This window comes from Mytilus californianus, unplaced genomic scaffold, assembly GCF_021869535.1.
Source record: "Mytilus californianus isolate M0D057914Y unplaced genomic scaffold, xbMytCali1.0.p SCAF_3, whole genome shotgun sequence".
NCBI classification, from domain to species: domain Eukaryota; kingdom Metazoa; phylum Mollusca; class Bivalvia; order Mytilida; family Mytilidae; genus Mytilus; species Mytilus californianus.
In genome coordinates, this window is record NW_026262679.1 from 96167174 (window position 1) to 96239262 (window position 72089).

At 32.3% G+C, this 72089-nt stretch overlaps 1 protein-coding gene and 3 long non-coding RNA genes across 7 annotated transcripts; 1 reads left to right on the forward strand and 3 right to left on the reverse strand.

The window, feature by feature from the left end:
• Positions 1 to 5097: 5097 nt before the first annotated feature.
• Positions 5098 to 27215, reverse strand: LOC127733324 (uncharacterized). 4 transcript variants are annotated; one of them, XR_007997071.1, is made up of 3 exons: positions 26998 to 27215; positions 6153 to 6258; positions 5098 to 5609 (listed from the first exon to the last, which is right to left on the reverse strand). It is a non-coding gene; the product is annotated as an uncharacterized LOC127733324 (long non-coding RNA). The 4 variants fall into 4 exon arrangements; XR_007997074.1 differs by lacking the exon at positions 26998 to 27215 and adding an exon at positions 26883 to 26921; XR_007997072.1 differs by lacking the exon at positions 26998 to 27215 and adding an exon at positions 21088 to 21305.
• On the reverse strand, positions 10290 to 12691 carry LOC127733327 (uncharacterized). Its single transcript, XR_007997078.1, has 2 exons — positions 12060 to 12691; positions 10290 to 11476 (listed from the first exon to the last, which is right to left on the reverse strand). It is a non-coding gene; the product is annotated as an uncharacterized LOC127733327 (long non-coding RNA).
• Positions 27216 to 35267: 8052 nt separating the features above from the next.
• LOC127733326 (uncharacterized) lies at positions 35268 to 39978 on the forward strand. Its single transcript, XR_007997077.1, has 3 exons — positions 35268 to 35372; positions 38136 to 38223; positions 39226 to 39978. It is a non-coding gene; the product is annotated as an uncharacterized LOC127733326 (long non-coding RNA).
• Positions 39979 to 45679: 5701 nt separating this feature from the next.
• Positions 45680 to 47668, reverse strand: LOC127733303 (uncharacterized). The gene has a single exon (XM_052242669.1). It carries the CDS (start codon positions 47244 to 47246, stop codon positions 45843 to 45845), a length of 1404 nt encoding a protein of 467 aa, XP_052098629.1. The 5' UTR covers positions 47247 to 47668; the 3' UTR covers positions 45680 to 45842.
• Between the last annotated feature and the right edge of the window lie 24421 nt (positions 47669 to 72089).

Consider the following 72089-nt stretch of genomic DNA (forward strand, 5'->3'; position numbering starts at 1 on the left):
AATAAACACATTTATTCTAAAACCAGTTGTTGGCATGATACGGGTTATGTTCTTCTCATATATTTTATGATGGTATGATACTAAAACCCTAACGGCAGGGATTGTACTTGATTTTCATATGATGAAGACATAATCTTCCAATCAGTTTAATTGAGGTCTGGAGCTGGCATGTCAGTAACTGCTAGTAGTCCTTTGTTCATTTATGTATCAATGTCATTTTGCTTAGTTTCTTTTGTTACCTATTCTGACATTGGACTCGGACTTCTGTTAAACTAAGTTTTACTGTGCGTATTGCTTTGTGTTTCTTTATTTTACATTGGCTAGAGGTATAAGGGGGGAGGGGGGGTTGAGATCTCACAAAACATGTTTAACCCCGCCGCATTTTTGCGCCTGTCCCAAGTCAGGAGCCTCTGGCCTTTGTTAGTCAAGTATGTTTTTTAATTTTAGTTCATTTATATGTTTTGGAGTTTAGTGTGACGTCCATTTTCACTGAACTAGCACACAAGTTTATTTAGGGGCCAGCTGAGGACAACTTTCGGGTGCGGGATTTTCTCGCTGCATTGAAGACCCATTGGTGGCCTTCGGCTGTTGTCTGCTCTCTGGTCGGGTTGTTGTCTCGTTGACATATTCCCCATTTCCATTCTCAATTTTATTAACCAGTAAGTTAATGCATACAACTTTAAAATTAAAGCAACATACATTAGTTTTCGTGCTGTTATTATGGTGAGGTAAGTTTTTGTGCTAATATGGCTACAAAAAAAACCCGAAAGAATAATTTTGGCGTTAAAATGGGCTATACTGTCTGAGATAAATCTGAATTTTTCGCTAAAATGTCCTGAAATGTTAAAAATATAAAAACAAGATGATCTGTATTGATTGCCAATGAGACAACTCTACACCAGTGACCAAATGACATAGAAGTTTACAACTATAGGTCACCGTACGGCCTTCAACAATGAGCAAAACCCATACCGCATAGTAATCTATAAAAGACCCCGAAATGACAAATATAAAACAATTCCAACGAGAAAACTAACGGCCAGATTTATGTACAAACTAATGAACGAGAAAACAAATATGATATACAACAACCACTGAATTACAGGCTTCTGACTTGGAACAGGCAGATAAAGAAAGTGGCGGGTTTTAACTAATTAACCTGTTTGATTGTCTTTCTAAAGAGAATATACTATTTTTGAAAAATACAATACTAGTATAATTACGGAAATATTAAAAGTATTTTCATCTTCTGTTTCAGCACTATTATATACAAATAAAATATTTTTGATTAACAATTTATTATAAACACGAATAACAGGCATGACTTACATTATTTTATACATCCAAGACTGTAATTATTTTTACTATTTAATTCTTAATTAAGAATATGCATAACAGGGGAAATCAAGCGAACTGCCTCTTGCTTCCTCGGGGCATAGGACACCTGGGCGAAAATAAAAAATACACATACTAGGGTCATTTGAGCGCCGACATCATAGGACATTTGAGCGCCGGAATATTAACCCTACCTGGATTTTCAAATAGGACATTCGAGCGAAATTTCCTGTGATACTTGAATATGACTTAAGAAAATATTTTTAAGAAGTAAGAAAAAAGAGTTAAGTCTTTAAAATAACTATATTTTATTCGATTTTGCACCTGAGTAATTCGACCGGTTCTGGCTAGTTGATGGTAGTGTAGTCGTGAGTTGATATCTACTTACCAACCAAACTCAATAGCCGAACAGACAAGGAGAAGGAACATAATCTCCTGGACTTTCATTCGCGGTACTGCCAGCAGGAAATAACGAGGAATTTTTATGTCAGAAGCCTAGGATATAAATTTCAAGCCCGAACTGACTTGAAAATAATGCCATTGCCGGGTTTTAAGTTTTAAAGATGTTTTAAACTTTTTGCGTTATAAACTCTACATTTTATTAACTATATCCTGCTCGAAATCCTACCCGTGGTGAAAAAGGGTAACAGTTAATATCTTGCGAACGGAAGAGTACTCCTTCATCCATCTTTTTTTTCGCTCAAATGTCCTATGATAACTTTTTATTTTTGCTCAAATGTCCTAAAATTTGGGCGCTCAAATGTCCTATACTTTGGCGCTCAAACGTCCTTTTTTAATCGCTCAAATGTCCTGCCATTTCGCTCAAATGTCCATTGCCCCTTCCTCGTCAACTTGAGCTATTCTTATTCATTCTCAGAGAGCTGCTCTAATTAACGTTTAATTTAGAGCTGTTCTATCCTAGAATAGATTCTGACAGTTTTCACCTTGAACCGATTTTGACATCACTACCCCCCGGAACTTATTCTGACAGTTTTACCGTTGGACAGTTCTAGGATAGAACTGTTATAGACTGTTTCGTACTGCTCTATAACCAGTTACAGTTTACCCCGATTGTAAATTGCAATGCTGAAAATCTGACCCAATGCCTCATTATTCTTGTACAAAAATGTCTGGTAATCTGCACACTGTGGATTAAAAGTAATCTTTAAAAAAGACAGGGAATTTTATATATGAATATGGTGCGTCTTATGCGTTTTTCTGGATTAACTGTACAAGGAACTCTAAAACCCTAATATCTGAAAGTCAAGGTTGTCTAAATACTTAAGACACTTTATGGTCCAAAGAAACCTAATCAGGTTAGCCAGAACCATCTCAGTCAACGTTACCTTAGGGATTTGGAACCTTATAGTTTTTTTTTTCAAAAGAGAGGCGGAAGATACAATGTCATGGCAAAAAACGAAAAACGACGAAAAGATAAACAACACTACACACGACACAACATAGAAAACTAAAGATTGAGCAACACGAACCCCAAACACATAAATCAGAACATTTACTGATAATACTCTCGGGGACTTAAGATAGATATAGGATAACAAGCTTAACTTATTTGAAAGTGTTACTTATTAAAATTACTACCTCAACAATCATCATAAAAAATTTAAATGTGAAGATATAATTGACGATGTTTAAAATTGATATTATGGAAGTATTGCAGATCGTTAACCTAGTCACACGTTGTTATACATAAATGATGAAAATTAAATTATTTTTTTACGTCTAAGATGTTTTTACGGAAGCTTATATTTCCATGAAATGTCATAAAGAGTTTACATGACTTGTAATTTTTTAATTGCGTGTGAACTGAAAAATTATCCGTGTATAACAGAAGTTTTTTAGTACCCTTTTTCATTTTCTGTCACAGTTTCCGCGTTCCGATTTGTTTACGCGTTTTATTTCCCTTTTAATATTTTTTCTTATCAGGAAGATTGTTGAAGACATTTATAAAACACTTAGAAACATAACATCTACCGAGTTTAGTTTTCTAACTAAAAAAATCTTTTTATAATATAAAACATCTTTTGTTAAAATAAATCATAATATATGCAAAATAGAAATGTCATTTTTTCTATAAAAGCTGTTTTTGCTTGCGTGGTCAGTAAGGCAAATGACTTTATTTATTTACGTCTTCTAAGATGGCGGCGAAAAGTTTTTCTCTGTTTAAAAATGAATACAGGAGTGCTTCTTAAGAAATACGCAATGAGTCTGTCTAATTGTATATCTTACCAATATAGAAGTTATCGCGTTCATTTTTATTTTCTAATAACACCCGGTTTTCATTTGTTCAAACATTGAAAGAAATTGAAGAAAATTTGAGAAACAAGAAATACTTATGTTTTGTTTTTCACTAACACCAATAAACGAACACATAGATTAATAGAAATGTGGATAGATATCTATTTTTTATCAAAGGCTTAGGGGACATTAATTAAAATAGGGAAATACTTCATACTGTTGTTTTAATCAAAATCTCAAATGTGTATCTAAACGTTACTGTGACTGATTGTCATAACTTGTATTTTTTAATTTGTTCAGTCTGTGAATAGTTTGAAGATAACGTAAGGATAACCAGAAATCTGAAATAAAAAATCGTCCAATGACGTAGATACGAAATTGAAATATTTGCTATGTTTTATAAAGTAAGGAAACAATGTTCAAAACAAATTAAAAGATACCATACAAGACTGTAGAGTTTAAATTAAACCTAAGATAAACCCCCAAACCAACTCCTTACATAGTTATCAATATCATGTATATGTCTGAAAGATTTACATTCAAATATCTTGAGATGATTCGGAAACATATACCGTCCAAGGCAATTCTTGTCCGACCTAATGATAAACCTTGGTTTAATTCGGAAATCAGAAGGGAAATCAGAATTCGGAATCGTCTTCATTCTGTGCATAGGAAAACCAAAACCAACCATGCTCTTATTAAGTACAAATTTCAGCGAAACAAAGTTAAACATATAACAGTCTCCGGGACAAGTTTGCACTTCCGCTGAGTGCAAAAGTTGTCACCTTAATTTTTGGAGTTAAGTCAAAATGAAGTTGATAACTTGGTTGGTATTGGTTCCCTGATATTTGTCCTAAAAAATTTTGGCTCTAGCACCACTGTTGAAAAAGTTATGCCCCTTTTTTCAACAATTTCCTCAGAGGAAAAGTAGTTTTCCTCAAGGGAAAAAGATTTCCCTTAGGGAATTTGCTGCATTAATATTTCCTTTGAGGAAATACTATTTCCTGTGAGGAAATTTGCGGCTTCAAATTTTCCTTTGAGGAAATTCTATTTCCTCTGAGGAAATTTGAGGCTTCAAATTTTCCTCTGAGGAAATTTGCAGCTTCAAATTTGCCTTAGAGGAAATACTTTTTCCTGTGAGGAAATTTGCGGCTTCAAATTTTCCTTTGAGGAAATACTTTTTCCTGTGAGGAAATTTTTGACAAACACTTTTCCTTGAGGGAAAATTCAAGACCACAAATTTCCTCTAAGGAAAACATTGTTCTCCAAATTTCCTCTATGGAAATTTCTCTTATTCAATTTTCCTCTATGAAAATTTCATAACAGTAAAAACAGTATGAATATAATTTTTCCTGAGACTGAATAATTGATACAAAAGATAATTAAAACTTTAATAAAATGTTCACTGATGAGTAACATGACATACAAAAACAATAGGCTAGCTGTTTGAGACAATACAATAATAAGCAAAACGCTATGAATAATATACTATTTGTGATCTTATTAATATTGTGCTCATATTTGCGGATTAAATAAAATAACCACTTTTCATGTTAATTTAACTTTTCTGCTGCGTACAATTATTCAATCCCCTACAAAACAGTTCAGTGCATAAATAATTCCATCCACCAGACATCTTCCTTCAATTGGTAGAGAATACATTTTTGCAATTTGTTCTTCAAACATCTTCCTCTATATAGTTGATATGACAGAGCTATGTACATGAATGGATAAAGCAGGTGTTTATTTCGACAAAAAAATACTATTTTTTCTACATTTCTCCCTAATCCTTCAGTGTAGGTTGTTGCAATTACACAATTGTGTTCTTGTGCATCTATGATTGTACTCCATTTTGTTTACAGCCATTTTGTAGAAATTTCCTATTTTCTTTTTCCAGGTAAGCACACATTTCATTTCACATTAATCCAATTAGCACACAATGTAGAAAAGTATTAACATTAAGTTTCCTCTTCTGTATTGATCTGTTGATGATCATGAAAACCAAGAAGTCTCTGCACCTATAAATACACAAAATATAAATTGAGAAAAAAACAGCAATATGAAATAAGATTATTTTATCATGTTTAATATGAACATTTTGAGAAACTTAAATTTGATATTCCTACTAATCATGATTATGAGTTCTGTTATTTCAGTGCTTTGTCTCCACGACTTAATATCAGTCGTTTTAGTGCCTTGCAGTGATAATGAGTTGAGCCACTTGCAACAGTTTTTACAGTTTGTTCATATGTTGTGCTATTTGAACCACTGTCCTAGATTATGGTTAGGTGGAGTGCTCACAGACATGATTTTTTTATGACTTGTTATTGGCTTTGAACTAATTTGGATTGTTTAAATCTTTTCATGTTGGGGTCTTTATTGGCTGACTTATAAGGTATGGGTTTTCTCATTATCGAAGGCCGTCATTGGTCTTTAATTGCTCGCATCCACTTCATTGAACTCTGGTGGATAGATAACTCATTTACCATACCACATCTTCTTATTTTTATAATAGTCATCATTCAAGGGCAATCACTTTTATTATATAGAAGTGGTCTTACCATTTAGGCCTTGTTGTCTTCTGTTTATCTTGTTTTGCCGATCATTTCTACTGTACAGTTGTAATTGTTTATATTTTTCTTTATCTTCTATATTTCTTGCCCTAAACTTAAAAAAGGTAAAAACTATAATTTAATGACAGTCACTATAACTATTATTATACATCAGTATGTGTTTTTCTATATACCATGATATAAAAAAGAATGAAATATTTGTGCTATTTCATTTCACAGACTATTTGCCAGTCAACAGTTTCAAAGACATAACCACGGTCAATAGTTTAACAAACAAACATTCCCGTACTTTTTCATCGTGTTCATACTAATTTTTCAATGGACAACAATGACGTGATTAACTATTCTTCTATGATTTGTGTGCTTGACAACATTAAACTCTGAAATATTGTTAACAGTATAATCTGTATGTGTCTGTCGTCAAAATTTCAAATTAATATATATTACTTACAGAAGCAATTAAAACAAGAGGCTCACATAATGAATGTGGTCTAAGAACTTTAAAATTTCTAATTTACCTATTCAAACCGCATCATTATTATTTGCTTTTATATATAAATCAGAAATAACCAATTTAAAATGGAAAATTTTAAAGAAAACAAAAGGAAAAAAAATCCCCCCCAAATTTTTTGAACCCCCTTATGATTCATCACCCCCAAACTCAATCCCAGCCTTCCCTATGTGGTACGGTACCTTGCAGTAAAATTTCAGAGAGATCCATACACTTGAACACAAAGTTATTGTCTGGAAACAAGAAAAATGCTTGGTTTTTTGCCCCTTTTTGGCCCCAAAATCCTAAACGTTTAGGGCAATTACCCCCAAACTCAATCCCAGCTTTTCCCCTGTGATATGGAACCTTGTAGTACAATTTCATAAAGATCCATACACTTACACACAAGTTATTGTCCTAAAACTAGCAAAATGCTTGTTTTTTGCCCCTTTTTTGCCCCTAATTCCTACAATTTTGAGGCAATTACCCCCAAAATCAATCCCAGCCTTCCCTTTGTGGTATGGTACCTTGCAGTACAATTTCAGAGAGATCCATACACTTGAACACAAGTTATTGTCTGGAAACTAGAAATCAAAGCGCGAAAGCGCTGTAAAGGCAGTTAATTACAGGTTGTGTGTATTTTTAGTCCAGTTATATCATTATCTTGCATAGTACATTGTACTTATCAGAGGTGGCTTTCAGTATTTAAGATTTAGAGTTCTCTAATGATATTGAACAAGTTTTATGAATGTCTTATTCTGAGCACTATATGAAGGCGATTGTTCTCATTTGTTTATGAACTAGTGCATTATGTCCAGTTTGTACCTTTTTTATCTATGTTTATAGTCAAATACTGTTAAAAATAGTTTGGCATTTTCTTTTTAGTAATAAGTAAATGTTATCAACTGTATTTTATTCGACTTTGCAAATGTGGTTTGTTACTGGTAAGTACAATGTATGGGTGATAGTTGTTTCATTGGCAATCATGACACATCTCCTTATTTATATAATGATCTATATTCAACGACCTCAGGTGCAAAAAATGTATGTAACTAAACTATGATGGGAAAACTTTGACTTCTTTCTTTTATATAAACTTTTGATTTGGTACCATAAAACTATGTAGAATAAATGTACATTGTAACATGTCAACTCTTTCAATGACAATACTTTTTTTAGAAACTATAACACCAAGCAAAATTATATTTCCAAGTATAAAGTAATTTATGAATGAAACAAGAGTGCACACGCTGAAATGTCTCGCCTTCTTTACTAATCATTGATATTATGTTGATAGTCCTAAATATAAAGCTTTATTACAACTGTCAGATAAACTTAACATTAACCAAGTAAACTAAACATTGACCAATGAACCAATAAAATGAGGTCAAGGTCAGATGAACCATGCTAGGCAGGCATGTACAGCTAACAATTCTTCCATACAACAAATATAGTTGACCTATTGCTTATAGTTTAAGAAAAACAGACCAAAACACAAAAACTTAAAACTGAGCAATGAACCTTGAAAATGAGGTCAAGGTAAAAAAAAACCTGCGTGACTGACAAATAGATCATAAAATATTTCCATACACCAAATATATTTGAACTATTGCATATAGTATTAGAAAAAAAGACCAAAACTCAGAAACTTAACTTTGACCACTGAACCATGAAAATGAGGTCAAGGTCAGATGACACCTGCCAGCTAGACATGTACACCTTACAATCATTCCATACACCAAATATAGTAGACCTATTACATACAGTATAAGAAAAACAGACCAAAACACAAAAACTTAACTATAACCACTGAACCATGAAAATGAGGTCAAGGTCAGATAACACCTGCCAGTTGGACAGTCCTTCCATACACCGAATATACTAGACCTATTGCTTATAGTATCTGAGATATGGACTTGACCAGCAAAACTTAAACTTGTTAACTGATCCATGAAATGAGGTCGAGGTCAAGTGAAAACTGTCTGACGGGCACGAGGACCTTGCAAGGTACGCACATACCAAATATAGTTATCCTATTACTTATAATAAGAGAGAATTTAACATTACAAAAAATCTTAACTTTTTTTTCAAGTAGTCACTGAACCATGAAAATGAGGTCAAGGACATTGGACATGTGACTGACGGAAACTTCGTAACTGTCGTAACATGAGGCATCCATATACAAAGTATGAAGCATCCAGACCTTCCACCTTCTAAAATATAAAGCTTTTAAGAAGTAAGCTAACGCCGCCACCGGATCACTATCCCTATGTCGAGCTTTCTGCGACAAAAGTCGCAGGCTCGACAAAAAAGAGTTCTTAATTAAGAAATAAACTGATTCGCTGAGCGCAGCTGGATACACCTGCAGAGGTCCAACCCTGAACAGTTGGGGCAAAAATGGACACAATATTCAAGCTTGATACAGGTCTGAATTTGGATTGTAATTAAATATTTGACATATTATAGTTTCTGAATAAATGTAGTCAAAGAACTTGAAATCGGTTATATGAATTGAATTTATATTCAATTAAAGATTTCTTGCTGTTGTGCAATACACTGTGCTGTTGCGCAATACTTAATAAATCTGTTGCCAGACTATAAACAAATAAAGTTCAATTTCTTCTCAATGTCATATTTGAAATTTATGAAAATCAATAGGGAGATTACATCAATAGCTATAAATAATTCACCAAAGTTTCATGCGAACTGCTTAAAGCATTTTTGAGTTGTTGTCCAAAAACTGGAAAATCCCCCCTTTTTTAATGAATAAAACCCCACAACTCAGAAATGTAAAATCTAAAATTTATAAAATTCTAAAGGGAGCTTACGGACTGATAATTTAGTCTTAGATGCAAGATTTTTTTATCAGTTGTTAGTGGCTTTGAACTAGCTGTCAGTAAATGCGAGTACTCTCAGATCTGTACTTAGTGTCTTTTAGTTGTTTGGATGTACAACTACCCGGCCACGTCCACTTGTATTTGTATTTATTCCATCTGATGAGTTAAGCCTCTTTCAACTGATTTTTATAGTTCGTTCTTTAGACTTATATTGTACTGTTACACCACTTTTCCTTTCCGTATGTACATGTATGTGCCTGTCCCAAGTCAGGAGCCTGTAATTCAGTGGTTGTCGTTTGTTTATGTGTTGCATATTTGTTATTCGTCAATTTTTTGTACATAAATTAGGCCGTTAGTTTTCTTGTTTGAATTGTTTTACATTGTCATTTCGGGGCCTTTTATAGCTCACTGTGCGGTACGTGCTTTGCTCATTGTTGAAGTACGTAATGTGACCTATAGCTGTTAATTTCTGTGTCATTTGGTCTCTTGTGGAGAGTTGTCTCATTGGCAATAATACCACATCTTCTTTTTTATATTTACATCAACAGATATAAACAATTCACCAAAGTCAAACTTAGTTGTAAGATCTCTGAAATTTTTTACACGGTACAAGTTTTTCTAATTGTTGGAGATTGTACGGTGACAGTAACACCTGTAACTGCTTAACCCATTTCTTATGCACTTTGGTTCGATAAACTCACTGAATATCATACCACATCTCCTTATTTTTTTATGCATTACAATTTACATGTGCATGTAATTGTAAATAATATTTATATATATATATCAGAACAAACGTCATTGTGTCACTTTTATTTATGCATCCTTTGGCACAATACAAGTTCTAAAATTACACAACATAAAACAACTAAATGTTATTTCAGATGAAAGTTTTGTTTCAGTTCCATTCATAGGATTTATTAGAATTTTGTATGTTTTGCCAAGTCCAATAATTAGCTCTATGTGCACGTGTTAATTGGAGACTTTTCTATCCCGTATAAGAGTTTTGGAACTAATTTGGAAAAAAGTGAGCAAACAAATCTTGCACATTTAAACCTTTGTCTGCTATCACACTGTCACCTGGATCACATAATTGAACTACACATGTATTCTACATCTTTCAACTATTTCACAGTCACTGGTACAACCAAGATATGCATTAGAGACATACATTTTTGTAGTTGACTAAACCACCAGGTGTCGAACATACAAGTATTTTCAGTGTTTCTGTTTTTATATGATGAAAAGGTTGCCTGAGCTCTAGGAGCTTTATGTTTTATCACGGGATATTCTGTGCTGTCAATAATAATCCAAGTTGTAGGAAACTTTAATTTGAAGTTGGATGGCGAAAAATACCTGACTAAACCACTAAATGGCCAAGTGTTAGCCTCACGCCACTGTTTAGACATAAAAACAATCCATGTTTACACAATATTCTTAACACTAGTTTCAATCTAGAATCTAGACAGTTCAAAGTTGGTTGTATAATGCCTCAATTTCATCAAAGTCATAAAAAAAATGATTTTCAAATGACACCCTATCAATTTGAAAATATATGTATCTCAAACAATGTGCTGCTGGACCAAGTGTGGTCAAAACAAATAAAAATTTAGTATACAACTCTAAACTGGTATAAAAATGCATGGCTGTGTCACGTGTCTTCATTTTAAAATTCTCTGCTGAAAATATAGGCATTGATGGTGTTTGCGTAATTCCATCTGTGAAGCTCAACATTAGCTCGGCAGTTGGTGGTGGACAGTCATAAATCCTGTCTGCAGTATGAATGACTTCTTCAGGAAAACCAACTTTACAATCAAAACTTTCCTCTAGATTTCTACTACAATATTCATCAAGTTTAGTTCTTTTGTTTTCACAGGAAACTGCCCTGATTTTTCTTTTTGCGGACGATTCAGTCTCTTGCTTGATCCAGGAAAATAGGCTGGGAATGGCAGTAGACTTAAGTCTCTGTATGGAGGGTTTGCGCTCTGAAAAAGGTTACAAAACATTAGTTTTTTGATAATTAAATGAACTTCCATTAGCAATGCATACTTTGTACTACCTGGCAAAATATTAACTAGATTTATTCATTACAATCTGGATAAAACTATGTTAGCCTGATTCAATGTACATCAAAATGTATGTTATGTAAATCCAAAGGACAAACAATGACAGACGTATGCAACAAACATACATTGTTTGTACCTAAATAACTATAATATAGATGAGAGCATGTCACTGTTTTGTTCCTGTTAACATGGTCATTGATATTTTTCAAGAAAGTCTATGAGGCATAGCTTATGCATTCCTGTCATTACTACATTAGCATAATTACTGCTAAAATAATTCTCAGTATGATTTACCTCTTGTAAGAAATCATTATAATTGTAGCAATCACCAAAAAATCTCAAACAGATCACATTGAATCGTAATCCAAAAAAATTATGACGTCTTGAATTAACCACCCCCTTTTATTCTAAAACGATAATTGCGGTTGTAAACAGACTTTGGTTTATTCGCATGGCGATTACATATATAACTATATATTTTAAAAAGAAAATAGAGTTTTACCATGAATAGTTTCCTGCACGTAGTCTTTTTCAGTAAAATGTGCCTGGCAAACAACAGCTGATTGAGATGGACTCCACGATTTCACCGTGTTCTCGTCCAATCTGCGTATGGGCCATGGCGTTGATCCAACTTTTCCTTCTTTTTAAGTCATTTGGAAATGCATGTCCTCCTCTTAAATGACATCCAGGTACACAACAACAAGTACTTGGCATCGTTAATTAAAAATGCAACTGTAATAGTTGCACAGTGGGCCAAAGACCACAATTAATGATCCCGCTTTTCGTTGTCCACGAATATAGTTCCTTTTAATTAGAGTGTATTTTTTCTTAATTTTTTTTCTTTCCCTTCCTCACTCATTTCTTAGATTTTTTTGGATGGAAATGAAAGAAGAGAGGTGAAATAAACTTTTGGATGTTGTATTTTAACTGATTTTGATATGGAAAGAGTAATTAGGCCAGATGCAAAAAGGTGATATTTACAGTTTTCGGAACATCTCTTGACTTGTCCATAGGGGTATGGATGTGTATTGGCTAAATTTGTAAGATGCTGGGGAGCGATATTTCTGAATGTTTGATATATGTTTGGACTAGTACTGTACTTTACACACACAAAATATTTGACAAAAAGAACCGGAGCATTTTTTTTAATCAAACAAAACGTTATAAAGAACTAATAGAGAATTTAATTGTGGTCTGTGGCCTAAGAGGTGAAATTCAGGAAATATTGAATTTGTACTTTGACAACTTCCCTGAATGATCTATTGGTATTAATTTGTCAAACTACATGAGAATAAATGATTTCCACTTTTATTTGATAGAAATTTTGTAAAAAAGTGACATTTCAGCCTACATGCCCAAAATTGAACTTTTTCAGTTGTTTCAATATTTTTACAAAAGTAGCATGCTTATTTTCTCTCTCACAGGTTTTTCTGATTTTCTACTTGTGTTTGTGGTATCTAATGTAGATGTTTAACTCATTTTTGAACACTAAACATACAAAAAAAGTAGATAAAATCAGAATAAGAGTGCAAAATGTGCTGCTTTAATGGTCCTAGTCTAACGGTCAGTATGAAGCAAGTGAAAAATGAGGTTCTATGCACATACAAGTTGAATTCCTTTTAGCAGATTTCACTGAAACTGTATCAAAAGCACTTATTACTGGTTGTTTGACCTTGTCTGTTTCACAGACTACCTTTATTTTCTTTTGTTTGATAGCTAGTGGTTAAAATATTGGCCTTTTGAGGCTGAAATTTCATGCCGGTTTTAAAAAGTAAAGTAAATAACTTTGCATTAGATCATACTGTCTACATATATAGTTGAAAGTGACAGTCTTGTTACATCCAGGCTCCATGTTTTATCATATCTGAGCAAAGATTTGAGCAAAAAGAAGCATATCTTCATCTCCCATATCATTTATATGCTTTTTAATATGCAAATGTGGGGAACGACCTAAATTGACAACCTGTTTTTTTAAGCTTGACATTGCTGAAGACCATTTTATTCACATGTGTTATGCTATTTGAAACTTATATTTCCATTAAAAGTACATTTATAACATGTAAAAGGTTTTTTTATAACTTAGCAACTTCAGAAAATTGTGGTAAGTGAAAAATATTACATTTCATATAAGGCCTCACTTCATTTGAAAACCTCTATTTTTTGGCACAGGCCCATATGAAATTTACTTCTGGCCATTTTTTATAAGTCTGAAACATGAAGTATGCTATCTGTTGCTTTTAATAGGTGATAACTTATACATAGAGACATTAAAAAGTGTAAGTTTTGGTATATTTTGGTTTTTAGAAGCCCAAATTTGATAGTTGAAATTATACTTATTCAACGCCACAATTCAGCACCCAAAGTTCAGATATAAAAAATGCCACAATTTTTATAATTGGTATCATATGGCTTTGAAACTTTGTAAACTGTTTCATAATACACTAAGCTTAAATCATACCAAGTTTTATTAGAATTGGTCAAGGTTTAGACCCCTAATAGGTGAAATTCAGGAAATATTGAATTTGTACTTTGACAACTTCCCTGAATGATCTATTGGTATTAATTTGTCAAACTACATGAGAATAAATGATTTCCACTTTTATTTGATAGAAATTTTGTAAAAAAGTGACATTTCAGCCTACATGCCCAAAATTGAACTTTTTCAGTTGTTTCAATATTTTTACAAAAGTAGCATGCTTATTTTCTCTCTCACAGGTTTTTCTGATTTTCTACTTGTGTTTGTGGTATCTAATGTAGATGTTTAACTCATTTTTGAACACTAAACATACAAAAAAAGTAGATAAAATCAGAATAAGAGTGCAAAATGTGCTGCTTTAATGGTCCTAGTCTAACGGTCAGTATGAAGCAAGTGAAAAATGAGGTTCTATGCACATACAAGTTGAATTCCTTTTAGCAGATTTCACTGAAACTGTATCAAAAGCACTTATTACTGGTTGTTTGACCTTGTCTGTTTCACAGACTACCTTTATTTTCTTTTGTTTGATAGCTAGTGGTTAAAATATTGGCCTTTTGAGGCTGAAATTTCATGCCGGTTTTAAAAAGTAAAGTAAATAACCTTGCATTAGATCATACTGTCTACATATATAGTTGAAAGTGACAGTCTTGTTACATCCAGGCTCCATGTTTTATCATATCTGAGCAAAGATTTGAGCAAAAAGAAGCATATCTTCATCTCCCATATCATTTATATGCTTTTTAATATGCAAATGTGGGGAACGACCTAAATTGACAACCTGTTTTTTTAAGCTTGACATTGCTGAAGACCATTTTATTCACATGTGTTATGCTATTTGAAACTTATATTTCCATTAAAAGTACATTTATAACATGTAAAAGGTTTTTTTATAACTTAGCAACTTCAGAAAATTGTGGTAAGTGAAAAATATTACATTTCATATAAGGCCTCACTTCATTTGAAAACCTCTATTTTTTGGCACAGGCCCATATGAAATTTACTTCTGGCCATTTTTTATAAGTCTGAAACATGAAGTATGCTATCTGTTGCTTTTAATAGGTGATAACTTATACATAGAGACATTAAAAAGTGTAAGTTTTGGTATATTTTGGTTTTTAGAAGCCCAAATTTGATAGTTGAAATTATACTTATTCAACGCCACAATTCAGCACCCAAAGTTCAGATATAAAAAATGCCACAATTTTTATAATTGGTATCATATGGCTTTGAAACTTTGTAAACTGTTTCATAATACACTAAGCTTAAATCATACCAAGTTTTATTAGAATTGGTCAAGGTTTAGACCCCTAATAGGCCAAAGACCACAATTAATGATCCCGCTTTTCGTTGTCCACGAATATAGTTCCTTTTAATTAGAGTGTATTTTTTCTTAATTTTTTTTCTTTCCCTTCCTCACTCATTTCTTAGATTTTTTTGGATGGAAATGAAAGAAGAGAGGTGAAATAAACTTTTGGATGTTGTATTTTAACTGATTTTGATATGGAAAGAGTAATTAGGCCAGATGCAAAAAGGTGATATTTACAGTTTTCGGAACATCTCTTGACTTGTCCATAGGGGTATGGATGTGTATTGGCTAAATTTGTAAGATGCTGGGGAGCGATATTTCTGAATGTTTGATATATGTTTGGACTAGTACTGTACTTTACACACACAAAATATTTGACAAAAAGAACCGGAGCATTTTTTTTAATGAAACAAAACGTTATAAAGAACTAATAGAGAATTTAATTGTGGTCTGTGGCCTAAGAGGTGAAATTCAGGAAATATTGAATTTGTACTTTGACAACTTCCCTGAATGATCTATTGGTATTAATTTGTCAAACTACATGAGAATAAATGATTTCCACTTTTATTTGATAGAAATTTTGTAAAAAAGTGACATTTCAGCCTACATGCCCAAAATTGAACTTTTTCAGTTGTTTCAATATTTTTACAAAAGTAGCATGCTTATTTTCTCTCTCACAGGTTTTTCTGATTTTCTACTTGTGTTTGTGGTATCTAATGTAGATGTTTAACTCATTTTTGAACACTAAACATACAAAAAAAGTAGATAAAATCAGAATAAGAGTGCAAAATGTGCTGCTTTAATGGTCCTAGTCTAATGGTCAGTATGAAGCAAGTGAAAAATGAGGTTCTATGCACATACAAGTTGAATTCCTTTTAGCAGATTTCACTGAAACTGTATCAAAAGCACTTATTACTGGTTGTTTGACCTTGTCTGTTTCACAGACTACCTTTATTTTCTTTTGTTTGATAGCTAGTGGTTAAAATATTGGCCTTTTGAGGCTGAAATTTCATGCCGGTTTTAAAAAGTAAAGTAAATAACTTTGCATTAGATCATACTGTCTACATATATAGTTGAAAGTGACAGTCTTGTTACATCCAGGCTCCATGTTTTATCATATCTGAGCAAAGATTTGAGCAAAAAGAAGCATATCTTCATCTCCCATATCATTTATATGCTTTTTAATATGCAAATGTGGGGAACGACCTAAATTGACAACCTGTTTTTTTAAGCTTGACATTGCTGAAGACCATTTTATTCACATGTGTTATGCTATTTGAAACTTATATTTCCATTAAAAGTACATTTATAACATGTAAAAGGTTTTTTTATAACTTAGCAACTTCAGAAAATTGTGGTAAGTGAAAAATATTACATTTCATATAAGGCCTCACTTCATTTGAAAACCTCTATTTTTTGGCACAGGCCCATATGAAATTTACTTCTGGCCATTTTTTATAAGTCTGAAACATGAAGTATGCTATCTGTTGCTTTTAATAGGTGATAACTTATACATAGAGACATTAAAAAGTGTAAGTTTTGGTATATTTTGGTTTTTAGAAGCCCAAATTTGATAGTTGAAATTATACTTATTCAACGCCACAATTCAGCACCCAAAGTTCAGATATAAAAAATGCCACAATTTTTATAATTGGTATCATATGGCTTTGAAACTTTGTAAACTGTTTCATAATACACTAAGCTTAAATCATACCAAGTTTTATTAGAATTGGTCAAGGTTTAGACCCCTAATAGGCCAAAGACCACAATTAATGATCCCGCTTTTCGTTGTCCACGAATATAGTTCCTTTTAATTAGAGTGTATTTTTTCTTAATTTTTTTTCTTTCCCTTCCTCACTCATTTCTTAGATTTTTTTGGATGGAAATGAAAGAAGAGAGGTGAAATAAACTTTTGGATGTTGTATTTTAACTGATTTTGATATGGAAAGAGTAATTAGGCCAGATGCAAAAAGGTGATATTTACAGTTTTCGGAACATCTCTTGACTTGTCCATAGGGGTATGGATGTGTATTGGCTAAATTTGTAAGATGCTGGGGAGCGATATTTCTGAATGTTTGATATATGTTTGGACTAGTACTGTACTTTACACACACAAAATATTTGACAAAAAGAACCGGAGCATTTTTTTTAATGAAACAAAACGTTATAAAGAACTAATAGAGAATTTAATTGTGGTCTGTGGCCAGTGCAGAAACCGGAAATTGAATAACAGGATCGGCTACCACGGCGCCACCTATTCAGGAACGATAATTTGCTACTTTATATAACTGCGAAATAACAATAACGTTAGACGGGTTCGCGTGCATAAACAGAAATGCGCTTTAAATTGTATAATATAATTCATGTTCAGTCGACCTTTAATTATTATATCAACGACTGAAATGATTTATAAACATCTAGATTGCAGATAACACTCGAAATTAACCCGACCTCTTTACACACGGAATTCAAATAATTCTAGTTTGTCAATCGGTTGACTGCTTATAATGTAAAATACAAATATATCAAAAGTTTTTAAAACTAACAAAACACAATGATCGTTTCTCTATTTCCCAATGTAAATGAAATGAAACAAAAAACATTTTATATCACAATAAGAAGAGGAGAGAATCAACATTTTCCGGATCTACTTGGAGCCTAATGACCCCCCCACGTAGATAAGTTGGATATCGCGGAAAGAAAGATTAACACGGCAACTAGAAAGGCATTAAAGCACTGCCTTTGAAATTGCTTATTTTTGGCCCCTTATTCCTAAACATTTTGGGCAAACCCCCAAAATCAATTCCAGCTTTCCCTTTGTGATATGAAACCTTGTAGTACAATTTCAGAAAGATCAACGTCATACCAATATTTTGACCACAAAATAAAAACTGCAGTTTCCTTAAAATTACCAATCTAGTGGCAGCAACCCAACAATGGATTGTTAGATTCATCTGAAAATTTAATGGCTGATAGAACTTGACATAATGAACAATTTTACCTCACATAAGATTTGCTCTAAATGCTTTAGTGTTTGAGATATAATCCAAAAACTGCATTTTACCCTTATGTTCTATTTTTAGACATAGCAGCCATGTTTATTGATGAAACAGAAAATAAAACACAAGCTTTATTCTAAATACCCTAAGGATCATTCAGCCTCAGTTTGGTTGGAATTGGTTCAGTAGTTTCAGAGGAGAAGATTTTTTAAAGTTAGAAAACATGATAAACAAATTGTGTAAAATTGTCGTTAAAGTGCAATAACTCCTTAAGAGGTCCATTGACAATTTTGGTTATAGAAACTTATCTGTAGATCTTACTTTGCTGAACATTTTTGCTGTTTACAGTTTATCTTTATCATTAATAATATTAAAGATAATAACCAAAAACTGCAAATATTTCTTGAAATTACCAATTAAGTGACAGCAACCCAACAATCATGACAATGGGTTATTACATTCATCAGAAAATTTCAGGGCTGATAGAACTTTGAATATCTAATGAACAACTAACTCTGTGTCAGATTTGCTCTAAATGCTTTGGGTTTTGAGATAAAAGCCAAAAACTGCATTTACCCCTATGTTCATATTTAGCCATGACAACCATGTAACAAAACACAAACTTTATTGTAAATAACCTAAAGATCATTCAGCTTAAGTTTGGTAGGAATTGGTTCAGTAGAGGAGAAGATGTATGAAATAGTTTACACCCGACGGACGCCAATGGTTGACGAAAAACAACGACAGACAACGACGGACGCCAAGTGATGGCAAAATCGCACTGTTCCTTCGGAACGATGAGCAAAAAGGCAAATTTAAAAAATTGCGCTGGCTCTATCCAAAAGAGATTTTAACAGTGTAGTGTACTACTTTTGGGACAGGACATATTAACATAATAGGAAAATCTATAAGCTATAACTCAAAATATGGACAATTTTATGTTTAAAGGGTCTTTAATTTAGTTTGACAACTTCACAGACATACTAATATTTGACCTTTTCAAACTATACCAAATCACTACTTAGGCCCCAAAAAATATATGTCTGTTTAAGGTTACATACTTTAAAAAAAAGGCTAGGTAGGTCGGTATTTCCATTTTATTTTATTTTTTCATTTTATTTTTTGCGACATGATTTTGAGTCATGCCGTTTCGTCTTGTCGTGGTCTGAGTTGATCCTTGGCCAATTTTACCCGTTATTTTAATGATTGGATTATTTCCCTTGGTTATTGGTTGGGGAAAAAATGGCGGCAAAGTGTTTATTTCATCACATGAGTCACGAATTTCCTTATAACAGCTGTCATATTCACAATTGTGAACATTGGGATGTATCAGGCAATTGATTTATATTATTGGCAACACAAACTTCATTTTTGACACGAGTTCAGTTAATTTTTGCTTTTACGACGGAAATAAAATGACTTAGGGTCGGCGCTCAAAAGGACGGTCGGTCGGGTAACCGTAAACAGACATATATTTTTGTTTGGCCTTAAGGATGTTCGCTACTCCGTTTCAAAATAACAAGCTTTTTAAAAGAATATGAATAAAGGAACTAAAAAAACAGAAAAAATGAAGGGTCCGTGTGCTTGTTTTTAAGATATAAGCCATTAAAAATTTGGCGGGAAGTGATTCTCTCTTGATTTTTCATACACTTAACACTGGCACCTTTTTCTTTCAAAAGCTATGGAAAAATAACAAGGATTTTATAAGATTTTCAAATATGGCTTTTTAAACTATGTAATAAAAATATGAAAAAAAAAGTAGGGGTTTGCGGGCAAAATTTTTTAATGGCACTGCATGGATAAAACCAGAGGATCCGAATATCTGGTAAAAATGTTATTCATCCGCAATAAATTTGGAAGGAGTATGAAAATAATTTGCAAGTTATACACTATATCCACACTAGAGACCTAATAGAGTAGAAATACTAATTTTAATCAAACTTGGCATGAACTAAGATTAGAGAATTATAAGACAGTTTACCTAGTTTCATGGCAATAGCATATATACATTAAAGACTATAAGTTTGAACTTTGGGTGTTAATTTTTTGCCGTTTAAAGTTTAACGTTTAACTATCAAAATTTGGGCCTACATAATTTAAATATTGCAAAAAATTGCTTTTTAAATGTCTTTATAACTATTTATATATAATTGTGTATGTCACATGTATGTACATAATGTATTTTAATGTAAAGCAGCTCAATACTCATTTGCTGTCTCAGATTTATTTCAATTCTTCAAAAGTCGAATTTATATGAGCCTATGCCTAAAATTAGAGATTTCAAAATTAAGGGGGGGGGGGGGGGGGGAAGCAGCTAATATAAAAATTCTTCATGTATATTTAAAAAATTATTTGAATTTCAAAAGGAAAGAAAGTTACTTATCTGCTTATAGCATACCACATGAGTAGAACAAGGTCCCATTAGGCCATGGAAGACTGAATAACATTTAAGGTCAATATATAGGCAGTAACACGTTTTTACATGTATATGAAAAGGCATACACATAAGCTAGAGGAAATAAAAAAGTGGGTTTTTTTTGGTAATTTGTAGGCTAAGGTGACATCATACAAGAAGTATGAGTGATTCTCAAACTAAAATAAAATAATTTCATCCCCCTACTTCATTGTACTTACTTTTTATGCATAAAAAATATAAATAAATAAATTTTAAAGTAAACATGGTCCACACTAGGAAATCTTTTTGTAAAAAATGAAAATCAATGGATGATAACTGTGTACTTGGACTAACAATTAAGATTTCACATGCTGAAATGTCTCGTCAGTCCAATCTCAATCAGTGAAATAAACTATTGTTGGTTTTTTTTTTAAAGTCATATGGAAGTAGTCCAAATAATTATGACGCATTGCAAGGCTTTTTTTTCTCTCTCTGACGCCGTAGGAAGGAGAAGTGAGTTGACATAACATGTATGTTATCATGCAAAATCAACAGTAATGAGTATACCTTTGAGATTGAAATAAACAATTAATTTCCCCATAGGCGACAATGATAGCCTTTTTCGAGATACAGACTTCAGAAAGTTGATTTTTTTAACAAAACCTTGCTAGAATTAAAGAAAAGTTATTAGGACAGTATTTTTTGGTCCAAAAAATATAGGTTCGCGTTGCTTTTCTTAGCGTAATTTGTACTTATCTCCCATGCCTATCAATTTTGCACTTAAAAATACGTGTCTCATCCTAGCGTTTAAAAGACATCTCAGTTCCGTTAGGGCTAAGAAAAATAATTTATTTGGCCTTTGGTATAATGCAGAATGCACGAAGTCTCTAATAACAAAAAATAACGGGCGCACATATCAACCAATCAGGATTAGCTATACTCTTAATTCTGAATACCATGTTGCGCCCATAAAATCTAACCAGTTGAACGGCAAACGCCTGAATCTGACAGATAGAGGTCAATTTGTCGACAAAAAAAGTACCCGTATGTAAAATGTTTACGCCCACAAACAGCGCCACCTATAATTTTTTCTACGGCGTCTTTGAGAACGATGTTCCGTTCTGTAGTAAATTAAAACATTAAATTAACTAAAACATAGAAAAGTAAGTGTATAAAACTAATTAAAAGATATATTTGCACATGACTGGTTATGCATGATACGCTGGCAATGTGCGCAATGTCCTTTAATCCAAGATTCAAAATTAGTTTGTTTCCTATGTCAAAATGGCGGATTCCAATGTTTACATTTTTCCATCGATTTGAGAGCTGACACAAATTCGTATCCAATCATTAATTTGCATATTATGTACTGTGTAGGGTAGCTTATCCAATGGGATTTACTGTTATAAAGTGGCTATACGTTACCAGCCATCGTTACAACAGTGCCATGTGTTTTGTGTGTATAGCTCAGGAATGATGTGTATTCAATATTTACGGTAAATAATCAATGTTATGTTCATTATATTTCCATGCATACACAAGTCATAACAGCAAATGCATTTTTTATAGAACTTACTAGGTAAACAGACATGTTTAACTGTCTGCTTTAGCAAACATTCGTGTAAATAAACCCGATGGGTCGTTTTGAATTTTCAAGCACAGCAGACAAACACGTGGTAGATTATTGATGTTTGTTTACCTAAATTGCACGCTGTTATCGTGTTATTATTGTTTAACAGCAGATAAAATTAATTTTACAATTGCATTTAACTACTTTCAAGAGTTATATAATACACCTTGCCTAAGAAATAGGTCTAGCTAGGTCCATGGACCTCCTTTACTAGGTCCTTAAAAAAAGAGGCTGTAATAATGTACATGATGTAAATTACCATATTTGCATTCCAGCATTTTTTTGCATTTGATATATTTCATATACATGTACATGTATGTACATAGAGAACAATAGAGTAAATGAACATACATGGGTTTAATTCCCACCCTAGGTATTAATTTTAATACTCATTAGAGGTTGGAGCAAATAGGGCAGATTGCAATCGATCATAATGTAGTGTCTAAAAATGCTGATTGATGTGGCCAAGTCCTCAACAACCTTTTTTCTAAGTATACAGCAGCTCCTTTAAGGATTAGTAAGGGAACACTTTACATATAGTCCAGTGGCTAAGTCCTGTCTTTTTTGTCTCTATTATTTCCTTATTTATATTATTATATTTCTTATATTCTCTTGTACATGTAGTAAGCTAAAAAGCTATCATTACTCTTTTTCCTCATCTGCCTGATAACAATGAAATGTATTCATTGTTGATGTCTGTAAAGTGACTTATAATTTAACTGCTAACAGACATTTGGACTCTGGTGGATAGTTTCTATACTGTTATCTCATTGGCAATCATACCACATCTCTTTATTTTAGTACAGGTTAAGTATTCAAAGTAAGTGACTAACAAACATTAAATCATTTGAAAGAAAAATTCTGCAATGATTTCAGTTTACATATATCAACAATAAGATTTGGTTGTGTAAATTGTGTCATTATGTTTATAATGACCACTGTAATTGTGAACTGCCATGACTGTCTTGTACAAAAAATATTTGAATAAGTTCCCTAATGAATAGTATATAGATGTTTAAAAAAACAAATGTATGTACTAGTTCCACATCTATCAATTCAAAAATAATTGATGTTTTTTTTAATTAATTGAATAATAACAACTTATTGCAATACTCATGATGATCATGATATTAAAATACAAACTAGCATTCTTATATGTGATACATATATAACTTAATGCAGCTTATTCTGAAATTGTAAGGTATGTCATAAAAAAGAGATTTTTTGTAAAAGTTACCAAAATTGTCTGTATTTCAACCACATTTAGGCCTAAGAACCTTAAATTTTTAAGTGTAGAGGTTGACAAGTCATGACTGTAAATTCAGATATTATCATGAGGTTTTTATTAAAGTAAATAATGCGATTAAATTGATTATCTCAATAAAAAGAACTCTCATTCTGATTTGATACTATGAGATTTTTTCTGATATCAGAAAAATAAATATCTCATTGTTGTCCATTCTTCAAAAAATTTCTGAACATACTGTACATGTATTTAAGTCAGCTTTGTTTTTGTCTGAGACTACTATAACATGGGAAGTGACCAATCTCTATGTTAATTGTTATAGTAGTCTCAGGTTTTTGTTTTGTAGTTCAATTGACTATGCATTTTAGAGCAGTTAAATATGAATTTGGATTAAATTTGAAGTTGATTCAGTATATTTTATGACATAATAACACTCTTTTATTTAAACAAAGCATTTTCAGACTTTATTTACAGACCAGCTTAGCTAATCATTCATTATTCAATCAATAATTTAATTAAAAGACTCAACAGTTGTTTGTAGGACTTATGAATTCAAATATAAGGGAAAAAAATCAAAACTTGAAGTAATACATGCAATAGGAATTATGAGAACTGCATGATATCAGATTGCAATACAGCTTTTTGTTCAGTTTTCTTTGTGTTGATTATAATGTTTTAAATCCCTTTCTGGCTTTTTGGATGTTCAGATTTTTTCTCTTGATTAAGAGCGAGCAACGGAACTTGTACATCTTATATAGTTTCTTATCTCGGGGGTGGATCAAGCAAATTTTCAAAGAGGAGGGGGGCATGTATTATCTACATTTTCTTTTTTTCCATATTGTATTTTAATGTAATGCAAAGTTAAATTCTATTGTAACACAAGTTCTGCTGACAAATGGCTGATAAACCCCTCTTGTATGTAATTATTTGGCATGAAATGAAATATGTTTTTTCTGTATATGGAAATTAGGAATAATCCACCCTCTCTTTATAAAAGACCTGGATCTGCTTAAAAGTTCTTGCTTTTCTCAGAATTTTCCATTGTTACATCAGGAATAAAGGCTACCAATAATCATGCTTGACAATCATTGAGGTCACACATAAAGAACCCATCTCTTTGCAGATCATAGTAGAAAAACAAAGATACAATGTAGTTGGTAACATAAATGTATTTAAAAATATCAAGAGAAACATTCCCATACAGAATCTCTGTCAATAAGTTATTTTTCCACTCTTAACAGTGAAATCTTAAATATGTAAATTGATCGGCAAGCCTCACATCTTGAAAAATAAAATGTCTGTAGGAAAGAACTATTGTTTCACAATTGATGCTGTGTTAGAATTTATAATATCACTCTTTTTTCTCCATATGATCAGCATAAAAAGTGACAAGTTCTTCAGTCTAAATAACTTTGTTAAATCTCATTTCTGATGGAACATTTTCAGTGCACCAGATTAACAACTTTCTATGTTAGATACTTATTTAAATATAAAAATTCAAGTCTAATTTTAGAGTGAAATTTTAATATATTTAAACAAACTGTTCTAAACAACCAACATGTACAAACGCTGAGTTTATTTTCATATCCTTTCTAAGAATATTGATACAAAGAAAGTAAAACAAAGACTTGTATCATTCCATCTACCAAAAGGGTGTTTGAGAATATACAAATAAGTCCAAGTTTCAGAGAAAAGTCAGTTATCTATAATTTTCTTCTTTGGAAGTTTTCAAAAACCTGTTTTAGGGTACTTGAAAAAATGCCATATTCAAACATTCCATGACTATTTTAATGTTACAAGAGTAGAGGAACATAAAATATTGAATGGTTATTCAAGAAAGTGTCGAAATATAACTACAATCATTAATTTTACTCGAATTTACTGTTGTGAACTTGCAGTTTCCTACGACGCGTGTACGGAGTTATCTCCCGTTGATCTCCGCTTCGCCACGAATAAGCTGACACAATTGCGTATCCGGGGAATTTATGATCTATAATTAATATATAAGATGCAGAAAATGGTTTTACTTCATATTTTATACCCCTCCATACGTTACCAAACCCATTTAAGAAATGATTTGGGATTTTCCGTTGACCTACGCAAATTTTCCAAAAAAAATTTCAACTTCCATCGTTGTTTTAGAATACTTTTATAACACCTTTCATAAATAAGTATACATAATAATGAAACTTATTCACTCAAGATTTGGACCCTACAAGTTTTATTTATGTACGAGTTACAATTAGACGATACGAGGTAAAAAACCAAGAGGTGTACGCGTTCACAAGAAAACGGTAAACTCTGACCTTTTATCACGTGACCAATGTCTTGAACTTAGACGCCATTAAAGCGTTTGCCGTAAACTATGTAATAAAAATATGAAAAAAAAAGTAGGGGTTTGCGGGCAAAATTTTTTAATGGCACTGCATGGATAAAACCAGAGGATCCGAATATCTGGTAAAAATGTTATTCATCCGCAATAAATTTGGAAGGAGTATGAAAATAATTTGCAAGTTATACACTATATCCACACTAGAGACCTAATAGAGTAGAAATACTAATTTTAATCAAACTTGGCATGAACTAAGATTAGAGAATTATAAGACAGTTTACCTAGTTTCATGGCAATAGCATATATACATTAAAGACTATAAGTTTGAACTTTGGGTGTTAATTTTTTGCCGTTTAAAGTTTAACGTTTAACTATCAAAATTTGGGCCTACATAATTTAAATATTGCAAAAAATTGCTTTTTAAATGTCTTTATAACTATTTATATATAATTGTGTATGTCACATGTATGTACATAATGTATTTTAATGTAAAGCAGCTCAATACTCATTTGCTGTCTCAGATTTATTTCAATTCTTCAAAAGTCGAATTTATATGAGCCTATGCCTAAAATTAGAGATTTCAAAATTAAGGGGGGGGGGGGGGGGGGGGGGGGGAAGCAGCTAATATAAAAATTCTTCATGTATATTTAAAAAATTATTTGAATTTCAAAAGGAAAGAAAGTTACTTATCTGCTTATAGCATACCACATGAGTAGAACAAGGTCCCATTAGGCCATGGAAGACTGAATAACATTTAAGGTCAATATATAGGCAGTAACACGTTTTTACATGTATATGAAAAGGCATACACATAAGCTAGAGGAAATAAAAAAGTGGGTTTTTTTTGGTAATTTGTAGGCTAAGGTGACATCATACAAGAAGTATGAGTGATTCTCAAACTAAAATAAAATAATTTCATCCCCCTACTTCATTGTACTTACTTTTTATGCATAAAAAATATAAATAAATAAATTTTAAAGTAAACATGGTCCACACTAGGAAATCTTTTTGTAAAAAATGAAAATCAATGGATGATAACTGTGTACTTGGACTAACAATTAAGATTTCACATGCTGAAATGTCTCGTCAGTCCAATCTCAATCAGTGAAATAAACTATTGTTGGTTTTTTTTTTAAAGTCATATGGAAGTAGTCCAAATAATTATGACGCATTGCAAGGCTTTTTTTTCTCTCTCTGACGCCGTAGGAAGGAGAAGTGAGTTGACATAACATGTATGTTATCATGCAAAATCAACAGTAATGAGTATACCTTTGAGATTGAAATAAACAATTAATTTCCCCATAGGCGACAATGATAGCCTTTTTCGAGATACAGACTTCAGAAAGTTGATTTTTTTAACAAAACCTTGCTAGAATTAAAGAAAAGTTATTAGGACAGTATTTTTTGGTCCAAAAAATATAGGTTCGCGTTGCTTTTCTTAGCGTAATTTGTACTTATCTCCCATGCCTATCAATTTTGCACTTAAAAATACGTGTCTCATCCTAGCGTTTAAAAGACATCTCAGTTCCGTTAGGGCTAAGAAAAATAATTTATTTGGCCTTTGGTATAATGCAGAATGCACGAAGTCTCTAATAACAAAAAATAACGGGCGCACATATCAACCAATCAGGATTAGCTATACTCTTAATTCTGAATACCATGTTGCGCCCATAAAATCTAACGGTGTATTGTAACCTTGATTGTCATCGTCACTGCAAATGGATCATTATTACTAGGGGGAATGGAACCAATAAATTGATCGGATCCGATATGAAGTTCCCAGTAACGGAGAACCTCTAACTTTGAGGTAATATTATTAGTGTCGGTGGTCTCACAAATGAATCAGGGTGAATTGCAGGTACATTAATTAGCAGAGAATAGACAATTATCAACTTGTTATTCATTATCTCGCAGTTATTTACGGTTAATTAGCTGTATATATCCCAAAACAGGTGCTCGGAGCTAGTACTAGTCTATGACTTTTAAGTAACAATTATATTTATATTCACAATCAGTGGCGGATCGAAGGGGGATGGGATCCGGGGGTTTGATTCCCCTTTTTGTGAACGATCATTGCATTTAATCAGAGACATATCTGTCTCTATATGTCTCTGATTTAATGGAGACATATATTTCAGTGGCGGATCCAGAACTTTTTGGAAGGGGGCGGGGGGGGGGGGGGGGCGCTGACTGATCTAAGGGGGGCCCGCTCCAGTCATGCTTCAGTGATTCACTATATAATCAACCAAATGTTTCCCACCAAAGGGGGCCCCCCTGGATCTGCCTATGTATTAAGACCCCCTTTATCCTGGCTAGAATCGCCCCTGATATTACATGTAAATCAAGTCCCGGGTTAATAACTGTTAGCATAATAGCATAACGGTAATCACAAAAAGTGTGGTAATTTTAAAAAGGACGAGGATTTATAAATATACAATTCTTGAAGAGGGGGAGAGTGCACTTCACGATGATCGAAAAAAAAGTGCCTTGCATGTTATTCTCATCATCTTGTCTGAAACAGTCTGAATAATGAGCTTCAAGGCGAAGCGCGAAAATAAGTCATGTGAAATACTTACGTGGTACGGACAAACCCTTAAATCCCCTATGGATTGACAATGTTATGTCAAATGAATTATAGCGAGGAAAAGTAAATTTAATTTAATATCAAAACTAAATATTTGTTATATTTCGCTCATGATTTCTCAAGAAATCATAGAATCAATCAATTTATAAATTTCAATTATGTCTGTGTGAGATCCATTTCATGAGATTAAGGATTTCTATAAAATCCTTGATGGGACCCTTTATATATATATGTCTCTGATACAGTTTTCTATTTTCCCCGGAAAAAATTAAAAAAATATATAATCTTTTGGGAAATAATCCGATTTTGTTGAATTATTTCCTTTCATAATTATGAAAAATCCTTTTAGTTCTTCAATTTTAAATTAAAATAAATATTTCATTTTGATCTAACGACAAACTTTTTAAATTGTAGTGGCATGGTCAGTCAACTGATTAGTTGCATGGCTGATTACCAGTTTACTGGTGACCCAGTAATTTTCCATATGACAGTGGCGTGTACCCTTGGGGTGTGTATAACTTATTTTGAATACCTTAATTTTCTGGGGAACATCCTGTCCACGTGTAATACTTAGTATATATTGCAACAGATGACATTAAACAAATTTTCTTTGTAGCATCGGTGTCCATTTCATGTTCAACCACTCAAAATTTTCACAAAAAAGATAATATAATAAAATCATTAAAAAAAAGATTAAAAAAACACTAGCAAATAAACTTCGCAATGAGTAAACGGGGATTTGTGTTTTAAAGGGCTTATTTCCAGTGAATATATTTTATACTAGATAACTAGACCTGAGATAACTTTTTTTTTTGTAATATATATTTTATTATTTTCATATCATTCTCAAATCTCGATCATCTTAAATAAAGATGTATAAAAAATAATTTTGTTATAACTAATAAATATATGGTTAATCATAATTGTTACAAATTATAAAATGGTAAGTCAATGCCCGATGTGCCGCCGTCTGTTGCAAAACAACGATTTAATCTTTTAAATGAAAGACGTGCACTGACGTTACGCACGATATTGCGTCTAAATTGGTAACGTCTTAATTTGAGGTTTTACACCGATAATCGAGGATATTTTTTTGTTGGCAATTTTTTTCTGCAAATCAATATGGATACTTCTAAATGTTTGGTTGTACTGAATATGCATAAAATATTTCCCACTGGAAGTAACGCAAGTAACAAACAACACAATACATGTATTTGGGTAAGATAATAGGGTCTATATATAAAAAAAAGAAAGATGTTGTATGAGTGCCAATGAAACAACTCTATACAGAAGACCAAATGACGTAGAACGTATTTAGCATGCGATGTTTCCCCATTTAAATCCGAGAAGAAGGGGAGGAAGATATCCATTTTGCTTTAATAAATTAAAAAAAGTGTGTGTGTGTGAGCGGGGGTTACAAGTTAAACGGGTCTTTCTTATAAAGTACTCTATTATAATTTGTATCAAAATGGTCATCATTTTCTTTCGGAATTCGAGTTCCTGACATTTTGAATCATTTGTACCTTATTAAAATTTCCTATAAATTGCGTTTTGTCGCAATCGTATATTTCTCCATTAAATCAGTTATCACAATTATAACACAAGAAGTATCGGATAAGAAGATTTTTAATAATATGTTTGGATATTATTTGGTGTATTTTGTGAGTCTGTTCCACGGGTTTACAATTTATATTACAACCAAGGTTCTCCGACTTCCTCTACCATATAAAACTGTCCGTTATGATACAACCAATGACGCTAAAAGTTGCGTTAAACACCAAAACACAAAACAAACAAACATTTCGACTAGATTTTAAAAGACATAAATAGCGTCCCGAATTGACAACGTTGAAAACATAAGAAAATCGTTCAGTGGACAAACTTGCAAGACATTGGATTTCTTTAAAAACGAAGTCGTTTTAACTACGCAATTATCAAAAAGTATGTAACTGTTTTGTAGGGTTAAAGTACAATTACGGAAAAGCACTATTTTGTATTCTACCAATCGAAATTTTATTTAAATGACATCGCAACTGACAGTTTATTCGTTAAAAGCGGCGTAATTCGACATTGGACATTCGTGCAAGACATTTGCCAGAAGCGGTTGCATTTTTATTTGTGGTGTGAGTGCTGTAAAAATTCGGTTTTGAAATGCTTTATCTATGTACTTTTGTGAGCATGTTTTATGAAAACGAAATTCCATACAATCTTATATTTCAAAAACCTATAAATTTTGACAACTTACCATTTTCCGAAATCAGACCGTAAGGAAGACTACTTATGTTTGCAAAATATCAGCTTTTGCCGTTGCATCAACGAAAATTCAGTAATGACGCAATACTTTATATAAGACGCATATCATTCATGCAAATTTTCGCGGATTTTACACTGTTTTGAAGTGCACAAACACCCCTATAAAACTTATTAAGCGTATAGTCTGATACGTCTGACATGCAAATTTTTGACGTTTTGCCAAAATTTTTGTCCTTATTTTAGACTATTGTAAAATATTATAAAACAATTTGTTGATTTTTTGGGAACAGTAATACCTGCCTATTCTATGAATATAAATTGTATATAGCTTAACTGTTCTGATTTCATAGAAAAGCTGTTTATCAGTGTGGACTGGTTGATTTCACGGTATTGACGCAATAACGTGCGTAACGTCACTGCCTTCATCGGAATAGAGGAAAGTCCACCTAGTGTACATTAAAGAGTATCCGTTTGTTATGCTGAAAAAAAAGAGATCATCATAAACTTTTTAGCAGACCTTCTCGTGTAAAAAAAAACAAACTTTTAACTGAATTAAACAAAAAATTATCAAACAAAACTCATTAGAAAACTCATAGTAACATTTTGTTTATACCTGAGATAACTTATAGTAAGATTATTTATATAGAACAATAAAAAAAAATGTCCAATCTGATACACGTACCTATAATCTGGGACTATTATGCTGACTATTTTTTTAGTATAATAGTCCCAGCTATAATGTACAAAATTTTGAACAGCTTCAAATATATGGCCTTATCATTGGTAATATATCATATTTGTATCAGTTATTGCTGAACGTGTAACCAAATTAAAATGAAGAAATAGACTCGAAGCCGCATTTTTTAAAGATATTTTTTTCAATCCCAAAATAGATAATAGATATGCAGATTAATTAAGGTCCCGATGAGAAGATTCACTTTCTTTTCTACCGAAGTAAATATATTAACAAAGATTTAGGATATCAATAAATTATTAAATTCATCAATTTATTAAATTTGAACATGTGAACCAAACAACGAAAAAAAATAAACGGGAAATTGGCTATACCTTTTTGGTATTAGCCATGAAGCCATGTATGTACCAGCCATTTTAACTTATTGTTTTCTTAACCTTTAAAGAATACATTTTAAAATGAACTACTTTATTTATAGTAGTTCAAGAAAAATATATATATATTAATAAGTTTTAAATTTTGTTCATGCTGTGCATAAAATAGGAAAAAAAAAATAAGGCTGAAAATGCACCAAATATTTATATTCAATATGAATATTCACATTTTGTCTATTACAACAATTTTTGAACAACTTGTTGTTGTAATAGACAAAATGTGAATATTCATATTGATTATAAATATTTGGTGCATTTTCAGTCTTATTTTTTTTCCTATATATATTATATGGCCTTCCAAATACCGTTTCGATCCCTAACATCACTGAAGAGACATTAAATGTCGAAATCCGGATATGGTGTACAAATTTTTGCACCTCATGTTTGCGGTATACCATCTTTTCCGTAAGTTTATTGTTTTCTGTTTGGTATTTAATTAATATGTAAGATCCATTTTTTACATCTGGTGATCAATTTATTTGGCAATAGCCAATGGCAGTCAGCAGGGTTTAAGAACATCAGTTGTTCGACCTGTTAGTCAAATGCATTTTGTTAAAATATACTTTTTCACTTTTTGGTCTTTTGGAAAATGTTTTTTGTGCTGTATTTAGACCCCTCTACCAAGAAATTTGTTTTACATGCACACGTATAAAAATTGCGGTTTTTATCCAACGCAATCATAGGTTTGAACGTTGTTTTCCATTTAGACGTGTATATATATATATATATATATACATATATATTAGATAACTCTTTCCTTTATATTCAATGGAACAAGAAGCGAATTCGTTAGCGAACTAGAGTAACTATAGAAATAGCGTCGCTACAGGTCTTCTTCTGACCGGCAATAAATCCTTAGCAGTAATGATAGTGGAACGTCCATTGGGTTGTGCTCAGACACGTCCGAATGGGGACGCTGAATCCTTGCAACAACTCTTCAAGTGGACTTTAAGTAGCCTGGTATTAGGCCAATTTTCTGTCCATCCTTTTTCGTTGGCAGTCGAAATTTTCCGACCGTATCACGGGCGGTCTCAATTACAAGACCAACATGTACCTATCATATATTATTCGGTACGTCAGACAGGTAAACGGACAGAAAGTCACAGGACAAAAAGTCACAGGACATAAAGTCACAAATTTGATAGGACAAAAAGTCACAAATAATTTTTTGACAATTGTTTAAATATATTTTGAAATATTTTCTTTTTATTACATATATTCATTTTTTAAGTTGAGGAAATTACTCATAAACCTTGATAAATGAAAATTTATTAAATTTTAATCATGCCAATGATATATTTTTGGCAAAATGAAGCCAATTTAAGTACCAAGCCACTATGACATTTTGTTTTCATAACAATTATTTGATCATTATTGATATTTATTAAATAAATTTTAATTACAAAGTTGCTTCATATATAAAACTTCAAGAAATATAAAAAAAAAAAATTTCAAAATAAGTGTTTTCTGGTTCAAAGAAAAATAATCTCAAAACTGAATTGTGACTTTTTGTCCTGTGACTTTTTGTCTGTGACTTTTTGTCCGTGACTTTTTGTCCTGTGACTTTCTGTCCTACATTCGTCAGACACACCCGACATTAATCAACCAAAAACTCAATATTTTACAGTAGGGAATGAATATCTCCAGATGAAGATTACATTATGACGTATGTTTTTTTTAAAGACCAACAAATCGATTTTTATCACCAAATTTGTCTTTGCTGAGATTAACACTAAAAAAGTATAACAAAACGTAACGATTGAAAACTCACAGTTCAGTTTTTAAGATATTTTTTTCTTTGGAAACTAACAGACTAATTTTCAAAAAGTTTTTTTCTTGAACCATTATTTATGAAAACGAATTGTAAACAAAAGTTATTCTCAAATATTAATAATGATCAATGATTGTAAAGAAAAAAATCCATCATAGTAGTTTGTTAATTTACTGGCTCCATGGTGTTAAACATGTCACCTTTCTTTTACAAATAACTGATTAAAAATATGAAGCCTTTACTGTAAAATAAATCATTCTAATAAAAATAAATTCATCCAGATTTTTCTCTCATAACCTTTCAACAGTTATTGTAAACTAATTTATTCGAACTATAATAGTCCTATGACTTGCTGTCCGTTTACCAATATTTATACTTTATAAAATGTTTTCATATTCATTGATCATTAACTTCATGTTTTGCGAATACTTATAAGGGGGTAATTATTATAGTCAGTAATAGCTAACAATTTATCTAAAGAAAACGAGATGCTATATTCAAATTCTGAGATATGAATCTAGTTCTTTAAAAAAGATTCTCCACAACAAAAATTCTACACTTTCATTTATCTGGGTCTTTTTGTCTCCGCTTCGAAGCCGCCATCCCGTACCAGACATATTTATTCGTTTGGCAATATACAATCATATAAGCAATATACAACAGGCAGTAGATATGAATTTGTAAATTGTTATTTTGGATTTTACCTGATTAGGACGTGTCTCGTTGAATTTTCTAATAAACTTACACACACATAATCTGACGTTTAATCGTAATGTTATGAGATCTATAAGAACATAGAGCTACTGTATAGGCCTAGTTGCATGCAAGTCTTTACAAATTATATATTTTGGTATGCTATAGTTGTTTTTATAGACTATTTGTCATTTGGTCGTTTTTTTTGTTGTTGTTTTTTTAGTTTTTGACATGGCGTTGACTCGAGTTTGATATATTATGCATCTTTTGTGCTGTATTTTAACAATTACTTACAAGCATGCTGCATGTTTACACATTCATCACTCACTATACCGCATCTAAATATAGCTTTATTGTAAAAAAAATAAGGAGATGTAGTATGATTGGTGATGAGACAACTATCAACCAGAATTTAAAATACCTTATATAAGCAATTGTGACTTACTTTCTTTACTCAGAGTGATCGTAAATTAATCAGATAAGCTGGAGGAGGGGTGGGGGCTTCATATAGACCCATATTAAATGAAAAGAAATTAGCATTAGCTTTTTGGGATAAATATATAATAAACTCACAGTAACAGAAATAGCTCTTGAAAGCTCTGTCAGATCCCGGCACTTTTAACTGTTTTTTGACACGTGCTAAAAAATGCAGCACCTGGTTACAAGGGCTTATTTGACAAATTATCATCTTTCGTAATTTAAGTTATAAAATCTAAATTTTAAGTAATCTAAAATGTTCATGACTAACGAGTATTTTCACTTGTACGATTTTTCTGTGAAATGAGTCTAAGAGTATATACATGTATATCAGGATACTGACTGCATAGTAAAATATTTATGTACCATTAGTTGCGACTCATTTTGGTCTTTTAAGTAAGTTTCCTTGCATTACTTGATCGCTTTTGTAAAAAATAAACAGCACAACAACAGCACTCGACGTCAGTATTGTACCAAAAAATGAAAAAAATATTCAAAAAGAAGGCTCATAAAATTCAAATATTGGTAAGCACACACACTAACTTGTCACTACAGACATGATCTTTGTGTTAATGCGCCAAACTCGTTTCGTCCACAGGACGATGTCGATGGTGGGGAAAACCTAGTCCAAATAATTATGACGTCTTGCAAGGCTATTGAGGCGTCCAAGAAAAAAAAATAGCCTTGCTAGACGTCATAATTTATTTGGACTAGGGAAAAACCAACAAATCATTAGTTCCCCAAATGAGTATCCTAGTTTAAAGTTTTTTTTTAATATATAAATGATTTAGCTATTTCATATTGGAATGGCACATATTCATGAAATATCAACAAATGATCTGAAAGTCGGAAAGATGAATATAGTCCTCTGACTTCACAAACTTGGAAACAGTTGTGACGTTGCCTTGCTGAGCTATAGATAACCGTACGACCATCAACAATGAGCAAAATTCACACCATATAGACATAGGTGCTTGAGGACAGGAGTCGAGATTCACGTTGAGTGGATAGTAAACATGCATATTAAGAGTAAAAATATGGTATATTAGTATGTATATGGTACAAATAAGTGATATATATTGAAAAATCTAAGATTTATGATAATAAGGGGGAGGGACTAGGGGGGGGGGGCTCAAAACAGGATCCTGTCCTCAAAGCACCTATGCATATAGAAAGCTGTAAATATAATAAAAGGCCTCGAAATGACAAATGTAAAACAAATCAACAAGAAGCCTAACATTTATAATTGAATTTAAAATAGAATTGAAAATAGAAATGGGGAATGTGTCAGAATGACAACAACCTGCCCAAAGAGCAGATAACAGTCGGTCACCAATGTGACTTCAATGCAGCGAGAAAATCCCACAGCCTGAGGCGTGCTTCAGCTGGCTCCTTAACAAAAATGTATACTAGTTCAGTGATAATGGACGTCATACTAAACTCCGAAATATATAAAAGAAACTAAAATTAAAAATCATACAAAACTGACAAATGCCACATATAGGCTCCTGACTTGGGACAGGTGCAAAAATATGGTGGGGTTAAAAGCCTATATACTGTAAATTTCAGAAATTGTTGCATGCATTTATTAATATTGCCAATTAACATAATCATGATAATTTCCCTTTCAATTTAAAAAAAAAATTCTGATTTAAGTTTTTATTGTATATTGAGACTTTGGATAGTCTCAAGAATGCTTTCACCAATTTTTATGAAACTTTGGTGAATTGATTTTATATATTGACATAAACTCCCTTTACATTTTTATGACCCATAGTCATGTGATAGTTGGTCAACCCTTGACCGTCTGTCCGTCTGTCCCAAAGTCATTGGTTTTTGTTCTCTAATTTAGTTTGCCTCAACCAAATGTTATAAAACTTTTACAAAAGCTTATTACCACAATACTCAGATCAAGTGTGAATTTTGGTGGTGTCAGTGTTACCGTTCTAGAGTTATGCCCCTTTACAAATGGAAAAATTGCTGAATTTTTGGTTTCCGGCTCTCTATCTTTAACTTTAGTTTGCCTCAACCAAATGTTATGAAACTTGCACACAATGCTTATTACCACAAAAAACAGTTTGAATTTTGGTGGTGTCACTTTTACTGACTCAGTCTGTTCTAGAGTTATGTCCTTTACAGATGGAAAAAATGATGAATTTTACGTTTCCGTCCTCTAAATTAAGTTTGCCTCAACCAAATTTTATTAAACTTTAACGCAATACTTTTTACCACAAAATCAGATCAAGTAATAATTTTAGTAGTATAATTTTTTACCGTTCTTCAGTTATCTTCCTTTATAACTTTATATGATATGCAAGCCGGAGTATCATCCCCTATTTATTTTTATATAAGATGCAGAGTTATGGAATTTTAGTTGTTGGAAAATTGTTTAAAATTGTCCATTTTCACATTTTGGAAGGTTTTAGAATTGTATTTGTTCAAAAATCACGGCCTTAAACTTACAAAATGTATATACACTTGCAATATCCCTTAAAATGGAGCCAAATTATTTTCATGTTTTGTTTCAATGAATACCACTCTGCATGCTCTGTGTGCATGTCCTTTTTTAGCTCATCTGGCTCGAAAGGCCAAGTGAGCTTTTCTCATCACTTGGCGTCCGTCGTCGTCCGTTGCCGTTGTTAACTTTTTACATTTTGAACTTCTAGAGAACCACTGAATTCCTTATGAGGTGCTGACCAAGAGTTGTTACTTTGTTGCCGATCTATCATCCAAGATGGCCGGCAGCGGGGGACTTAGTTTAAGATAGGACCCTATAGGAAATACATACAAATGTCTTCTTTTAGAGAACCACTGAATGGAATGAAACCAAACATAGCATGAATGTTCCTTATGAGGTGTTGACCAAGTGTTGTTACTCTGTAGCTGATGCATCATCCAAGACGGCTGCCAGCGGAGTAGGACAATATTAAACCAAATATGGCCTCAATCATTATTAAAGTATCTGTTATGATTTTTATGTTTTTTATATGATTTCAAAAACCCAAATAGAGTCAGGTGAGCGACACAGGCTCTTTAGAGCCTGTAGTTTTGTTTTTTGTAGGTGTGGGGGGGGGGGTCTTAGTTGCGCAGTGCTCAGAGTTTTTCTATAATGTAGTTGATCATTAAAATTCATTTAAAGCATAAACCCAAGCTAAAAGGGCAACAAGCTTATCAAGCACTCATGGTGCAGCTTTTTATTAAACACGTATTGATATATACATTAAACAGCAAAATAATTATTGATGCAAGATGTCATTAAATAATAATTTTTACTCTTTTTATGTGTAGGACAAGAACTATAGAAGATGCAGAGAAATTATAAACAGCAGAAATGATAGGCAATTTAAAATTTGCAGAAGTCAACAAAACCTAAATGGTAAGTAAACTCATCATAGATACCAGGATTTAATTTTGTATTTACGCCAGACGTGCGTTTCGTCTACAAAACACTCATCAGTGATGCTCGATAAGACTCATAAGGCCACTTTTATAAAAGTTATTGCCCTTGAAAGATGATTATCATGATTATTATAAAAATAAAAAGATGTGGCATATTAAATATGAAAACTATTGATCATGGCTCTAAGAAAGCAATTATAGGCCAGTGACGGCCTTCAATAATGAGAAAGTCCATACCCTATTGTCAAAGTAGTCAGCTATAAAAGGCCCTCAGACGAAAAATTGAAATAATCCCAACAGTAGAACTAATTGCCTAGTTTATAACAAAACAAATTAAAAAAAAATAAATATGACAGATATGAAACAACTACAACCACTAAATTTGAGTGTCGGAATAAACTACAGGCTCCGAACTTGGGACAAACACAATCAGAATATGGCAAGGTTATATAAAAATAAGAAGATGTGGCATGATTGCCAATAAGACAACTCTTCACCAGACAACAAATGACATACCGGTAGATTTCCTGCAAAAAAATAAACAGTCCGGACTAAGCAGGAAATTTATACCTTTCTCTTAATCGAAAAGACACAAAGATCTGTTAGTACTCACAGCTACTGACAGCTAGTTAAAATTCAATCAAAACTAATACATGTAATAAAAAAATCAGGTTTGTGAGCACTCAACCCTACCTTAACCTTGGACAGTGGTTTAACAGCTCAACATATAAAGAACAAACTGTAAAAATAACCGTTGCAATTGCCTCAACTCGAAAGATTGATAAAATGCACAAAATCAACTACCGGGGTAATATATAAACCCATAGACAAAAAGCACGGAATTAAGAGAACTCACAAGTCATGCAAGTAAGAAAGGAAATATTCTTAAAATGTTCATAAACATGACAAAATAAGCTTTTTTATTGCTGTTTCTCTCTCCATTTATAACATTTTATTTGTTTATTTTGTTTATTTATAGGTGATCAGACATCTTGGTTTTCATGATCAATAGGTCAATACTGAAGAGGAAACTGAAAGTTGATATCTATCTACATGGTGCGCTAATTGGATTAATGTGAAATGGAATGTGTGCTTTCCTGCAAAAAAGAAATAGGAAATTTCATCATAATCACATGATAATGGCTATAAACAAAATGGAGTTCTATCATAGATGCAGAAAAACACAATTGTATAAATGCAACAACATATTATATATATTCGTCGAAAGAAGGGAGAAATGAAGAAAAAAATAGTATTTTGTTGTTGAAAGGAACACCAGCTTTATCCACTCATTTACATCGCTCCCTCATATCAAATATACTGAAGAAGATCTTCGAAGAACAAATTGCAAAAATGTTTTCTCTAAGAATTGAAGGAAATTGTTTAGTGAATGGAATAATTTATGTTATGAACTTTTACGTAGTGAATTGAATAACTGTACACAGCAGCTGAAACAGAGGAAAATTAAAATTTACAAGAAAAGTGTTTATTTTATTATTTAATTTGCAAATATGAACGCATTCTTAAGAACTCCACAAATGGTATGACATTCAAATTGGTTGCTTATTAATGTATACAATTGAAACAATAACAAAGAAAACAGAATACTTTGCTACAAAAAATATTTTAAAAATCAAAGTTAAAGTCATATAAAGTATGTACAATACCTTGACCTAAACAGTCAGACTCACTATATTGTTTTTGTATGTCATGATAATTTTGAGTCAAAAATTTATTAAAGTTCAAATATCATTTGTATCATTTATTAAGTCTTGTAAACATTATGTTCATACTGTTTGTATAATGAAGAAATTTACAATGAGTAAAAATAGGGGAAAGCATTTCCTACAGGGAAAGTTGATGTACAGAAATTTCCTTAGAGGAAATTTGGAGAACAATGTTTTCCTTAGAGGATATTTGTGGTATTGAATTTTCCCTCAAGGAAAAGTGTTTGTTAAATATTTCCTCAAAGGAAATTGCAGTTGACAACATTTCCTCACAGGAAAAAGTATTTCCTCTAAGGCAAATTTGAAGCTGCAAATTTCCTCAGAGGAAAATTTGAAGCCTCAAATTTCCTCACAGGAAATAAAATTTCCTCAAAGGAAAATTTGAAGCCGCAAATTTCCTCACAGGAAATAGAATTTCCTCAAAGGAAATATTAATGCAGCAAATTCCCTAAGGGAAATCTTTTTCCCTTGAGGAAAATACAATTTCCCTTAAGGAAAAATCTTTTTCCTTTAGGGAAATTTGATTTCCCTTGAGGAAAACTACTTTTCCTCTGAGGAAATTGTTGGAAAAAGGGGCATAACTTTTTCAACAGTGGTGCTAGAGCCAAAATTTTTTAGGACAAATATCAGGGAACCAAAACCAACCCAGTTATCAACTTCATTTTTACTTAACTTCAAAAATTAAGGTGACAACTTTTGCACTCAGCGGAAGTGCAAAGTTGTCCCGGAGACTGTTATTATATTAAGGTCTTACCAGCAACGATGAGCCATATCTTATATCCACACTTTGTTTTAATTATCCCAACGGGGACAATCGTCGTGCCCAGGGTGGGGTGGACTTTTGAACGCAATTTCTATGAGATCGTTTGACAAAAACCTTACCTCGTAGGAATCTTTCCCATCATATGAAATTGACAATATTGTATCGCCATTTTGAATCGACCAATTTTACGTTGAAATTCTCCTTCGCCATGATCGTTCAAATTTAAAGTATTTCTTAAAATACTTATCATAAATAAGACAAAAATCTAGATATAGATTTGGTTGCTCGCAGTTACTTCGATCATGTGTATTTGACCATATTGTACTGAAGTTTTGAATTGACAATTTTTACGGGAGTTATGGAACTTTGACCGGTTTTTTTTATCTTGTATTATAATAACAATAACGGTACCAATGTTACTGCACCAGATGGGCATTTCAACAATAAATGTCTGAAATCTAAATTAATTTCCATAATTTTGTAACAGGATATTCGTAACATAGAATTAATGTTTGCCATCATGTGCAGCCAATTATGATGTACCGTCATTTTGCTTTTGCTATTTTTACTGGTTTTACGGCGTTCCAATCTTCTTATATACTTATTTGTATACCTTTTATAGACATAATAAAACACGAGTTTCAGTGTTTTAACAAATATATAATTTACGTTATTCAAAGGGTCAAAAGTAAAACCAAATAATTTCCATGATACCTGTATCTTAAATAAAAGAAACACAAGGGGAAAACTTAACCCTTAACACAGTGCATTGATATCGACTGATGTTTTTCCCCTATGGGTAGATTGCATAAGCCAGATTTGGCACAACTTCCTAGCATTTTTTGTTTTCAATGCTCTTCAACGTCGTTTTTGATTTGGCTGTTCAAGTGTTTAGATTCGCGATCTTCACCGATTAGTCTTGTGTAGAGGAAACGTGTGACTTACGTTGCACATTATACGCTTTAATTGTTAGTAGAAAGAAATTTTTTAATTTTATATTAAATAGATATTTATGAAAATGAAAAATGCAACCAATTGATACTATTTTCATACGCTATTGTGCAATGTAAAGTTGGTGTTATTTGTTTTATAGAATCTCCGGTAATTCAAGGGAACAAGGGGAACCATGATTTTTATCAAAATATCTGAAATATACTTTAAGTTATCCATATGCCACATTGTACTCATTGCGATGCATGTAGGTGATTCATGGGAAAACAAACATAGTTGATCAAAAGCTAGCAGAACTTTTCAAATTTCAAAAAATCTTATTGTCATATTTTACCTTCTTATTTTCTCATAAACTTTTCTTAAAAATTTCCCTGATATTTTGTGAGAATTATAGAACATAATAATGCAGCCAAAATTTATGACTCATTACTGTTATAACATACATCTGTCAGGTATAGGTGTTATCCAAAATTTCAATAAATGCCATGAAGTATAATCGTTATATCCGTATTTTAAATTACTTCTAAGAAACGTTTAAAATCATATAATCTACCCCCACGCAATTTCTATAGTTTACTATGCACTTTTAAAAAGGTAATTTAAATAGACCGTTTTCATTTGAATGGAACATGAATAATCTGTTTTAAACATACGGTATTATTACACGGAAAGGAATGTTTATTGTGACGTAATAGTTTAAATGAATATTTCCCGTCACGAATGCTTTTACGTAGAAAATCGCTTAAGGTCCTGTTGACTTTTGCCGACAATGTATTGTATATAATGTCAGTGGGAGTAAATATAATACATGACATCTATTTTCAACAGTTTAAAATGTAAAGAAATTTTTAATTAGCTAAATCAATCCCAAAAAAACAATGGTTTAAAAATTCAAAAGCAAAATAGATCATAAATCCGTCTATGTACATGAGATTTTATTGAGATGAGTAATACCCGAGATCACAAAAACGATAGTTTTTTTATTATCGATATTTTCTCAAATTTTCCATGATCTTTCTGTGTAATAATTTTCAATCTTACTATACATGAGCGAGATGGACTCTTCTCATCCGTGTAGTGCAAATGAATATTTACCGATTTTTTTAAAAATCTTTTGAGCATTCAAATTCATTTGATATACAGCGGAGACAGATTACGATTGGATTTAAAAGATCCACAATCAACCACGGTTATGTGATAAAATTTGCTTCAATTATTGAAAACCGATGGTGGCAGCGCAGATAAATGCCCCACTAGCGAGTTATCACATTATTGACAAACTGAGTCGGTATCTTCCATTTCCTTGAGAACTCAGTAGCGATAGCTAGGAATGTGCTAATTTCTCGCAGATTTAGGCAGTATCTGTTGTTATTGCAAAACATGTCGCTAGTAAGTTGAGACACTGACAAGTCGTATCAGTCAACCAGTTTGTGATGCTGACCTTAAAATTTATGCAGTGTCGATGTCAGTCGTTCGTCCTCATAACTCAGTTTATGTGTTAGGAGCACACCCATGTTAATGAGTTCCGAAAAGTGTGAACATGCACGAGCGTAACTTATTGACTGAGATATGTAAACGCCATATACGATTGAGAAGACGGTATGTTACTTCTGAGAAATTGGACGCTGACAAGTGGAAGTTGGAATCATCACGTTTGTCATAGATTAGTTTTGAGGTCATCCATCTGTGTCAATATGGAGGACAAAAATCAAGATATGAAGCAGACTTTTGGTAGTATCCATAATCTCAAGTTCATTATGATATATGAGATGAAAGCACTCATTGAAATGTGGGTTATTGTTGGACACAACTGCATCAATATATCTGAAATTGAAATAAAAAATAGAGCAAACGAAAATATAACCATGCATCCGGTATATGACAGAAAGAACAGCAGTTTGACAATACTTTGGTATTAATCATTAATGGTAATAAAAAAGGAAGAAAACAATCTAAATGAATTCGGCAACTGTGTTTATCACCACCAACCTCATTTTACTGTATTCTTGATTTTTCTTTTATCTTTGGTTTTTTTTTCTTTATTCGTTTGCAGTTTAATATGATAGCCGAATATTGACGTCATAATACCGATGTCAGCTGAGGTGTCAAAAGTAAACAGACAAAAAGGGGAGTGATAACACCGGAATGTTGCATGCTCTTCAATCGTAATAAGACTGTTTTCACTTCTGTTCGTAGAATTGAAAAGTAGAAAAGCTATTTAGTTTTCGTTTTGAAGAAATAATCCGTCTTATCTATTAACCTTCCTTAACCTCAAACCTTGATCTTACATGATAGTTCACTTTGTGATTTGGGTTGAAGAAACGAAAATATCAATGCGGTTCGAAAATGATAAAACTCAGAGGAAAAATGTTCGTCCACAGATATGAATAGAGGTAGATGCGGGATAAGGTCAACGAGACAGAAACCCAACGACAAAGATAACCAAATTACATCTATCGGACAACATGCAGTAAACAAAAAACAGGTGTCTAAACAATATATATGTTGAAGCTGTAAATCGCTATGAGTCTTTTAAAGTCGAAAATAAATAAATCAGGTATAAACAAAATTTTTCACTTACAGTTTTGCAGTCACAGTTTACAACTCTGTAAATTAGAGAGTTCACTGTTGTAATGCGGGTTATATATATTTATATATTTGAGAAAAAATTTCTTTTTCACTCGAAATATTTGCACAAATTTCAAACTAAGTAACTTTCATATAAACGATCAGCTATAGCACTGGGAGTTCAACATATTGTATGATTGTTCTGCTGTCCTGCTATAGCAAGAGAGGTAAAGGTCAGTGTTTTATCAAATCAGATAAACACAGGTACAAAAATGATTAAATTGCAACGAGAATGAATTCATGCATACAACATTGATATGCTTGTGGATTATGTAAACATTTTTTTTTTAATTTATATTGGTATGTCAATTCTATACAAATTCAAATTTTACAAAAAAAAAATTCCAAGAAAAAATATATTGTTGTTTTTTTTGTGTGTTCTCATCTAAGTATTCACTATATCGTACATAATTTACATATCTGTATCATGTTGCTTTTAAGTTGGAGTCTATGCGATATTACATGTAGGTTTTAGTATTTTCCATGGTTTTCGTCTCTTTTGTCTATAACAAGAAATATGCAGCGAAGTGTTTCAATTTCAAAAAAGGGAATACTTTGGTTCTCAAACTCGAAATGGGCCAAACTTTGATTGCAGAAGGACTTAGAAATTTTATTGAGCTCGGAAAGATTGAGTTTTCTTTTGTGGTGAGCTGCCCACGTATGCATTCAAACAAGATCCGGCCAATTTATTTAATAGTTGCAATACAGTTTCGAATGTGTTTTGACAAAAAAATTCCCAACGATTCCTAGATGAAAACAAATGTTGAAAAGTAGGTTAATATATAGTCATCTATTTTTATTGAAGATGCAACTGAATTATAACACACAAAGGGTGTATATCATATTCCTAATTATTTGTAAAATTATTCAATCAAACGAGACCAAGTTATTTGGCATATCCGGATACTAATTAGTAAGAATTATAATAGACATTGACAGTTCCGTTTACGATTTCTGAATGTCTCATTGATTTCATTCATATAATCTAACTTCCAATAAATGTTTTTTTTGGCTGATTAAAATCGCTATATATTACAAATAACTTATTATTGGGGTTTTTATTCTTTTTCTCAATATCGTCACGATTCAAGGTTTTATTGTCCTGCAAAACAACAACAAGATATACATCAAAGGTTCATTCCCTCTATTCCCACTTTTTATAAATCTGGTAAGAAAAGTTAATATTTCATGTGGGAATAGAGGGAAAACTTGTGCAAACAAAGGATTATACTGTACAAACATTTTTTAATCAACTGTTAATTGACCAGTGTTTTTTTTATTAGGACAGGTAATAAGTTATTTTTGCATTTGTATGAATTCTGTTTTTTTTTAAACAAAATAAATATGAAAGAAATTAAAACAAATATAAGTAAACTATTTTATTTCTTTTATAACACAAATTGAACTGTAGATTCAAGCAAGCATAATATAACACAAATTATACAACAGCACGTACTAGATCAAATCACACATTGTAGCACATACATTAGACAATCATTGTATACAAGTCTATTAAAGTTTATCAATCTATTCCACGTGAAGAAGGTGGGAGGCTGCATCACCAAACTCTACTGTTGTGACTTCCTGGTTGCGGTGTCTAACCTTAAGTTCGTCTAATCTGTTGTTGATTTCTACATACTTCTTTTTTGGTGCCACTCTCTTCCCACCGGCTGCATACTGGATCATGGTCAGGGCGTTGAAGGCTTCCTCATGTTTCAGAAGTTTAATTAGTTCAAAGATGTTTGGATGTGGATGCGTGACATGTTTCTTCAGCTTGCTGTGCCATCCCTCTAGATGATTTGTTGTCCTCGGTCCTTGTGTTAAGTAATGGTTCCAAAGGTGACTGTTCTGTTCAACCCAGTATGTTGTTACATAGTCTGTAAAGGGTGTGTAGTTGATGTTGGTATCAATCTGATCTATGTCTGTTAGGGCATTAAACCACACATCTTCAACCTCAGCAATGGGTATAAGTGGAAGTACAGCGGCACGGCGTACTAGTTGATGAATATTGTTGTCATCCTTGTATGGAACCTGAAGACCTGTTTCTTGTGCTTTTCTCCAGATGCATTGCGTGTAGTGGAAGAAACAGCCTTTTGCGTTGATGCCAGGAAATACAGAGTATGCTGCATTTCGGATGGCGACTTCATAGTCCAGGAAGATAGTAGTAGGCTGAAGTTGTAGTTGGTGTTGGTGGCAGAGATCTTTAAGTAAAGTCAGGAACCTTGTATATACTAGTTCACTCTTGGCTGGAAGTAAACTGTGTACGAGTGGATACATTGCTCCGTCAACCATTGCGTGAAAAGTGTACAGTTGGAAGAATAGGCTCGGACAGGTGTAAAATGTACCATCACCATATATGATATCTGCAGCTGATAAGTGTGTTAGATTCTTTTGCGTACTGAAGATTAGCATACGCCCTACTGTGTTGTCGTCTGTTAGCAGGCATGGATCGCCTTTGGTTGTACGTGTCCAAATACCATCTATGTTGATTTGATCAACAGTTTTTGGTAAAACTGGAAGGTTCTTCTTGCGTTTGTTGTACATTGTGTTCTTGCAAGATGGAAAAGTTGGAATGTTCTCTACAAGTTCTTGTGTGTCGTCGTTCCAGTCGTCGTTTCTGAGTTTAACCAATTCTTCCTCGTAGATGGTTGGAATTGGTGTCAGCTCATTTGTGCAGCGAACTTTCATTCTCTGGATGACATCGTCTACTTTCAGCTGCATGTGGTCAGACCCATGGTTGTGGTTTGCTAAGACTTTGGTTGGTATGTTGTTCAAAGTATTGATGGTGGCAGGACAGTTTGCAGTTGAACACTTCCAGTAAGTTCTTATGCCCCTTTTGTTCTTTGCCTGGAACTTAAACCCACTGTGTACAAGGTTTTGGTTCCCGAGTCTGTTTGTAACAAACTTTACTTGTAGTTGTGCATTAGCCATTGTAACTGAATAATGACATGACTGGAGAAGGATCACAATTTATATCAATTTTTAAGCTTGGAGCTCATAGAGCTTGGGGTTGGTAACTGAGTAAGTATTTGTCAGCTAAGTTCTTAGCTTGCAAAAATTATTCTGATTTTTTTCAGCTTGGATAACTCAGTCAATTAAAAATGATTGCTCATGCTTTGAAGTAAAGTTAACAGTTTTCACCCATTATTTTACATCTTTGATTATTGGTCCAAGTGATTATATTTTTAGAGTATACTTTTATTCCACATCTTAAGATTATACTTGGTTATAATATTATTTATATCATGATTTATTTGTACAGCAGACAATTCTTTAAGGTTACAAATTCAAAAATTTTAAAATAACTCCAATCTATTTATCATAATTATTCTTTATTTTTAAATATTTCTTTGACGCAGTCATGAAAATTTCGTTTTTCATTATTTTAAAATGTACTTGTATCCTCCATTTGAAATGTTGGAACAACTAGAATAAGAATGTCAACGAAAAAAGAAATAAACAAGGTATAATACCTAAACAGTGTACCAAATATGTAATATTTAAAAAAAAATACAGGTAAATCTCAGGTGAAATTCTAATTAACCTTGATTGTTATAAAAACAAATTATTTATCAAAACATCTATTGTTATTTGCATGTGGGAATAGAAGGAATAGTATTTTTAAAAAGTGGGAATAGGAGGAAGACACCACATCAAAATAGTAAAATTTTCATTTTGTTTGTGGGGTTTCTGCGGGGGGACTTAAATCTTGTTTGACTCACACTCACAATCAGTGGTAAAAAGAAAATTTAAACAACAACATGAACAACAACAATGTCGAAAGGGGCCTTATGAATCGTTAAAACCTGTTGCCGGATGAAACTGACTGAGAGCTGAAATTTTTTGGATCTTACTTAACTATTTACTTTCTTACATATTGTAATTATTAAAATTTTGAAATACAACTTCACTTTTTTTAAATACGTATAGGTACATATAAATGTATAAACGCTTTAAATTTAGTCTGTGTACTTTTATGCACAATACTGAAACCAGTAGGTATTTAAATGTGTATTGAAAAGTTTTTTCACAAATATATCTTCTGCAAAAAGAAAAGATTTTCTACCTGGAGAAATGTTTACAATGACTTAAATATGAGACAAGGTCATTTAAAATTGTTTTTCTCTTTTTGTCATATTATACACATATGACTATACACAAGTGACTGTCTGTATGAATATGGCAAATATAATATCGATCTGGTTTCATGCTGAAAATAACGTTCCTTTTAAATATTAACATATATCAAATATCATTTAACCTGAGAAAAATATCAGGTCATGACACAAATTGGATTGAAAATAACTCATGATGATGGATAAGAATTCATGACAAAACATCGCTACACGCACTATGAAATAATACAGCGATTGTATTACTGTTTTATTTCTCCAAGTCAAGACGAACCCTTTAATACAGACTTACTAAACAATTATAGGTTACCGTACGGCCTTCTACAATGAGCAAAGCCTATACCGCATAGTCAGCTTTTCTTTAAAAGGCCCGGCATGATTAAATGTGAAACAATTCAAACGAGAAAAAAAAAACCAATGGCCTGATTTTTGACAAAACAATAAACGAAAAAAATATGACGGATAGCAACCAACGTCAACCGCAAATTTTTAGGCTCCTGATTTGGGACAGAATTTTTTTTAATTGTAGCGGAATTAAACATGCATGTAAGCGCTAAACACTTCCCTTTACCTGGGACATTGCTGTAACAGCACAACATAAAAACAAACTGTTAATATCAGTTGGAAATGGCTTTAGTCAACAGATTGTCGCGAATCACAAAAACAACTAACGTAAAAACAAAAGACACAAAGTACAGATATAAAAGCACTGTTTTTATTAATAAATTTCTCAATATTTTTGTAGCATTAAAATGGTACATATTCTAGAGTACCAGACGTGGGCATTACGAAAAGTGATGTTTCTTCAATAAATGTATGGTCATCCCGAAAAGGATTTCATTTTTCAATTTTTCAGAAAAAAAAGTATCAGACTATACTCTGTCAAATTAATTTTCAGAACAAACTTTAATCATTACATATTTTATCAAGATATATTGTATAATATATTGATTCTTTTCCTAAGTATGGATGAAATATTTGCCAATAAGCATAAAGCAAACTAAAATTGATCTAGTTTACATATAGGCAAAGAGTATAAACATTAACATAATTTTAAACATTTAAAACCAAGAATACATGTCCATAACAAATAATAAAAACAAAAAAAATCAAGACATTGAAAAATCAAAAGAAAAATCCCAAAATGTATAACTAACTTGCCTAGCTCTGCTTACAACATTTCAAAGGTTAAGCGACAATGATTCATAGCTATCAATGAGTCAAATCCGGCTTGGAATGGGAAATACTCGGAAAACATATCAGGATTAAACCGGCAATGGCGGCGAAAAACATTCCTGCAACAGTTACGCTCACTTAGCTTAAATTCCAATAACAACACAATTAGTTACTCATACTTAGTTTAATCAAAAATTCAGTATCCTTATACATTTTGGATTTTCAAACGTTTCCTCCTTAAACTTCTTGGGTGTTAAGATTTTATTTTGATAAAACATTTCAATAAGTTATGAATAAAAATTAAGTTATCAACGTGTGTGCTATTAAGCGTGCAAACCTTACCTGAAGAATATATACATTGTATTTCCTGTTATGTTTATTATCATTTATATTGCTAAGGAAAATCTTATATAGCAGATTTTCTTCGCAAATGTAAAGCCCCGAGGAAACTTCGAGTTTATATATAGGAAAAAAATCTCTGGCTAAGTACTCCCCCCACCCCCACCCCCCTCCGAAATCAAAACCATACTCCCATAGAGCGTCAATGGTTTGCAGGGTGTATGCAACCCGAGTTTGGAGAATGCAGCACACCCAGCACATATAATATCTCTCTTAAAAACATTCGTCCAGAAAATTAAATTCGATGTCTCGCATCCACACTCTCTGCACTTTAAAGAACTCTTGCAACAACTCGTTAATGGGTACGTAGATTACCTGTTAAAGTGCAAATATTTTGCCCTATCTAACTTACCCTCATTTTCCAGTGTCAGTGTAAATGTACCTCCCTCCATTCCGGCCGACCTACCTTGCCGAAGCTACCTTTTTTATTATTTTTTTATTTGCGTTAGTCCTTCATATGCATATTTTACAATTTACTGGCACATATATGTTTTGTAAAATCACTATGCTATATCCAGAGACATTCCACATATCTGCCCTTTACCGAATAAGAATTAATAGACTTTTTTTTTAAAATGACCCTGGTGTGAAATGAATTCAAGGAATTACAGTTTATATTTTGTAGGTGACCTAAAGAGAAACACATATAATGGATAAAATTAATACCTGCTGGGATATTATTTGTGGCTGAAATTCAACTAAGATATGCAACGGTGAATTCTTTTAACGACATTATCATTTTAACAGAGTCTATGTGTAAGATTTTGCAGATTTACCATACCATCGTAAATTCCAGAATTTTGCTCTTTAGTAAACTGTTAATCCTATACGCATTACGCACGTAAGAAGTATTTATAATGGTGAATACTGTTTTTGGAATGTGACGAAGTAATCATCTTAAGGACAAGATGAATGAAGATGGACAATAACAAAATAACTCTATATTCCTAAAAAAAGAACGAAGGAGCGTAAATACTTAACTTTACATGTGTCTTTTAATTCAAATGAAAGAATTCGAATGTGTGTCCTTATTGGCATGTTTGGTTCATTAAAAAAAGTCATAAATATATATAAAACGTCTAGATATTAGTCAACGATCTTTCTAACGAGGGCACACTATGTCTCTTCAGAGATGCTCGCGGCCAAAATATTTGAAAATCCAAAACCTTCTATAAAGTTCTTTTTACTAAAACTCGTTGCAGTATAAAAAGATTTCTAAACAAGTAATTTGTTAGATATTTTCATGCTGTAAATTTTTCGTTCTAGAAAATTTTCAATAACACATGTATATTTTTGACAGTTTAGTAATTATAGTGTAGCACATATAAATCACACTTTAATACTGAACTGTGCATATAAAAAGAGAGGGAATAGCTATACTATCAAACGGGCAATCGAAAATCATATGTCAAAAAAAAAATAATGCCAGGGCCAAAAAATAAAAACGTCGAAAAGATCAACAAAAATAACAAAACATTACACAGAAAACAAATGCTTTAGAATCATGAACCCATGGCCGTTTAAAAAGCTGGGGGACGGGGGGAGTTGGTGTCTCAGGTGCATTTGTAGATTTCATCGATCTTATATGTTCATCCGTTTTCAATATTCATAGCTTAATATTATGAGAAAATATAAAGAGTCCATTGTGTATTTAAATTGAACATGTTTAATATCAGCCTATGTGTTATCAAAGTTTTTAAAAGGTTTGGCCTGGAGCATCACCGAAGAGCTATTAACTGTAGAAATGCGCATCAGGTGCGGTATAGTTGGTAATGTTGATGTAATAACTACCACTGAGTCGATACCTCTGCTGGTGGACTTTTAATCACTGAGGGTAACACCAGTTCAGTAGCCAGTATTTTGGTACTGGCATCAAAACACGGATATTGTTTTATTACAACTTTTAAAATTTGGAAGTAATTTTACATTAAAGAATGTACCCTCCTCAAGCATAGCTCTGATTCCTTGCCCGGATTTGGCTATACTTTGGTTACTTTTGTTTAATCAGATCATCAACTTTTGTATAAGATTTTGGATTTTCAAAATATTTGACCTCGAGTATCACTGAAGAGATATAAATTGTCGAAATGCGCATCTGGTGCAGTACATTGGTACCGATATGAGCCGGAAATATATAACCTTCATCGTATCCACTTGTTTCTAGAATATTTATACTTAATTGTCCATTGCCAAGGTAGCAAAAAATATCACCAGCTTTGATACAAATGTATCGACTTGGAACATATTTGGATTTAAGATACTCGGGAGAAGAAAGCTAAGAGGAAGGGGACTTTCACCGATTCCAAACCCTTAAAGGTGAAGCCAAACTAATTTTTCTGAAAGACTCATGAAAAATATTCTACGTGTTGGACACCTAGAACTATCCTAACACGTAATAAGAACGACGAATAGCTTAGCCTCCCCCAAAAAAATAATAATCAAAATAAAACAAACAAACAAAATAAAACAAAGGGTCAGTGTGAATCTATGAATGACGTAGACCACATTTTTAATTTCTATTAAAGAGGACATAAAATTCTTTACTTATGATGCTATGGGTTGTCCGATGCTTTTTTTGTGGTAATCTGTCGTCAATACTCTATATGATTCTATATCGAAATTTAAAGATATATCAAACTTAAGTTTTATTTATAGGACATAAAAATAAATATATATATAGTCGCGTCCGCTATATCTCAATAAGTGTGTTACTCATTGTGATGACTTTATTACCATCACAGCGATATACAGTGGTAGTAGCCGGGAAAAATAAATAAAATCGTTCCTGTGATGGTTTTGGGAAGTAACACTTTGTACGTGTGTCTGTGTTTGTACAAAAACAACATTCGTTAACCCTATTAAATCCTTCCTTAAAAAGAGATCGGCATCCACTCTGAATGTACACATTGATAATGTGAGGCAAAAATTTAGTTTTTCCTAAAAGGCTAATGACAATATTCTTGTTGGACCCTTCAAACTATTCTTACACTTACTAAGAACGTCGAATAGTTAAGCTCCCCCTCCCAAATAAAAAGATAAAAAAAATTCAACAACATACAAACAAAATAACACAAAGAGTCAGTGTAAATTAAGGAAAGACGAAATTTCGATAAAAGAGGACAATAAAATTCTTTTCTTTTGATGCTATGTGCTTTCCGATGCTTTTTTTTTACAGGTAGTACACCGGTATCTGGACGTTATTTTACTGGTGAATGGTATTAATTTTAAGGAAAAAAATCACTAAAAACAGAAAAAGTACTGGTAATTCCTCTTGGTAATGATTAAATACATAAATATATAATCAAAGTAAACATGACGTTATTTGGTTTTAAACTTACCAGAATGGGGTTTAAAGTGAAGTTCTAAGAAATTTGCCCTTTTTTCATTTACCCCAGAATGAAACAATAAGCCATTGAAATTGATAGAAAATGGAGTTGTCCATCCGTTACATTATTGTTATAATTATCAATACACTTTGTTGACCCAAATTGTTTATACAATAGGTGCTACGATCCAACCGGAATTTTAATTTCATAACAAATTGTACATGCTTCCTTTAAATCGACGACAAAACAAAATAAACAGTCTGTTGTGTTTAACATTTTTCGCAGTTTTTCAGCTATTATTTTATTTATAAGAACTGCATGTATATTTCGTTTAAAACGCAAGTTATCTTGTTTGTTTTCAATTTGTCGTCAATACGCTATATATATGATCATATTACATCGACATTGAAAGTTAGATTAAACTTAATTTCATTTATGATTTAAACATATTAAATATATATATTTGCGTCAGCCATATTTCATTAAGCGTGTTACTCATTGTGATGCACAGCAATAAGCGATATAAGTAGCCGATATAAAATTAAAAAATTGTTCCTGTGGTGGGTTTGGGAAGTTACACTTTGTACAAGTGTCTGTGGATGTACAAAAAAGAACATTCGTTAACTTTTAATCCTTCATTAAAAGGGGATAGCATCAACATGGAATGTACACATTGATAAAGTGAGGCAATTATTATTTTCCATAATGCCATAACTTGTTTTGACCTAAATTTGCGTGAACTATTTCCCACTGAACGTTGAGCAAACAACATTTGATCAATTTGTATAGTTGGTTCTCTACATAATATATCTCTGTTTGTTCAAATGAAACTAAAACTGGTGGCGGAAAGCACTTTTCAGGTGAATGGTATTAATTTAAAATGAAAAATCACTGTAAACAGAAAAATACTGGTCTTTCCTCTTGGTGATGATTAAATACATAAATATATAATCAAAGTAAACATGACATAATAGTTTTTTCCTAATTACTAAATTGTGGTTTTAGGTGATTTTTTTTTTAGAAATTTGGCATTTTTTTTTCATTTACCCCAGAATTATACAATAAGTCATTGAAATGGATAGAAGAGAGTGCTATCCATCCGTTGCACAATTATTATTAACATCAATACACTTGGTCGACCCAAATTGAATATACAATATATACCAAGATCCAACCGTCATTTAAAATACAAAAGAAATTGTATCCAAATTGAAGTTACCATAGGTTAGGTACTACGATCCAACAGGTATTTGAATCTAAAATAAATTGTACATGCTTCCCTGAAATCGACGACAAAAAAAAATAAATAGTTGACTGTGTTTAAATTTTGGTACTTAAATTTGTCTTTCATTTTATATATAACCGGTGTTTTGCTTTTGCGCCAATTGGCATTTCATTTGCACCAAAAGAATCTTTCATTTGCGCCACATACGACATGTCATTTGCGCCAATTATACACGTAAATGGTTTAAATAAAGAGACTTTTGATAATAATGATTACAATACAGATTTGAACATATTTATCATAAAACCAAAATGAAAGCATTTAACACTGATTTAATTTTTTAAATGTTGAGATTGTACTTTCGGCTAGTGTAAATCGTGGTTGACTGTATTCATTCGATGTTTTATAATGGTTTTGCTGTCCACATCTATTGTGATTCTGGCTTTGCAACGACTTACATCCGTTTTTCCATACACTAGATATCTTTTTTTTGTGTGAGCACAAACACATACAGACGTATTTCTTCCTTTATTTGTCTCCAAATGAATTATGTCCATCTTGTCACCTCGAACATGTGAGCACTATAAAATAGAGATTGGAAATGGGGAATATGCCAAAGAGACAACAACCCGACCAAAGAGCAGATAACAGCCGAAGGCCACCAATGGGTCTTCAACGCAGCGAGAAAATCCCGCACCCGGAGGTGGGCCTCAGCTGGCCCAAAAATAAAAATGTGTACTAGTTCAGTGAAAATGGACGTCGTACTAAACTCCAAAACATATAAATGAACTAAAATTAAAAAACATACAAGACTAACAAAGGCTAGAGGCTCCTGACTTGGGACAGGCGCAAAAATGCGGCGGGGTTAAACATGTTTAGTGAGACCTCAACCCTCCCCCTATACATCTAGCCAATGTAGAAAAAACAAACACACTGTAATACGCACAGTAAAACTCAGTTCAAAAGAAGTCCGAGTCCGATGTCAGAATAGGTAACAAAAGAAACTAAGCAAAATGACAACGATACATAAATTAACAAAGGACTACTAGCAGTTACTGACATGCCAGCTCCAGACCTCAATTAAACTGATTGAAAGATTATGTCTTCATCATATGAAAATCAAGCACAATCCCTCCCGTTAGGGGTTTAGTATCATACCATCATAAAATATATGAGAAGAACATAACCCGTGTCATGCTATATATGTTTGTATGAGAAATGAATATGGACTCACTTACTTATACCCTACTTAATTCCTCGTATCTAAGATACAACTTAATACATGTGTATTAAAACATTTCTGTTATTTTTACCTGTATTTGGCGCAAAAGAAGTAAATATTTTTGACGCAAATGAAATATAACCCCATGGCGTAAATGAAATACCACATTTTTCAAAAATTGGCGCAAGTTTAATGCGCCCGTATATAACTGCAGTATATTTTGTTTCAAAATGCAAACATATTAAGTCGCTATTCATTTTTAGGGAAATCTGTCGTCAATACTATATATTATCCTATATCGACATTGAAAGTTAGATTAACTTGGTATCTCAAATTCAAGTTTCATTTATGACTTAAATATTTATAGTCGCGTCAGCTATATTCCATTAAGCGTAATACTTATTGTGATAACTTCATTACCAGCAAAGTGATATACGGTGTTAGTAGCATATACAGAATTTTAAAATTGTTCCTGTGGTGGGTTGGGGAAGTAATACTTTGTGTGTGTGTGCCTGTGGTTTTACAAAAAGAACATCTGTTAACCCTATTTAATCCTTCATTAAAGGAGGATAGGCATCCACACTGAATTCACACATTGATAATGTTAAGTATTCATCCCGCAGACGCGTTTTAAAACTGCGCGCTTGTGTGTGTATGGGGGTTAGGGGGGGGGGGTGTATTTATCTGTTTTGTATTGCGCTTTTTTGGGTCTGCGGTTTTTTTTTTTTAGCTAGCGGGGCTGAGAGTGTTTTTTATATTATGAATAAGAACACAGACTGAACCACCACTCCATATATATTAAATATACACAGATTTCAATTTTAAGCTTGCTACTTAATTCCCCGAAAAAAAGAAAAAGAAAAATACAATATGTTTATACGGAAAATAGCCTTTGCACGATAAAAATATATGACTTCGTCCCCTTTAACTTCCACTCATACATTATACTAGCTTTAGAAAACAAAATATGACTGTTATTTGTATTTGTTCATAAAACTACTTTCAGAAAACGAGATTCATTGGTCGTGAAGCATACGAGACAAACCAAAGTTATATTATCTAAGAAAAATTAGAACACGTGAGCAATACAAGAGGTTCTGGATGAGAGGTCTTTATTATTGTATTCATTAATTCTTCGGTCCATTATCCTCTTTTCGATTTATTTCACTACCTCAATATTCCCTATTTTTTATTTTATTTACCTATTTTTCTCAATTTATTAGTTAATTTTGGCCAATTATTCTAAATTCTGTAAACTCCATCAAGACCCTCATATAGAATCCACATCTGCTCTCAATCTTTTAATTTTTTTCTTCTAAACTTAATATTTTATAAGCAATTTGCTTCCAAAATCACATGTATGACTTTCGCGTATCTTCCAAACCCTTCCGAAATATTACATATGTTTATTTAAAGGCATTATGCACTCATCTATATTTGGTCATCCCTTATAATTGAACATTTTGTTATTTTTGCCTATTTCACACGGGAAAAATAAAAACGCATTTTTATGAATGGGTACTTAATTGTAGGCATAAATACATTTGACGGTCGATTTGGCCAATCCTTGGTTACCGTTTAATCCATAACATACACGTAGAATGTTACACGTTTAACTTGACGATCAAGGAAGACACTCAAGAGGTTAATTTGGAATACAATTATTATTCAACTGAAAATTTCCAATGTCCGGTGACGATTGACTTTGAACTTCGCCCATTAGAAATAGATGACCGACGATTATATGCGAGTGTTTGTTTTCAACATTAAGGAAATACAATAAAAACAGTATGCGAAAAATCACAATAATACAATGTCCTTAAACTCACCAGGGTAAATTTTAATATTAAAGATAGCTTTAATTTTTTATAATGTTCAAATCTGTTTAAAATTTAATATTTAATGACATTGACAGGCTTAATAAATAAGCAGCTACAAAATGTGTGACTGTATAAAATATGAAAATAACACTTTATAATTTCCGCGACCGAAATACTTTTCTGGATTTACCATCATCAGAAACGCTCAAAGCCGAATATTTGAAAGACAATGGCGTATACGAAGCGAAAAAGTCGAAGAGCTATATGACCAAAAAGGAACTAAAGATAGTCAAAAGTAAAATAACAAAAATACCGAACTCCAAGGAAAATTCAAATCAAAAAGTCCTTTATCAAATGGCAAAATCAAAAGCTCAAACACATCAAACAAATGGAAAACAACTGTCATATTCCTGACTTAATACAGGCATTTCCTTATGTAGAAAATGGTGGATTAAACCTGGTTTTATAGCTAGCTAAACCTCTTACTTGTTTGATAGTCGCATAAAATTCCATTATATTGACAACAATGTGTGAACAAATCCATCTAACTAAAGATCAATTTTGCCTGAGGGAGTTGAAACCTCAGTTTCTTCATAATTCCCAACTTTATAAACGAACAATTTTAGAAAGGTTTGTTATAAATGATGTTAGTACCGAAGTACTGACTACTGAGCCGATGAAACCCTCGGGGACTGATAGTCCACCAGCAGCGGTATCGACCCAGTGCTTTAAAAAAAATAAAAACAGCACTTTATTAATTTTATGCGTTCGAAGCGCTTTTTTTAATTTACGTTCACCAAAAACGCTCAACGCCGAATATTTGATAGCCAATCATGTATTAGAACCGAGAGCTATATATATATGTATGACCAAAAAAGCACCTATAAAAGTAATAGACAAATCCATCAATAATCAACTTTGCCGAGGGAGTTGAAACCTTAATAGAAAAGAAAGGATATGGGGTATCCATCCATCACACAAAATCAGTATATGCACAGCAAAAAAAAAAAAAAAAAAAAGCAAAGGCACATCTCCTTTATTGCTGTTCATCATTTCAAAGTCACAGTAAGGCCTTCCACACGGTGCTAAAAACTCTAACCTCACTGCAAGTTTTAGACGACCCCTAGCACCGGTTTAAGCGGAATTCTCTGCAAACTGACGATCACGCCACAACTGAAATGAAGAACAAAGCCATGTAGTAATATCAATGAAATACATCTGGCAAAGAATCAAACATTTATTATTCACTTTGTTTAGCAAACTACACATCAGTGTATAATGTTTTTATTTTGAATCAAATATTTATTTATGACATATAAAAGGCTCCCTAAGATCCTCTTTTTTAAATGTCTGGGATAACTTTGTGGTTTGCTTTTAGTCTCACAACATCAAAACGGGCGAACACAATAAAAACATTTCGGTCTTGTAAAAATAAAAAAATGTGGTATAATTGCCAATGAAACAACTCTCCATCAAAGACTGAATGACATAGAAGTTAACAACTATAGGTCACCGTACGGCCTTCAACAATGAGCAAAACCCAAACCGCACAGTCAGTTATAAAAGTTTCTTTAAAATTTCTAACTTTATAAACGAACAATTCTAAAAAGGTTTGTTATAAATGATGTCCATACCGAAATAATGACTACTGATCGAGCTGATGATACCCTCGGGGACTAATCTGTTTAATTATTTGTTTAGCAAACTCCACATCAGTGTATAATTTTTTTACTTTGAATCAAATATTTATCTATGACATATATAAGGCTCCTTAATATCCTCTTTTTGAAGTGTCTGGAATAATTTTGTGGTTTGTTTTTTGTCTCACACCATAAAAACGGGCGAAAAACAAGAAAAACGCTTCGGTCTAATTCCTTACTTCTTATTAAAACATAAGAAAAATAAATTAAGGAATATGGATAATAGCATATATCTCTGATCGATTTATCATGATTATTCATATGATCACAAACATCTTCAATTAAAAGAAATTTTCTTTCATGATAAAAAGTGTCCTTACACCCAAAATGTAATTGGAAGTTTGACATCGGTTAACAATTTAATGTTTAATCAAATGGATAAATATTATACAGGTGCATTTAAATGTTGTCAAGTTTGCATGTATGGTTGTGAAAAAATAATTTCTTCCCTGATTTTATCTCACACCGGAATACCATTTTCTATCTGCAATCTTAATTCATGGTATTCAAGTGTATTTTAAGGTATTAAGGTTTTAACAACATTTTGTGAATTCTAAATTATAAATGCCTAAAGATGCCTAAAAAACTGCAACTTTGACAGATTTTGACATAATTGACAAATTTGTAGTATTGATCGTTATAAATTATCACAAGATAAACATATAAATAAATAAAGCAACGATAATACCATACATATACTAGTTTACGTTTAAAATATGCCTGACTTGTCTTTGACATTGTTGGTACATATTTACAGCCGAAGAGAGCTCTGAAATTATATAATAACTTAATCATCTACAATTCATCAGACTTAAACACGATTTACTTACATGCTATTTATAAGTTTGTTTGGAACATGTACATTAATGAATATATTATCATGAATCTAGGATATTTATCAATCTTGTTTATTCATATTAAAGACACGACTTAACCTATATTTAAAGGTACGGAGTGTTTCGCAGTATTTTAGATTAGATCAGCTTTTGTTTTTGTTATTGTGTTATTATGTAAGGAAATAAGGGAACTTTATCTTTATTTCTTAAGCATTTCTTATTTAAGTTTTTTTCATTCATTTTCGCATTTAAGTTTCGGTTACATTATTATTGAGAATATGACAATAAACTTTAAGTGAGACCAAAAATTTTTATAAAGCAAAGACGGGCGCTATTGGTTCTGTTGGTCACAAATTATACTAGACTATTAATACATGCAATAGTAAAAACAAACAAAAAACTCTTATTCTGACCTACAATGTACGATTTTGAAAGTGTACTGACTGATATTTTAGTCTTAGATAGCTTTGATCTAGTTTTTATTATCTGCCATTACTCTCAGATCTGTACTTTATGACTTTTGGTTTTTTGTTAGTTTTTTTGTGTGCTTTGTATCGATCTGATGAGTTAATCCCCATTCAACTGATTTTTATAGTTTCTTCTTATGGTATGCTTTAACACGTACCCCTGTCCAAGGTTAGGGAAGGGTTGAGTGCCAGCAAACATGTTATACTCCGCCACCTTCTGTATGTGCCTGTCCTAAGTCAGGTCCCTGTGATCCGGTAGTTGTCGTTTGTTGCTGTATATTATACTCTTGTGTTTCGTTAATTGTTTTGTACGTAAATTATGTCATTACTTTTTTTTCGTTTGGAGTGTTTGACATTTGTCATTTCGGGCCTTTTATAGCTTACTATGAGTTTTGCTCATTGTTTAAGGGCATATGGTGACCTAACGTTGATACATTCTACGTCGTTTGATCTCTGGTGGAGAGTTGTCTCATTGGCAATCATACCACATCTTATTTTTATACTAGGAGGTTATATGCAAATGTACTTGGTTCGACTGACAAGCGATACGGCTAATTCTGAAATATTCTACTTCCTCTCATGAATTAAATTGTTTCGGATAAAAGAAATACTCGAATTAAATTGTTTCGGATAAAAGTGATACTCTCGACTTCATTGTCAGCTAATAGAAACAGTGAGAGATACATATATTTAAATAAAACAGTGAGAGATACATATATCTAAATGTACAAATACATTGGTGACGGTATAAACGTGCGTGTTGTTTTGTTGTACTTACTATTTCAGTGCACTTTCCAGACCCATATTTTCTTAATTGTTTACTATTATAATGTAACAAATTACTTATAACACATAAATGTCTAATACATATACTTATATATCGGTCAGCACTGAATAAATGTATCAGCGAACAGAGCTATTTATCAGCTGTTTAAGTCTAATTTCGAAATACATGTAATAGTTTCTGGTGATACCTTTTTAAAAAAACCATTGCGACATACATAGCAAATAATGTGTATAAAACGAATTGTGTATACAATGAATATTAAGCAAAGGAAATGTGTAATCATAAAGAATCAATTTAGACTGTCAGTGATTTTCCAACAATGTGTATCCGATGCGATCCTATAGCAATATAGTTCATGCGATCGGTTCTCGAATATCCATACTGATGATTTAATCAATCTGGATTCTGATCTTCAGTGTATCATTTCTACTCCTTTCCGAAAGGCGTTCCCAAGTTTGTAACTCAGCCTATTAGCCAATTGAATCTTAGCAACTCCATCTGGAAACCAATCAGAACTAACGTGTGTTATGTAAAAATAATAATAATTTGAAGATGGTGTGTATATCGTATGAAAGTTTTATAGCTTCGCATCGTTATACGAAGCAATCGGACGAAAGAAAACTGGATTTTATTTTACATTTACTGTAAAACATCAGACAAACGTAGAAATATTTACGTAAAAATACTGCGGTTAACCAATGAACATATTCATAATGTAAATTAGAAAATGTTTATTCAAAATTTATTTATTGTCATTAGAAGACTTATGTAAATAATTTACGTTGCATAAAGAACTTATAGAGACTTTTACATTAAAAAGGCACGCGAAATGTGTACTTTCGCAGGGAATAGAGTGTATGCTGGGTAATACAAAAGGTTTGCCTTGCAACAGTTAACTAAAGGACCCCTCTTTTGTACGTAATTAGATCTTTAAGCTCGTGAAACTCTGTACAAACACAGGACATCGGATTTTACATTCCCATTTCGACTGGACAAGACTTTCTATTTATATACACATAACAGCTAACGTATCCCTCCAGACATGGGGCTTATACGTCCGGACAGTATAAATTAAATTGATCATATACTTAGCATTTCCGTCAACTTTGACATTTTAAAGAGTATTCTTATAACACTCATATACTATAAACGCATCTTGCAATTGATAATGTAAAAGTAAGCTCACACGACACATGCTCCTGGGATACTTTGTGTAACGCAAACTTGTAGCCAAAAGTTTTGAAGACAAATACATTAACCGAACGTTTGTGAACTCAAACCAAGATGGCCCTGTAAATAAGAAAAACAAGATTTCAAAATTAAACTGGCAAAAGTGATCTTTTCCACAGGTTAAAATCTTATAAAAATAAGAAGATGTGGTATGATTGCCAATGAGACAACTCTCCACAAGAGACCAAATGACAAAGAAATTAACAACTATAGGTCACCGTACGGCCTTCAACAATGAAAAAAATCCATACCGCATAGAAAGCTATAAAAGGCCCCGAAATGACAAATTTAAAGCAATTCGAACGAGAAAACTAACGGCCTAATTTATGTACATAATAATGAACGAAAAACAAATATGATACACAGAAACAAACGATAACCACAGGCTCCTGACTTGGGACAGGCACATATAGAATGTGTCTCGGTTAAACATATTAGCGGGCGCCCCCCCCCCCCCCCCCCCCCCTAAACATGGGACAGTGGTGTAACAGTACAACATTAGAACAAACTATAATCAAAGTACTGAAGTACTGAACATCGGATGACCGCAAGTTCTTGTGGATGGTCACAAGCACTTGTCTCAGAAAAAAAATCACATCTTTATACCTGAAAGTGAGGTTAAGATATATAGAAGATATATTTATTCAAGTTCGTGCGTGGATGATGAAAAAATGACAGGGAATTCAACCTCACCGTAATAACTATAATATTGTAGTGATACAAATCATTATACTCTGGTTTGTTGTTATATATTATATTTATATTTGTATATAACAGTTACATGTATATATAATTTTCATCCATTTATATATCATTCTATTTTACTATTCTAATAATAGTGCAGTGCAAGTGCATGGTGAACATTCTTCTGTAATAATTCGATTTTTCTAATAGATTGGATTTGAGTAGGCATTCATATTTTCCCGCAAAACGTTCTTCCGCATGCGTTAACACACATTTTCGGTATTCTTGATTTGTTATTGATATATATATATTTCTCACGACAAAACATTTTCATATCATTTATCTACGTTCTTAAAAATATTTATTGATGAAATTGATATATAACAAGCGATAGGGAATGTTATTTTGCGTTCGGTTATCCGTCAAAAACGAAAGTCACGTGAGTAGAAATATCTGTGGCAACAATACACCGGAATGCCCTCACGGTCATCCGATGTAAAAATCAGTTGAAAAAGGCTTACTTAACTCATCAGATTGATACAAATAGAAATACATCTAACAAAAACACTGAGTGGACGTGGCAGGTTACTTATGCATCCCCACAACAAATAGACACTTAGTACAGATCTTAGAATACTCGTAGTTACTGACAGCTAGTTCAAAGCCAATAGCAACTAATAACAAAATCATGCATCTCAGACTAAAATAAACCATACAAAGTATAACAAAGGAACAAATTTATGCTAAAATGAATGAAGGTGTTGTGCGAGATCTTAACAGACATTTAGTTCAGAATTCACCGTTTCAGAATATAAAGGACTCTGAGTAGTTTCGTCGGTCTTTATAGTTACCCCTATTTAAGAATAACTTCAATTCATTGGTTGAATTTCCATTTGTAAAGAAGTTTTTAACCAATCACAATGTTTTGTGTACACTTTTGAAAATATTACCCAGTATGCTTTAGGTTCTGAAACAGCAAATTCAGTCATTTATAATTTTATAAAAAGTATTATTAAAATATAATTATTGTCATGCCAGTTCCGAAGCCTTGTGAAAAGTGGAACTAAAATTTACCTACAGAAGTACATAATCTGCTGTATTGAAATAAACATAGTACATGTATGATACATATTCCAGAACGTAGGACATATATTCTTTAATAATCTTTGTAGGGGAGCCAAAGTTTAGAAGACAAACATGAAAATTTGGGATCACAAAACTTAATGGAAACAGCCAGGTCCACAACCACTCGGGAGACCGTTAAATAATTTTGATGATTAGAATTGCGAGCTATTTATAAATTTTTTTTTAACAAATCATAAGTTCTATGTATACAATGTATACCCAGCGAGCAATTTAAAAAGGTGACAATCAAATCAAACGTCATGTAGTCATTAGACTTCCGGCCTTATTACATTGACTCTAGAGGTAAACCTGTTTTATAACTTTAATTAAGGTGACGTCAGGCTGGCTGCTATGTTGTTTTAACAAACAAACAAAAAGAAATATAAGTGGACAACCATAAAATATAAAAAAAAATACGTTACTTGTTACCAAGAATGAAACAAACCTTTTCACACTATAATATAAGTTTTAAGAGTGTTTTATATTTGTTTATTAGAAAAGTCTTCATCTCCGCAAAAAACTCTCAATTCTCTTTCAAATGACATCTTTAGCATCTGTCTTTTTATGTGATTTATTTTTCATTATGACCTGCAAAAGCGAATTCAGGTGCGGACATGAACCCGACACGCCTACTTCTTGTTTAAATCTGTTACTGTTAATATAAAGCCTTCTAGATGAGCAAGAGTGTACATGCCTACTTTACTTATGATTGAATTTATGTAAGTTATATAATGGAATGCTTTGTATGTCGCTGTAGGAGTCAATTTGTTTGTTAGTAGCAATTTTTCGGATTTTTAAGTTATAGTATAGTGGGTCGATCGGGATAAAAGAGGGGGAATGTAGAATTTCACGGGGAAAAGGTCAGAAGAACATACGAACGGACGGACGAGGTGCGATTACCACGCTAAAGTGCGATCACCTTGCACTTTCACGACTTGACTGTGGTTTTCTACAGCAGTTTGTTCAAATTTCTGACCAGTTGAACAGTTTGGTTTTATAAAACAAATTGCAATTTGGTCAGAATTTTGAATAATTTGCAATAGGTGGAGAGCAGCACTGACAGTCAAGTCACAGTAATAAGTTTCCATGGGAGATAACCTACAATCCAATACTAACAGTCAAGTCACAGTAGCATGTAAATGATGTTTACTTAGGTGGAGAGCAACACTAACAGTCAAGTCACAGTAGCATGTAAACGATGTTTACTTAGGTGGAGAGCAACACTAACAGTCAAGTCACAGTAGCATGTAAATGATGTTTACTTAGGTGGAGAGCAACACTAACAGTCAAGTCACAGTAGAAGTAAATGATGTTTACTTAGGTGGAAAGCAACACTAACAGTCAAGTCACAGTAGCATGTAAATGATGTTTACTTAGGTGGAGAGCAACACTAACAGTCAAGTCACAGTAGCATGTAAATGATGTTTGATTGATTAGTTTTTGTTTGCGTTCGGTGGCAACTATGTCATACTTGAAGGGAATACATTAACAATAAATACAATATGTAGATTATTCAAATTAGGTCGACAGGGGTAAAGTGCGAGAATGTTAATGCTGGTAAAATAATATAGACTAGTATTTAATATTTAAAAAAGGTGAATTCCGGGTGAAATGCATGATATTCACTATAAATGAAATATAATGTGTAGGTATCTAAAATAGTTGTCAAAGAGGTACACTGATCAAGTTAACACGACAGTGATTGAGTATTTACACAACTAGTGGAAAACAATGAATATGTCTAAGTTCAAAGTAGAGTTTTCTCTTCGTTTTACATCCGCTTCCGTGTATGAAAAAAAATACAACTTCTAAGGGGACATTTGAACTTTCGTCTTATGTATTTCTTAATCAGTATTTGCTCCAAAATGAAATCATTATACACTGACGTCTTTACCAGATACACAATTTTGAACTGGAATAGTTTAAATATTAAAAAATGACTCAAAACTGAATGATGTAAATGATTCTTTTATATTGAAATGTTTTATATTTCTGAGTGTGTATTTCTTTCCTTAGCTGGGTGGTGGATTTGACTTGACTCAAAACAAATGAATAATAGACACGGCCTTATGTTTCTGTACTGAGGTAAAAAAATCATTTATGGGCGTTGCTGCCTTTTCTTGCAATATGAATCCAATTTCTATAAACACGCCCATATTAAGAGATTCTCTCACGTTGTCATGAGTCAAGTCCGTTATTAACTTGTAATTCTGCAAATTACCAAACATCATGTATGCAAGTACATACAAATACAGTTGTTTCGAAACTCTTCTAGCCTCTAGATATTATATACGCCTATGTTAAGAAATCGCTTTTCTACATGACCATGCATTTATTACTTTGTACTTTGTGTTTATTTTATTATTGAATAGGATCGGAAAACAAGTGCATTATCACTTTTACAAATTCATCGCCAGTATTACTTGTCGCTAAGAAATTGAGTTATTTTTATATTCATTTCTTCTATCAATAACACAAGTAAACAAAAAGGGAATGTCGAATGTGCAAATGAAGTTAATTCAATTAAGTGGCACTTAAAAGATTGTTGACCTCAACACATTATCACTTGAATATACTTTATGCAAAAAATCATTACATTGTATTCTTATCCGCTTATAAATATGTTACCATATAGGGGAATTAAGATTTTAACAAGAAAACATTAAACTTGATCGAAGCCGAGTTTTATTGGTGCATGTTTTTAAATCATACAATGTTATATCCTCATTTGAGTTCTTTGTTTATGACAAATACTGATTATCATGATTATGAGAAAAACATCAGTATTATTGAAAGAAGAATATATTAAAGATGATAAGTAGATGTATATTTTTCTCCTACTCATATAACGATAGGAAACTCTGCAAAAGCTTGAAAACAGATATCCATTGGTCTTAACTTTTACTTACAGTAATTTTGTAACAATTACGTAGATTTATTCTAATAGTATGATAACACCTCATGGAAATTAGATAAAAAAAAGGGAGATTTTGCAACAAGATTTTACGGTTTGAGTCATGTATTAATTTCATTTCAGTAAGTTATAAATGTACAATGTTGTTTGAAGCAAATGTTTATTTTGTCCATTCTTCAATAAAAATTATGTTTATTTTTCTTGCTTCTAATAAGCTCATCACAGATACCAGGATAAAAATTGTGTACGGCAGACGCGCGTTTCGTCTACAAAAGACTCATAAGTGACGCTCGAATAAAAAAAGTTAAAATGGAAGAATAAATTAAGAAGTTGAAGGGCATTGAGGACCCAAAATATTGAAAGGTTTCGCCAAAGTCATTATACAAGATCACGCCTGCCTTTACTGTTTATGACGTAGCTGTAGAAATTTTATTTGAAGTATAGTTACTGATATTAGAATGTGTGACAGTGTTACTTTTTACTAGCGGTTATGTACTTTTAGCTTGCTTTTCAATAATAATTGCAAAAATTCTTTGAAACGGTATCGTCTATTGTCGGTCCCGCTTTGCTTGTGCTTGTGTTTTGGTATATACTATACTGTATTGTGTAGTATTTATTCATTACCGAGTTTCATTGTACGTCCCTTGATGTTATATGTTATTCAGGTTTCAGACAGGGTATATAATGTGACATTCCCAGCTTAGGGTTTATATTCCAATGACAGATATAAGAAGAGGTAGGATTGAGATCTAAATAAAGCCAATTGTTAAACTCAGGAACACATTTAAAGACAGGAACACATTTAAACTTAGGAACACATTTAAAGACAGGAACACATTTAAACTCAGGAACACATTTAAACTTAGGAACACATTTAAAATCAGGAACACATTTAAACTCAGGAACACATTTAAACTCAGGAACACATTTAAAGACAGGAACACATTTAAACTCAGGAACACATTTAAACTCAGGAACACATTTAAACTCAGGAACACATTTAAAATCAGGGACCTAGTCAGTGGTTGTCCTAATGTCATTTGGAGAATATGGAACTAATGGCAGATTTTAATTGTAAAATACCTGTCCGAGATCGTATTCTGACATCAATGGTCTTTTTGTGTCGTTGGGTCAATGTCTGATATGTAAAACATATAACCAATATATATATATATATATATATTTATTTGCCTATCACAAGTCATAAGCCTGTAAATCAGTGGTTGTCATTGGTTGCTGTCTGCCATATTTGCTATTTCGTATAAATCAGTCTGTTGGTTTTCTCGTTAAAATTGTTTAACATCTTGTAGGGTCTTTTTGCTGACTATACAGTATGAGTTTTGGTCAATGTTGAAGGTCGTACGAAGACCTTTATCCATGTCATTTGGTCTACGATGTAAAATATTATCTGTTCATCGATATAAGTGAACTCGCAGTTACTGAAAGCTAGTTTAAAGTTTTGAAAATTCCAACTTAAATATACCATGTTTTATCAGAAACTCCTTTCAATCAGGACTGCCAGTACACTCAGATCTGGACTTTGTGTCTGTAGTGTTTTTGTTAATTGTTTTGTGCTTTGTATCGATCGGATGAGTTAAGACATTTTTAACCCTGTCAAATTCTGTATGTGTCTGTCCCAAGTCAGGAGCTTGTAATTCAGTGGTAGTCGTTTGTTGCTTTATATCATTTTTTTTTTCGTGTTTATTGTTTTGTACATAAATCAGGCCGTATGTTTTTTCGTTTGAATTGTTTTACATTTGTCATTTCGGGGCATTTTATAGCTTGCTATGTGGTATGGCTTTTGCTCATAGTTGAAGGCCGTACGGTGACATATAGTTGCTTATTTCTACGTCATTTGCTGTATATTGGAGAGTTGTCTCATTCTGATCATATCACATCTTCTTATTTTTACAAAAATAATGAGATGTGGTATGATTTCAAATGAAACAGTTATCCATCAGAGTCCAAAAGACGTGCATATAAGCATCTGACCGTACGGTACTGAAAGCCAGTTCAAAGCCAATAACAACTAAACAAACTCTTAAATCTAAGACGAACTATCATTTTATATACTTTTTATGTATATCAAATAAACAACCCTTCTACGGAAACTGCCTCTGCCATGTCACGTTTATTTAATTTCATTTTCCATATGTCCTTTTAAATTGTGTTGTCAGTAATTTTTCTCATTTTATTGAAGGCTTTCCAAATGATGTTTTCTCGTTGAAGTTAGTAGTGTGAACATAAATCAATAAAAGCAAAATATTTATCTTGAAAATAAAAAAAAAAAGAAAACCCACAGTCAAACATAAGATTACATTCAACAACTCCCAATACACACAAACACAGAAACACACAAATAAATAAAGAAAGAATAGAGGAAAACGAAACTAAAAATTAACATATGTCAAAGCAAAACAAATACTTATAATTCTATGTGTTTGTATAACTTATAAATCTACGTGTTAATATTATTCAAAAATTAAATTTCAAAACTTTCAACATTCGTTTCACAAACAGCATAGGTTGTTAACAGTTTTTTTTTTTTATTGTTTTCCTTTGTAAATCATGGAAAATCGTATATTATTTTACTATTCCATGTTATCACAATATAAGAGAATCTTTCGAAATATACATTGATGAAACCAGAGACATAAAATACAATATTATATGTCTCTGATGAAACCGAGAATTATAGGAAAATCTCTAGTATTAATGTTAACAAGGCAACAAAGTTCACTGTTAGTTCACATTGGTTATAAGATCATTAGTTCTCTTCACAATCTATTATTCCTTAAGTGTTTAACTATTTAAGGAAATTAAAAATAAACTGTACATATTTTAATTTTGTTTGCAACAATTGCTTAAATTCACAGGCGCAGCTTATAATGGATGTAGACACTTATGGTTCTGCGTCAGACATTTAATTTTTCTTCTTATAATTTCTAATCCAATCAACAGATTGTTTCTGAATGTTATATTTAAGTTTCCTTGTTTAATATTTCATATATTTGAATTGACCATCGACTTGCAATATATTCTATTATTAAATATTATTTTCTTGTTTAAATGGTTTGCCTAATGAATTTCAATTATAAATGAATATATATTTAGATCGGAACCATTAATTGCGGTTGAGAAGACAAATTATAAGATTCAGAAGTGGGTTTGGTATGCATGTCCGGGAAATTCGTTGGGAACACAATGACCACCTCGATAAGCGATAGTAAACTCATTTTGGCTAAAAATAGAATAGAATTTCCCCTGTATACATTGTAGGCTAAATGTAGTATATATGCTAGTTAAAACATTATTTTTCTCATATTTCAAAACTTATATTAAATAGAAATAAGTTTTTTCAAGATACTATGTACAACAAAATGATGTTTGACACAAAAACGTCTGCATATTTTATAACGCATTCTCTTTGCACACTAGGTATGTCTTTAGATTTTCTGCTAAATGCTTATTGTAAAAAAGGTTTAACATCGTTATTTAAAAAAAATAGTGTCATTACCAAGATTTTTTGTTTTTGATAACAAAATCACTAGGTACATGAACTTTTAAAAAACATTTTGGAATTGTCAACGTTGTTAAAGGGCTTGTAGTTTAGTCTGCGGGTGAATTTAAATTTAACTTTTTGACTTAATGTTTTTCAGCGAAATATTTGAGTGAAGATTGCACACATGATTGGTTACTAACATGATTTTTATTTCTATTTAACAGCAATTCTTACATCGCTGTTTTCGAGGGTAAAGACAACACCAACAGGTGCTGAGCGATGGCGACATCCTTGTGGAATATCAAATACTGACACTAGCCATCTTTCTCCAGTACCCACACGACCACTTGTTGAGATTATTACTGGCATGCTAGTACAGATCAGAGAGGGCCAAGAATATTCAAGCAACCTACAAGAGAAAATTGTAAATATTTTTCTTACTTTTTTGCATAAAACAGTACTAAATTTCATTTAAAAATGGCGAATAAATGTACATGTAAAGGTACTTTTTAAATAATAACTGTCATTATTATAAACATCCTTTTCGGACTGTTTTTTTTTTATATATTTAGTGGGTTGTTGTATAGTGCAGAGAATATTGTAGATGGGAAGTGATATAAAAACAAATATTTTGCATTTTTACTAGAAAATCATTCTTACCGTCGATATTTTAAATTATTCAAATCCATGTTTAAGAAAATTCATAAGCTATCTTATTCATTTTATCAGTAAAGGAACGTTTAAAAATTCATTCATAATATTACTACACGGTCGGTGATTTTCTTTAAAGTTAGTAAACACATATCCAACTAAGTCAGACATCACGTGACTTTTGTGACGTATACTAGCCGCCATTTTGTATTATATTGCCCCATATAAAATGCATAGGTGCTTCAATAAAGTTTAGTTTTCTCATGAACCTGACCCGTTTTCTAACTTTTGCAAATCAATCCTTGATATTCAAACATATTTCTATCAAACAATGTTGGTCCTAACAGTTTAATTTTTGATTAAATTCTGTCACTGGAGAATCGTAAAAACATGTACTTTTTCTCGTTATTTCTCCGTTGACTCAATGCTAAATGTACCGATACCCATGTCTACTTGTATAACAAATAAAGAAATTCCGTTAATAAAAATTAAACTTTGCAAATCGATTAAGTATATTCAAACATATATCTGGCGAAAAATACTATTTAAAACAGTTTAATTTCTGGGCAATTTCGGT

What these genes read in the sequence shown, in the direction of transcription:
- LOC127733303 (XM_052242669.1), bottom strand. Translation starts at nt 47,246, where the DNA reads ATGGCTAATGCACAACTACAAGTAAAGTTTGTTACAAACAGACTCGGG.